Source organism: Adiantum capillus-veneris, chromosome 20 (genome assembly GCF_014529385.1).
Source record: "Adiantum capillus-veneris isolate H3 chromosome 20, ASM1452938v2, whole genome shotgun sequence".
NCBI classification, from domain to species: domain Eukaryota; kingdom Viridiplantae; phylum Streptophyta; class Polypodiopsida; order Polypodiales; family Pteridaceae; genus Adiantum; species Adiantum capillus-veneris.
In genome coordinates this window covers 135,292,562-135,364,650 of record NC_140950.1, presented here as the reverse complement: position 1 = coordinate 135,364,650, position 72,089 = coordinate 135,292,562, and the positions used below count along the sequence as shown (strand labels likewise).

Sequence of the window (72,089 nt, the reverse complement as noted above, 5' to 3'; positions counted from 1 at the left end):
TACTGCAACATGAAATTGCTATCTTGGTTGCCCATGTTTTCCACTCTAGTACCAATTGTGAAAGGTGCTCCCAACTCCCAAAAATGGTGCTCAATTTCCACCTCTAACTGAGGTAGCAAGGTCGATAGTATGCTCTAAGATGTTCTTGAAGCATAGCTACTTGCTTCAATTTTTATCACACACTCATATCATAAGTTTAATTCTCCACCCAAGCCTCTATTCCCCTAGAGAAATTTATAGCTTCGTTCAAACCTAGATAGTTCTCTCTTGGGGAACAACCCCTGACACGAGGTCCTAGATTGTTGGAAATAGGGTTGCAAGGAAACACACACAGCTTGGAGAAGACAAATAAGCTCAAGGCATGCAATAGAGAGTATGTATTACTTAGTGCACAATGAAAGATAAGATAGTCCTAGAGTGATGGGCGTATATACGATGCATGGGGGGAAAAACCTCCTAGTGAGGGAAAAAATACCACGATGGTTCTAAGTGTGTTCACACACATCACTACCACATATGTATGGTAAGAAATCGTATACGTATATACGATGCATGGGGGGAAAAACCTCCTAGTGAGGGAAAAAATACCACAATGGTTCTAAGTGTGTTCACACACATCACTACCACATATGTATGGTAAGAAATCGCCCCTGGGGACTGATGCGGTGAACAAGAGCTAGCACATAGAGTATAAGGAAGTGCCATGCCTTGAGGATATGATCAGTCCACAAAGGGGAGTAAGCCCAAAGCTTTGTGGAAAGTTTCAAACTTCTCACAAGACAATGCATTTGTGAATAGATATGCAAGGTTGTCCTATGTTGGCACATAATCCCAGATGATCTCTTCTGATGAGAGTCTCTCCATGACATAGTGATAATTACCTCAGTGTGCTTTGTGCGAGCAATGAAAAACTAGGTTCCTCGCAACTGCCAATGCGCTATGATTGTCAGTCTAGATGATGTTGGCACTATCCTGTCCAACACCCAAATTGGACATAAGGCATCTGAGCCATACACACTCAACTGGAGTTATGAAAACTACCATGTACTCAGCCTCACAATTGGAAATGGCCACAGTAGGTTGCTTCTTGCTTAACCATGATATGCATGAGCTACGAAGCATGAAACAAACACCACTCGTGGACACTAACGTGTCATAACAATAGCCGAATCTGAGTCCAAAAAAGCATGTGAATTTGGCAGCAATGATCCTCTTTGGGATAAAACAACCCAAGATGTAAAGTGCCACCCGAGTAGCAAAAGATCCGCTTAAGAGCTTGCCAATGCTTAGACCATAGCTTATGCATAAATCTGTTGATAAGTAAGACTGCAAACTGAATATCCAGCCTCATATTACATACATAAATAAAATAAGGCATCAATCAACAATTTGGTAAAGAAAGACATCGGAAGGATCACCAACACCTTTGCAGTCCTCAAGTCCAAACTTACATAGCAATGTCTCTATGTAACATGTTTAGGCAATACCACCATCACACTACTTAAATTGTATGCCCAAGTAATTTCATCTTGAAAGTAGCATTCAATCAGCCTTAAATTCAGCAATATGTGTCTCATTTGGACCAGTGATCAAAATCATCCACATATAGAACAACAATGAGAAGTACATGACCCTCACGCTTTACATACAAAGTGCTTTTTGTTTGATTGTTACAAAAGTCTCGTTTGACCAATTGAATATCAGCTTTCTCATACCAAGCATGAGGAGACTGCTTCACCCCATACTTTCTTACATTTGCGCACTTTATCCTCTTGTCCTTTCTTAACAAAACTGCAAGGCTGCGTTACATAAACTTCCTTAAATATGTCACCATTCAAAAAAGTAATAACAATGTCTGATTGATGTACATCCCATCCAAAATGAGCTGCCAATGCGCATAGAAAACTCACAATAGTCATAAAACAAGTGGGAGCAAAAGTCTTTTCATCATCTATGCCTTTTTGTTGTGCATAACCTTTCGTGACAAGTCCATCCTTATAGTGATCAATCTCACCATCCATCTTACGTTTCAACTTGTAAACCCACTTTGTACCAATGGTCTTTTTGCCAGGAGGAAAATCACATATAGTCCATGTGTCATTTTCTGTATGTGCATCGTATTCAGATTGCATGGCAACCATCACCATTCAAGACAGTAGTAACATGTCTGATTGATGTGAATACCATCCAAAATGAGCTACCAAAGCATATAGAAAAGTCCATGTGTCATTTTCTATAAGTGCATCATATTTTGATTGCATGGCATCCATCCAATTTTTTGAATTCTGTGCTTCATCAAAAGCAGAGGTTCCTCTATATTACATAAGCTAGAAATAGCCAAAGTATAACAATTTGATACATAAGATGCAATATGCATGGCGAGAACCTGAACGAGTATGATTAGTGTTATCACACAAAAGTATGCCCTTCTCATTTTAGCATACCTCTAGCCTACTCATTCTCAGCCCTTTCCACATTAAGTGCATCATGTACATCTACATGAGAAAGTGGCTACAATAGGTTTCTTCATGCTCAACCATGATATGCATGAACTGCCAAGCGTTAAATAAAAACCACTCATGGACACTTGCGTGTCATAACAACCAGCCCAATCTGAGTCCGCAATCTGAGTCCAAAACAGCATGTAATGTTATGGATAAGGATATGTGCATTTATTTCTCAAGTGCTCATTACGAGCTCTAGCCATTTATGCCCAGCTGACCAATGTGTATTCATTTTTTAGCATTGAAGAATCTATAAATAAATACATGCAAGAGGAAAATGCTCACTCTTGTACAGCGGGCAATTGCACCCAATGCCTGTGTCTCTCTTCTCTCCTCTCCTTTCTTCTCTCTCGTCGTGCCGGTGTAGCACTCCGTTCTAGGAGGTGCACCCATACGTGCTCTCTCTCGCTCTCTGTCTCCCTCAGTTCGTGTTTAGCTCAATTATGGATTTGTGCAATTCGTCAGGTATGCAAATTCATTTGTTTATGGCTTGTAGTGTGCTATTTTGGGTATTTTGCAGGGCCTTCTGCACCTCTATTTTTTGTAGCAGTGGTATCAGAGCATGGGCTATGCTCCTGGTTAAAACAAGCTATTCTCGTCATGCATTAGGAACAGATTTGTGCAATTGTATATTAGAGATAAGTGCACTAATTGAATTCTTTTCTATTTTGTTTAATTTTTTTGTCTTACTCGTCCTTGATACAATTAGTTGTTCCCTTCAAATTTTAGAGTATTTGTAGTCCTAGCCTTTCAGTAATTTGTAATCCCTGCAAGAGATCTGACTAGCCGGATACGAGAAGTGCCAATATAAATTATACATAAAATAGTTTATGAATAATATATATAAATTAATGTAGTAGAAGCGAAACCATATCACCAAACCATTGCCGACATTACATGGCGAGTGAAGCGTAGAGGAGCTGGGCACGGCATATGTGGGGATGCACGAGAGAAAGAGCACACAAACGGTCATCTGTTGATTGTGTCACGACACAGCAACACATGCAGGTGAACGGTCGACAACAGTGACACACAATAGCAATGGTAGATCCAGTGGCCAACTGATAACGCTATCTCTCTGGAAGTTTGGCAGCTCAAACGCTGCAACATTTTACTTTCTTTCGGCTCCAACTGGTGTGAGCCTCCAAACGGTTCACCCAACACCCGCACATGCATCACTTCTCTATATCTCTATCTCTCTCTCTCTCTCTCTACAAGGACTATCCAATAACTCCTTCTCTCTCTTTCTCAACCGATGATGCAGTTGTGTGTCATCCCTACTAGTGTTTCTAATACCCTTTTTAGATGGTTAATGTTAACTTATTATGCATGGATTTTCTTTTAAATTTATTACGAAACTTGCATAAATTAAAGCACCATCATTAATTTTTTTCCATTCAGAGCTACTATTTGACCTTCGTATTGTTATCATCCAACACTAATCTCTACTAACTCACCTCTACATTGTAAACAACCCTCATTACAAATTTTTAAAATGTTAATGCATTTAGTGTGTGCTTCCATTAGTTTTACAATTGATAAGAAGTCATGTTTACTGCTTTGTCTTTGAGAATTACTATTGTAAATAAAGCTACGTGCAATGGTTTCACATCAAAGAACCTCTAGGTATGCAATTTTTTTTATAAATGCATTCTGATAATACCCCTCTAGCAAAATCATTTGCCGTCAAACATATTTTTGTGGAAGACAAAGCTTCTTTTCCTTGTTTACATTCTATTATAAGCTGCAAGATCAATTATTTTAATCATGCCTTGTACTTACATTGTTAAAAAAGAAACACACATATTTTGAGATGATTTGTCACGAAACCCTGCTATCACCTCAACCCGATTCATTTAAAATGATCATAAACATTCAATACATGCCTTAGCATTCCAACCGCCTCCAATTTCGTACCACACAAATAATAAACGATTTGTAATATTTACGCCTTCTCTAGTCCATTGGTGACATGCACACAAATTTGAACATCCTCATAATTTTTTACACAAACCCTTGGTCACATTACCCAGCACACTGGTTGAGATACATTGTACATTGTTATGGCAAGGATCTTATGGGTTGAACTGAATTGGAATCTCAAAATTTTTACAAATGTTAGAGCTCCTACGCCTGAAGAGGGCAAGACACTCTTATTATGGAAACTTATAGTTATTGACATGTGTATTAGAGTGCCTATGCCTCATGAGGCAGGACTCTCCACTTTGCAATATTGTTATGGAAATTTATGGATGTCGATACATGTGAACTAGAGTGCCTATGTCTGGTAAGACACGACTCTCCGTGGTTACATTATATGTGAGACTGGCCTACCACATTTGGTATAGATTGATATGATGAATTGATATGGCAAGGTGGAAGGGTGACAGATGATGGTTTATTTGGAACAAAAATTCTGACCAAGGTTGCACTCCACACTTATGCACATTTACTTCATTTTATGCACTCCCATCACACCATACAAATGTTACACACATTTGCACTTTTAAATTGCTTCCTACTACTCATTGTTACTCTTTTGGTTTTTAGTTACTCATTGTGCTATGCACACATGTACCCAGCGTCTTGTACCTCGCACTAGATCACACAACTTATGTACCTCGCCAACAACTGAGGACAGTGGCTTTTCCAACCCCAGAGTATGTTATGGATAAGGGATATATATATTTATTACTCAAGTGCTCATTATGAGCTATGTCCATTTATGCGCGACCGGCCAAGGTGTATTCATTTTTTAGCATTGCAAAATCTATAAACAAATATGTGCAAGAGGAAAATGCTCACTCTTGCACGGGGGAGATTGCACCCAATGCATGTGTCTCTCTTCTCTCCTCTCCTTTTTTCTCTCTCGCCATGCCAGTGTAGCACTTAGTTCTAAGAGGTGCACCCACATGTGCTCTCTCCCGCTCTGTCTCCCTTAGTTCGTGTTTAGCTCAATTATAAATTTGTGTGATTCATCAATTATGCAGATTCGTTTGTTTATGGCTTGCAGTGTGCTATTTTGGGTATTTTGACGGGCCTTCTGTACCTCCGTTTGTAGCACGTAAATCTGGCAGCAATGGTCTCCCCTTGGGAGAAAAACCCGAGATACAAAGTGCCACTCAAGTAACAAAAGATCCGCTTAGAGCCTACCAATGCTTAGACCCTGACCTATGCATAAATATGCTGACTTGTGAGACTACAAACTAAATATCTAGCCTCTATTGCATACATAAATAAGGCATCCAACAACATTTTGGTAAAGAGTAACATGAAAAGGATCACCAACATCATGAAGACTCACCTTCAAACCTGTTTCCATGGGAGTGGCAATATGCTTGTAGTCCTCAAGTCCAAACTTATATAGCAATGTCTCTATGTAACGTGTTTGACACAAGGCAATACTGTTACGAGACTGGGCACCCTCCTGTTGTAGTGGTTAACTGCAATTGGGATAGCTGGGCGTAATGGTTAATTATGTGCTGTCTATTTATTTTACTAATTGAGTTGATGATGATTTTGTAGAGTGGAATGCGGGGAGTTGATGAAGAGGCGACGGCAATTATTCTTGGCCATTTTATAGTTGCACAGTATCTTAGAATCTCATTTCAATAAGCCACTATGGCTCTGTAAATATTTGTAGTGGGAACTCCCCTTATGGGTCATGCAAGAACTAATGAGCTTCACTCATTTACAGAAGTGAAGTGGTTGTAAAAGAGGGGCCTCAATTTTTGGCACCTCAAACTCAAAAATAATATATTAAATACCAACTCCACAAGAGAGGTGCCGTGGAGTTTGGGGCGAGATTTAGGCCTTTCTCTTGCAGATTCTCTTCTCTACTCTCTGAAGCTATGGTTAATTTGCTGTGTACTCTCTAAATCTAGTCTACATCTCTTACACATCTCTTACATCCCCTTACAAGCTTGTCTATATCAATTCTCTGTTTACTGTGTGTGTGTGTGTGTGTGTCATAGTCGAGGTGAGTGTGTGTGCTTGGAAATTGGAAGAAGAGGTGGACAGTTTGATGGTGATGGCTTGAAAGCTTATGTTGAGTACTTTAAGCGGTCGATCTCCCCCCACTTAAATTGGAAGAAGAGGTGGACAGTTTTAAGTGGGGGGAGATCGACCGCTTAAAGTACTCAACATAAGCTTTCAAGCCATCACCATCAAACTGTCCACCTCTTCTTCCAATTTCCAAGCACACACACTCACCTCGACTATGACACACACACACACACACACAGTAAACAGAGAATTGATATAGACAAGCTTGTAAGGGGATGTAAGAGATGTGTAAGAGATGTAGACTAGATTTAGAGAGTACACAGCAAATTAACCATAGCTTCAGAGAGTAGAGAAGAGAATCTGCAAGAGAAAGGCCTAAATCTCGCCCCAAACTCCACGGCACCTCTCTTGTGGAGTTGGTATTTAATATATTATTTTTGAGTTTGAGGTGCCAAAAATTGAGGCCCCTCTTTTACAACCACTTCACTTCTGTAAATGAGTGAAGCTCATTAGTTCTTGCATGACCCATAAGGGGAGTTCCCACTACAAATATTTACAGAGCCATAGTGGCTTATTGAAATGAGATTCTAAGATACTGTGCAACTATAAAATGGCCAAGAATAATTGCCGTCGCCTCTTCATCAACTCCCCGCATTCCACTCTACAAAATCATCATCAACTCAATTAGTAAAATAAATAGACAGCACATAATTAACCATTACGCCCAGCTATCCCAATTGCAGTTAACCACTACAACAGGAGGGTGCCCAATCTCGTAACAAATACCCACCATCACACTACATTAATTGTATGCCCAAGTAACGACTCAACAGGCCCAAATCTTTCATCTTGAAAGTAGCATTCAAATCAGCCTTAAATTCATCAATATGTGTCTCATTCGGACCAGTGATCAACAAATCATCCATATATAGAATAACGATGAGAAGTACATCACCCTCATGCTTTAGATACAAAGTGCTTTCTGTTGGACTGTTACAAAAGCCTCGTTTGACCAAATGAGTGTCAGCTTTCTCATACCAAGCATGAGGAGACTGCTTCAACCCATACAAAGATTTTGTACATTTGCACTCTTTATCCTCTTGTCCTTTCTTGAAAAAACCACGAGGGTGAATTACATAAACTTCCTCAAATAATTCACCATTCAAGAAAGCAGTAACAATGTTTGATTAATGTGCATCCCATCCAAAATGAGGTGCCAATGCACATAGAAAAGTCCATGTGTCATTTTCTATAAGTGCATCATCTTTTGATTGCATGGCATCTATCTAATTTTCTTGATTTTGTGCTTCATCAAAAGACAGAGGTTCCTCTATATCACATAAGATAGAAACAACCAAAGCATAACTATCCAATACATAAGATACAATGCATTACAAGAACCTGAACGAGTATGACTAGACAAAGATGCATCCAATTTATTGTCACGCAAAATATGCACTAGCCATTTTGGCATACCTCTAGCCTGCTTATTCTCAACCCTTTCCACATCAAATGCATCATGTACATCTACATCAAAAATTGGCCACAGTAGGTTGCTTCTTGCTCAACCATGATATGCCTGAACTACCAAGCATGAAACAAAAACCACTCGTAGACACTCGCATGTCATAAAAACCAGTCCAATCTGAGCCCGAAAAAGCATGTAAATATGGTAGCAATGATCCCCCCTTGGAGTAAAACAACCCAAGATATAGAGTGGCACTCAAGTAGCAAAAGATTTGATTAAGATCCTGCCAATTCTTTGACCCTAGCATATGCATAAATCTGTCGATATGTGAGACTGCAAATTGAATATCCGACCTCGTATTGCATACAGAAATAAGGCATCCATTGGTAAAGAGTGATATCGGAAGGATCACCAACATCATGAAGACACAACTTAGAACCTGTTTCCATGGGAGTTGCAATAGGCTTGTAGTCCTCAAGTCCAAACTTACATAGCAATGTCTCTATGTAACAAGTTTGACACAAGGAAATACCACCATCACATTGCTTAAACTGTATGCCCAAGTAATGATGCAACAACCCCAAATCTTTCATCTTGAAAGTAGCATTCAAATCAGCCTTAAATTCAGCAATATGTGTCTCATTCAGACCAGTGATCAGAAAATCATCCACATATAGAACAAAACTGAGAAGTACATGACCCTCAGGCTTTACATACAAAGTACTTTCTCTTGAACTATTGCAAGAGCCTCGTTTGACCAAATGAGTGTCAGCTTTCTCATACCAAGCATGAGGAGAGTGCTTCAACCCATACAAAACTTTCTTACATTTGCATGCTTTATCATGTTGTCCTTTCTTGACAAAACTGTGAGGCTGCATTACATAAACTTCCCCAAATATGTCACCATTCAAGAAAGCAATAACAATGTCTGATTGATGTACATCCCATCCAACATGAGCTATCAATGTGCATAGAAAACTTACAGTAGTCATACGACAAGTGGGAGAAAAAGCCTCTTCATAATCTATGCCTTTTTGTTGTGCATAACCTTTTGCAACAACTCGAGCCTTATAGCAATCAATCTCACCATCCGACTTATGTTTCAACTTGTAAACCTACTTTGTACCAATGGCCTTTTTGCCAGGAGGCAAATCACATAAAGTACATGTGTCATTTTCTATTAGTGCATCATATTCTGATTGCATGGAATCCATCCCCAATTTTTCTGAAGCTTCATCAAAAGATAGAGGTTCCTCTATATCACATAAGCTAGAAGTAGCCAAAGCATAACATCTGATGCATAAGATGCAGTGTGCATGACGAGAACCTGAACGAGTGCGACTAGACAAAGGTGTACCCAATTCACTGTCACACAACGTATGCACTAGCCATTTTGGCATACCTCTAGCCTGCTCATTCTCATCCCTTTCCACATCAAGTGCATCATGTACATCTACATCAGAAATTGGCCACAATAGGGTTCTTCTTGCTCAACGGTGATATGCATGCCAAGCATGAAACAAAAACCACACGTGGACACTCACGTGCCATAACAACCAGCCCAATTTGACTCCGAAAAAGCATGTACATCTAGCAGCAATTATCCCCCCTTGCGCTAAAACAACCCAAGATGTGGCAATAGGCTTGTAGTCCTCAAGTCCAATCTTACATACCAATGTCTCTATGTAACATGTTTGACACAAGGCAATACCACCATCATAATGCTTAAATTGTATGCCCAAGTAATGATGCATTAGTCCAAAATCACATAAGCTAGAAACAACCAAAGCATAATAATTTGATGCATAAGATGCACGTGCATGATGGCAAGAACCTGAATGAGTACAACTAGACAAAGGTGCATCCAATTTACTATCATGCAAAGTATGCATGACAGTAAATTGGACCAGTCATTTTGGCATACCTTTAGCCTTGTTATTCTCAGCCCTTTCCACATCAAGTGCATCATGTACATCTGCATCAGAAATCGGCCTTAGTAGGTTGCTTCTTGCTCAACCATGATATGCATGAACTGCCAAGTCTAAAAAAAAAACCACTCGTGGACACTCACCTATCATAACAACTAGCCCAATCTAAGTCCAAAAAAGCATGTATATATGGCAGCAATGATCCCCCCTTGGGATAAAACAACCTAAGATGTAAAGTGACACTCAAGTAGCAAAAGGTTCGCTTAAGAGCCTGCCAATGTTTGGACCCTGGCCTATGCATAAATTTGTTGACCTATGAGACTCAAAAAAATCATGAAGACTCAACTTCAAACCTATTTCCATGGGAGTGGCAATAGGCTTGCAATCCTCAAGTCCAAACTTACATAACAATGTCTCTATGTAACGTGTTTGACACAAGGAAATACCACCATCACACTGCTTAAACTATATGCCCAAGTAATGATGCAAAAACCGCAAATCTTTCATCTTGAAAGTAGCATTCAAATCAGCCTTCAATTCAGCAATATGTGTCTCATTCAGACCAATGATCAGAAAATCATCCACATATAGAACAACAATGAGAAGTACATGACCCTCACGCCATAGATACAAAGTGCTTTCTGTTGGACTGTTACAAAAGCCTCGTTTGACAAATGAGTGTCAGCTTTCTCATACCAAGCATGAGAAGACTGCTTCAAGCCATACAAAGATTTCTTACATTTGCACACTTTATCCTCTCGTCCTTTCTTGACAAAACCGCGAGGCTGTGCTACATAAACTTCCTCAAATATGTCACCATTCAAGAAAGTAGTAACAATGACCGATTGATGTACATCCCATCCAAATGAGCTGCCAATGCGCATAGAAAACCCACAGTAGTCATACAACAAGTGGGAGCAAAACTCTCTTCATAATCTATGCCTTTTTGTTGTGCATAACCTTTTGCAACAAGTCGAGCTTTAAAACAATCAATCTCACCATCCGGCTTACATTTCAACTTGTAAACATACTTTGTACCAATGGCCTTTTTACAAGGATGCAAATCACATAAAGTCCATGTGTCATTTTCTGTAAGTGCATCATATTTTGATGGCACCCATCCAATTTTCTTAATTCTATGCTTCATAAAAGACAAAGGTTCCCCTGTATCATATAAGCTAGAAACAACCAAAGCTTAACAATCCGATGCATAAGATGTAATGTGCATGGAGAGAACTTGAATGAGTACGACTAGACAAAGGTGCATCCAATTTACTGTCACGCAAAGTATGCACCAACCATTTTGGCATACCTCTAGCGCGCTCATTCTCAGTCCCTTCCACATCAAGTGTATCATATACATCAGCATTAGAAATTGGGTGATCTGTAACATTTTCAAAAATCCCATATGTTGTATATTTGCCTCACTGGAATTTACAATCAAGTTTCCACCACTAAAAAGAGGCAACAAACTGCCATAAATGTCTTGTGAGCTTTGCTTTCAGTACTATAACTAACAAAAATGCATTTGATTGCCTTATCATCCAATTTTCTGCGCTGCGTTTGTGGCACCAAAGCATAAGCCAAACAACCAAAAACGTGCATGTGATCAATAGATGGCTTCCTATCATGCCATGCTTCATAAGGAGTCATAGACTGCAAAGATTTTGTAGGACACCTGTTGAATACATAAGTAGCACACATGATGACTTCAAGCCAAAATGAATGTGGTAAAGCTTGACTCTTGACCATACATCGTGCCATCTCTATAAGGGACTTGTTTTTTCTTTCAACAACACCATTTTACTGAGGTGTGTATGGCACTGTACATTGGTGTTTTATCCCACGACTAGCTAGAAATGCATTAAACTCATGAGACATATATTTTCCCCTCGATCTGAATGGAGGGTGCCCATAGTACATTTAGAGTCATTTTTAGTCATAGCCAGAAATTTCTTAAAGCACATAAACACTTCAAACTTATTTTTAAGTGGATACACCCATGCATGCTTGGAGCAATCATCAATGAAAGTCATGAAGTGAAGGTAATTGCCCAAGGATGGAGTTTGAATAGGCCCACAAACATCACTATGCACAAGCTGCAACATGCATATAGCTCTAACTGAACCATCCTTTGGAAACTGTGAACGCTGTATTTTTCCCAAAATACAGCCTCCACAAACATGCTTCACATGTGCTTCAAGAGACGGCAAAGAAGCAACCATATCAGATTTCTGCCCAAAACGTGCATGCCAAAGTTTAGCATCTCAAACAACCTTTGAATCCACAACTGCAATTGCAAAATTCTGCCCACACTTGTCATAGAAAGTGAGCTTATACAACCCACAACACAAAATACCAGATGCAACAATTTTATCACCAAAGTTGAGATCATGAATTATACATCTGTCATCCACAAATTTGACTGCAAGACCAAGTCTAGCAAGTGCAGAAACAGACAAAAGGTTCTTCTTGATCCCAGGTACATTAAGTGCATCAACAAGTGTGAAAGAACTGCCATACGCAAGCAGTCGGCACAATCTTTCCAACTCCCTTGATTGGATAAGGGGCATTTTTGGCACAAGTAACTGAATTCCATGAGGGACATCCTTGAGAGAGATAAACAAGTCACAATGAGAGGTAATGTGCTTTGTAGCACCACTGTCAAAGTACCACACATGAGCATCTACAGCAATTGACATACATGCATCATGGACAAAAGGATCATACGTACACTCTGCACTAAATGCCTATTTTGCATCTACATGAGCATCACAATCTCCTTTTGCAGAAGACTCTACAATAGCTACACTTGTAGTGGAACGAGCCTCTTTCTCCTTTCACAGAAGACTCTACAATAGTTGCACTTGTAGTGGAACGAGACTCTTTCTTCTTAGCCTGTTTTGCCTTCAACGTAGGACACTGCTTGATCAAGTAATCATTAGCTTTACAATAATGGCAACACATCTTCTTTTTTCCCTTTTCACCAGAATTCCCAGGCGAAGTGCTGCCAGCAAAAGAATTAGGAACATGTGATTTACCACTTGTAGAAGAACCATGAGAAGTGGCTACGTTACTATTACCACTTTTCTTGTGGGCATCAATAAAGGCCTATTCAACTGTACGCTATTTAGCCCTGCTTTTTCTTGAAAGTGAATCTTGCAATAGCAATGTGCATACTGCATCAAACTTGACAACTTATGGATTTCCTTGGGTCATAAGTCTCCAAGTACTAGCAAAAGTCGGGTAAGAATTTGGCAAAGCATCAAGAACAGTCTGCACAAGGGAATTGTCAGAAATGACTTCGCCTGCAAAACTAAGTTTCTCATTACTATTCTTGATACCAGCCGAGGAAATTGTCCATTTCATCTTCCTCATGCATAATCTTCGGCTCCAGCTCTTTACATAGCAATGCAATTTTAGCCTCATTGCGACTTACATAAAGACCAATCAAAATATCCCAAGCCTGTTTTGAAGATTTAGCTGAACGAATGTGAGGAGTAATTAGTGCGCTTCACAGAAAATGCAATCAATGCATGAGCCTGCACATCTCTAACAACACAGTGAGCCTGCTCAGTCGCGTAGGCAAAAGAGCTCTGACATTAGAAACCTTGCCACCAAAACCTGCAACATCCTCAACATCGTGCTGTATCCTTAGAACCAGGGCATACATCAATGCCCTGCACAACATTCCAAACGCCCTTTGAACAAGCACATGTTGCATCATGTAAGCCCACATTGGGTAATTGTCCCCATCCAATTTATCCTCAATAACAAATATCTTGAACACATCTGTGTTGTTGTCAGCCATGGCGAATGCCTGTAACTGATGTGAAACCTGCCCGAAAAAAGGAGAAATGAACCAGACTAACGCGTGCTATATAGCACAACCTGAAGAAGACTGTAAGGGACCTGTTATGCACAAAATGGCACTGACAAAATTTTGCACAAATGACAAAATTGTTTGCATAGTACTGCCTATAGTGGAAATGAAGGTCGAAATGAGCCCGAACGGAAAAACTGAGCTGATGATGCTCACCAAAGCAAGAAAGTGAACAGGAATGTGCTTGCGACTAAGTCCACAAGGATGCAACCTGCTTTGATACCAATCGTTGGAAATAGGATTGCAGGGAAACACACACAGCTTGGAGAAGACAAAGAAGCTCAGGACACGCAATAGAGAGTATGCATTTCTTAGTGCACAGTGAAAGATAAGATAGCCCTAGTGTGATGGACAATGCATGGGGGAAAAAACCTCCTAGTGAGGGAAAAAATGCCCCGGTGGTCCTAAGTGTGTTCACACATCACTACCACATATGTATGGTAACATAGATTAAAAATCCATGCCTCAACTCAACAACCTTGGTTCGAACCTTCAATACATAACTTTCTTTGCTTTCTTACAAAGCCATTTATGTCCCTTGAGATGCTTGTGTTGAGTTCCTCAACGTAGATCCCACCGCACTTGGTGTTAAAGACCCCATGGGATTTAGTGTTCCCCCCCTTAGCACTACGTACCATGGGGACTTGAATGAACCCTAAGCAGTGGGATTGACGACGAATGATCCATTCAATGGAGTCGAGATAGGGCACTAGGTTGCCAACTGGGAGGTTGGGGTATCAAAAATTGGGACGTGAGGGTGTAGGTTAATGTTGATGCCCCACAATTAACCCCCCCCCCCCCCCTCCAAAATCAGCGTGCACCATGCGATGTTGGCTGACTTTACTTCATTGACGAGTTTACTCTTCCTCATTTTTGTTCACTATTTAATGATACGTTTTGTCTTGGATGCCTCGATTCACTCGCGGCTTTTTTGTCGTTCGTCCTCCCGCCTCGAGATTACCGAGCTCGGCCCACGAATGTCTATCCCACCGCTATGGCATCATTAAGACCCGTGCAATTTAGCGCCAGCGCCAACCCCCCCCCCCCCCCCCCCCCCCGGCCCCCAAGAACCTAACATCGATGCTTCAGTTTGCATCCCTGGGCTCCGCATTTTGAGAGTTTGGAGAGAGAGAGAGAGAAAGAGAAAGAGAAAGAGAGAGTGCCAGCATTGAGGAAGGATCGAGAGCATGTTGCGAAGGCAGGTAATAGCAAGGGCCAGGGCAGCCTGTCGGGCGCCTGCTGCTGCTCGCTCATTCTCCGACAAGCCCCTGGATGTGCCTCCCCCTGTCTCCGATGCCTTCAAGGACAAATTCAAGCAGGTCGCTCCAAACCTGCAGTTCCCTAAGTTCCCTTCCCAGTTCATGAAGCCTCGCCCTGCCGTCCCTGGAACCCTACCCACCAAGCTCACCGTCAATTTCGTCCTTCCTTACAAAACTGAGTTGGATGCTAAGGAGGTATGAGAGAGAGAGAGAGAGAGAGAGAGAGAGAGAGAGAGAGCGCAAACTAGGTCATCTGAAGGTTTGCATACAGATCTATGCAGAACAAAACAAGTGTGATCGCCATTACTTCTTAGAGAAAGGGAAGGCTTGAATCGCTTTCTCTTTGAAATTTTTGGCAATGAGTCCTAATCTTGGAAGGGAAGCAGTAGGATTTGCTAAGGGAGAGGAGGAACTTGGAAGGGGAGGAGGCATTGATTTGTTCGCTTTTATTCTTATAGTCCTTGACTTCCAACTACTAAGCCTACGACGCTATTTGGTGGAAGGACCCATGAATTGGGCCACCTTTTTGGATAGCGATTTTCATTGTGCTAGCTGTGCAACTATGATGTTGAATGGTGAAACATTTTTTCCTATAGGCTAAAGCTTTACTCCAAAATAACTTCTATGATTGGTAACCCTTCGTTTCCACAAGAGGAAAGTACTCAGTACTAAGGAAACAAAGGAAACGAAAGAGGAGCACAAAAGAATGAGACAGGAGAGTGATATATCTTTAGAGTAGGAAAATTAAGAGAGTCAAAACTTGAGTTCTGAAATACAATCAGCCAAGGAGTCACTTGCATACGCAAAACTTAGTGCTATGCCTAATCAGTTAGCATAGTTAGCCATTGAATGTTTGGGTTGTCTTGAGGTTGTGCAATAGATGAATTAGTGGACCTTAAAGTTGAAGAAATGCTAAGGGATAACACAATAGAGTATAGTGCGGTGTCAACAACCAAACCAAAGGGATAAGAAAAATCTCTTAAACCCCACCCAATTGTGAGGTGCTTTGCCGTGCAGTAGAAGCATTGAGCACCACGTGTATGCGTCGCCCTTTATGTAAGGATTCTAGGTACTAATCTTTTATTAAGCACTTAAACTTATGATTAAGACTTAAGAAACTTCAACAGAACTCAGAAACAAGACTTAAAAGACTCTGTGTTGATTGATTGATGATTGCTTGTTGAAAACTAAGTACAATAGGCTCCTTATATAGGAGACGAAGAGACACAAATAAAAAGACATGTCTCATGGTGAAGAAACGCGACTTTAGACGTAAAGACACATTCTTTCAGCAAAGAGCTGCAACCATTGGGCGAAGAGTCGCACCCGTAGAGCGAAGGGGTGTGATTAGTCGTTGAAGGAGTGTGGCTTTTGGCGAAGAGGCACGTCTCTTGGGCGAAGAGTTGTGACCATCCAAGCGCAGGGGTCCTCCTTGGCATGGCACTTCCCGTAGCTGCAACTAGGAGTAGATGTATTGCTGTTAACATAGTCACAATCGTGACATTCCCTTCCTCTTTAAATAAAACCCAAGATAGTTGTAGAAAGTCCGGGAAGAAGGAAATTGTTACGTGACACATCCAACCCTATGTGTCCGTGGACAAGCTACAACATGATTAGGGTTCAGTCAGTCCAGTCAGTCTAGATTAGAAGTGATCTGGCACTTTTGTGAGTCTATTCGTAGACTGTGCATGCCCAATCACTTAGTGTAGATGCATATCCTCTGGTTGCACACAGCATGATCATAAGCATTCTCATCAGAATCCTTCAAGGAAATTTTCCAATGCATTTAGCCTATTTTACCACTTATTATTTTTAAGTGACTTTTGTTGGAAAGTAGGTAGGGCAAATTGAGTAAGTTTGTATATAAGCAAACCTAGACTAGCACTAAATGGTAGAAGAAGCAACAGGAGCCAAGCTCAGCAGACAACTTCTCAAGCAAGACCTTGGTGGATTTTTCTCCAAGCAAAGATTATCTCTCTCCCTAGCGTTTCCTCCATCAAGCATCATCGCCCTAGCCCTGCATCAGCCTGGCGTTTTCCATCAGGAGATCATTGCCACACATACCCCAGCAGCTAGCGTTTTTGAAGAGCTACACCCCTAGCGTTTTTTGAGATCCTAGTGTTTGCAGATTTGCAGCCTTGAACCTTCATAGCTTTCAGCCTTGGCGATTTTCAGCAAAGAAAGACCTGCATATTCAGCCCTAAGGAGTAGCAGATTCAGCCCGGAAAGACCAGCAGTTTCAGCCCTCGAGAACCTCAGTTTTCAGCCCTAAAACCTGCAGATTTTCAGCGACAAAGATCATCAGAAATTAGCCCCAAATCAGCGTTTTCATTAGCATTTTCGGCAACAGCCCATAGCGTTTTTGGATAGCAAATAAAAGATTGTAGATTTCAACCCTAGTGTCGGTCTCGTCGTCCCCGTTGTCATCGTCGATATAGCCTAGACTTGCATCAGTCCCATGCATTTAGTTTGTAGCAATTTGTGCAATCATAAGTAGACCACTCTCGTCGACGAGAGTGGGGCCTTCGGAGGAGGGTTTTACGTCGTCTCTGGTGTCGTATCTCTCTTCTCTCTGTATCTCTCAGTCTCCACGCACAGTGTCCATTCACTTTGTTTGTGATCATAGCATTCTTTCATTAAGAACGGAAGTCTCTCCCTTCCGTAAGAACAAAAGGAACCTTGAGCATAGTTCGGAGCACTCATCTTGAGCAAAGCGCAAACAGTCATTCCGTTGCACCTTACATTGGTATCAGAGCTTTGGCAGTTTTCTGTATCACTCAAGGAGAGAACCACAAGAATCACAAGATTTTTTTTTGCTTGTTGCGGTCGCACGAACCCAAGTTCGCTTGGGCGTGTCGATTCCTAATCGTGTTTATAAAGAGTGACAGGAATCCCACGAAAGAAGGGCTTGTCCAGCCTCCCCTTGTGCCTCTTTTCACTCATTGAGAGCGGACCGTGCACTTAGTGGCCGGCCACTCGACGTGAGGTGGGAAAAAGCAACCTTGGTGTGAGCGCAAGGCCGCCAAGGGGTGCGCCCGCGGAAAGGAGTAGAACTCGGGTGAAGAGAAGATCCTTCTCAAACACAGATTGCAAGTGAAAGAAAACCTCAAGAACCTGAAGACCCTCAAAAACCCAAGAACCCAAGAACCCAAGACCCTCAAGAACCCAAGTTCCTCGTGAACTTAAGAACCAAAGATCATAGTGTATGGTCATCACCCAGAGCGGAATGGATACTTCGCATACAGGTGGTGAGCATGAGAGAGGCGACCAAGAGTTCTCCCCACCAAGAGATTTTTTTGACCCTCCCCCTTCGCCATCTACGCCACAAAGTGTATCAAGTCCTATGGAGGCAATGGTCAAGTCGATGATGGACATGATGGCCAAACAAGAAGAGACTCGCATGAACATGATGGCCAAACAAGAAGAGACTCGCATTGCCTTGGAACGCGAACCCGAGGAACGAAAAGAAAGAAAAGAATAAAGAAAGGAGGAAGCGGCAGCTGTCACAAGGCGGGCACCACGTGCCAATAGAAAAGAACAGACTGAAACAGACTTTTAGCACTTCAATAACAACTGAACTGAGAGAGAGAGAGAGAGAGAGAGAGAGAGAGAGAGAGAGAGAGAGAGAGAGAGAGGACATGCGGCACGGGGTGGCGGAATTCCACCCCAGAGAGTATTGGCCCCAAACCTTGGCGTCCCTTTCGGTATTTCTTTATATTGCATCAACACAGTACAAGCCGGTACCTGAGACTCTGCACCTTCTCTAGGAAGCATGCCAGACAATGAAGGCCCTTGGCTTGAAAAGCAGTTATAGTAAAAAGCCTTTAAAACTCAAAAGCTTCTGGTTCAAAAACAAAGCCAAAAAGCTGCCAGCGCAATTTACGAAAATTCGCACAGCCCGCCACGTCATCAACCAACGCAAAACACGGAAATCCGTACAGTCTGCCACGTCATCATGTCAGCTCAATTTTCGGAAATTTGTCTGCTGTCCTTAAGGTTAGGGTTAGGGTTTCTGTAGTTTTAGGGTTAGGATTTTCAAAATTAGGGTTTGCAAGTTTTAGGGTTAGGGTTTCCAAAATTAGGGTTTGCAGGTTTTAGGGTTAGGGTTTTCAGAATTAGGGTTTCAGTAGTTAGGGTTTCTGACAGAAATTAGGGTTTAGGCCCCTCGGCCACAGTTGTAAGTTGACTCCATTCTTTAGGCTTTGACACGTCAGCAGTTTGTTACAGCAGCACGACGCGTGGCCTTGGAGGTCGAGCGTAAAGCTCAAAGAGTGGCCTTGGAGGTCGAGCGTGAAGCTCAAAGAGTGGCTTTGGAGGTTGAGCGTGAGGCTCAAAGAGAACTACGCACTCAAGAATTGGTTCGATAAGTACTTGCCTCGAAGTCCGAACCAGCCAAAGATCGTGGGAGTTCCCCAAGTGGTGCAAACCACGATGCGGATTCCAACAACCCAGTCATAGAGAAGTTGACTTTCAGTAAGTATGATGGTAAGATGGATGCTACGGTTATTCATTCTTGGTTGCATCAATTTAATGCTTATTTTGCGACAACTAAGAAGACAGGAAATAGCAAAGTTTTGACGGCAGCCATGTACCTTGCCGGTGATGCCATCAATTGGTACCACGCATGGCAAGAGGCACAGTTAGCCGCGCACCTAGAGGAAGCCGACGAATTCACGCCCCTTTTCTTCAATTGGGCTGATTTCCAAGACAAGCTCAAGGCACGGTTTATGCCACCTCAGTACCTTGCACGATTGAAGGACGATTGGCGCGCTCTCAAGCAAAATGGTATGCCGGTTATGTCTTTTTCTAATTGTGTTTTGTAGCTAGGTACCCAATTACGCAAGTCGGATGATGAACGCAAAGAGGCATTCCTTTTTGGATTAGACGACTATATCAAGTTTGATGTAGAAGTCTTCGACCCAATCGACCTCAACAAGGCGGTAGCGATTGCTCTTGCACAAGAGATGAAGCACAACAAGAGAAAGCCTAAGGAGAACAAGACTTCCACAAGTACGTCGCAGACTTCTCAGAACCCTCAGAACGGTAAGAATGGTAACTTTTCTAACCAATCTTCCAATAGTCTCTCAGAAAAGAATTCTTCCAATGAACCTAAGGGTAAGGCTAACACAATTGCTAAACCTAAGCTTATTCCAGATGAAAAAGTAGCACAAGGAATTGTAGGAGGATACATCACGTCGGAAGAGCAAAGCACTTATTCTAAGGAAGGTCGTTGTTATCATTGTCACATTAAGGGTCACATAAAAAGAACATGTCCTAAGCTTGAATCGAATGAATCTAAAGAATCCACAGAACTCACTTCCTCTGTCAATGCAATTACTGATAACATGAGTGTGCCCCAAGTTTCTCTCGACCCTCTTATTGATGATTCTCTCATTAAATGTTATGGTCAGGTGTCAGGGCAGCGTTTTGTCATATTGTTTGACCCAAGTAGTATGCATGATGTGATCAGTCCCTCTCTTGTTGAGAGAGCCCGCCTAGAAGTTAGTCAGAAATCTTCTCTCGAGGTCTCTGGCTTTGTTCCTGGTATGGACTCTCTCATCACGCAAGAGTGTCTTGGTGTGTTGTTTACAATTCAACAAGGTGTCTTCAGTAGAAGAATTTTTGTCTCTCCTATCTCAGGATGTGATGATTTTGGGCATTCGATGGTTTCGTGATCTTAACCCTCTCATTGATTGGAAGATTAACACTTTCACTCTCTTTGCCAAAAGTGACTCTCCCATTGCTATTCGTGGAGAGAACATTGTTCATTCTGCCTCTCTCATTGCTAATATGCAGGACAAGATTGAAAGGATCCATGAGAAGGAGACTCTCTCAGTCTCTTCTTCTCCAAAGCATGACACACAGGATTTGCATGATTATGAGAAGCATGATGATGATTTGATTGACAATAATGAGCATGATGATTTGGATGACGATGACAAGCATGATGATTTGCATGATCAAAATGTGATTTCTCACAAGCATGATGATTCGCATGATCAAGATGTGATTTCTCACAAGCATGATGAGTTGCATGAAGAAGATGTGATTGTTCACAAGAAAGATGATGTGTTAGTGGATACTTTTTCTAGCGAAGCTAACCTCGTTGCAGATTCGATCAATCATGAAGGATTGATCTTGGCTCTCGAGCCTAGGTCCAAAGAACCCCTTCAGGAAGAACCGATCTTGGCTCTCGAGCCTAGGTCCAAAGAACCCTCACAGGAAGTATTATGTGTTCTCATGATTGATACGCACGCATTGTTCGAGTGTTTCATTCGTGATCGTTGCCTGTATTTTAGTCAGCGTCTTTATGTGATCCCTTTTCCTAGGCATGACATATTGCGCGTTGAGCACGTTTCACTCACGAATGAGCACGAATGTATGCGGATTTTTCATGAAAAGTTGAAAAGTATGTATGTAAGGAAGTCACATTCCATGTCTCTTCCTTGGCACGACACAGTTGTAGAAAGAGCACATGAAAGTATGAGCACCAAGCATGGGCATTTCCGTTGTGAATTGCCACAATTGATTGATTTAGATCAGAAACCCAAGATTCGCTCTCATTGTTTGCGTGTGTGGTGAACGGTTAAGCACTCCGTCTCTTTGTTCATCTACATTACATGCACAGTCTTTGAGAAAGACAAGATTTTTTCCACTCACTTTACATGGAATGGGTATGTTCATAGTTTTGGTTGGAAATGGTTTCAGGAATTTTCAGCCATGGAGATTCTTGAAGAAGACAGAAGCATGACTCTAGACGAAGTTGAAGCATCGAAGGAGCCACAGAAGACTTTGTGTCGCTTTCGACGCGGCCCAAAGAAGCAAGCGTTGTAGACCTTTATGAAGTTCAAGTACCGCACGACCCACACGTGGGCTTGCGAAGAGTCCCTTCCAGGATTCCGAATGCTATTGGCGATCTCCCTCGACGCCATATAGTTCGGTACCAGTACCTCACTTTGAAAAGGAGGGGATGTCACGTGACACATCCAACCCTATGTGTCCGTGGACAAGCTACAACATGATCAAGGTTCAGTCAGTTCAGTAGAAGTGATCTGGCACTTTTGTGAGCCTATTCGTAGACCGTGCATGTCCAAGTCACTTAGTGTAGATGCATATCCTCTGGTTGCACACAGCATGATCATAAGCATTCCCATCAGAATCCCATCAGAATGCTTCAGGGGAATTTTCCAGTGCATTTAGCCTATTTTACCTATTTTTGACATTTTTCACTTATTATTTTTAAGTGACTTTTGTTGGAAAGTAGGTAGAGTAAATTGAGTAAGTTTGTATATAAGCAAACCTAGACTAGCACTAAATGGCAGAAGAGGCAATAGGAGCCAAGCTCAGTGGGCAACTTCTCAAGCAAGACCTTGGTGGATTTTCCTCCAAGCAAAGATTCTCTCTCTCCCTAGCGTTTCCTCCATCAAGCATCATCGCCCTAGCCCTGCATCAGCCTGGCGTTTTCCATCAGGAGATCATCGCCACACGTATCCCAGCAGCTAGCGTTTTTGAAGAGCTACACCCCTAGCGTTTTTGGAGATCCCAGCGCTTGCAGATTTGTAGCCTTCACAGCTTTTAGCCTTGGCGATTTTCAGCAAAGAAAGAGCTGTAGATTCAGCCCTAAGTGTGAAGAACACGCTTATTATGTGTGTTTATTCATACTGAAACTTAAAAGAAACTGAAACTCTGAACAGAACAAGAGACTCAGAAACTGAATGTTTGATTGATTGAAATGTGTTACAATGGCGTTCTTATATAGAATCTGAAGAGACACAATGAAGAGACGTAACCCTTGGTCAAAAAACATGACCCTAGGCAAATAGTCGTCTCTCTCTGCTGTAGAGTCGTGACCATTCGGCGTAGAGGTGCAGCCATTCGCCGAAGAGGCATGGCTATTCGCTGAATAGATGCGACTCTTGGATGAAGAGGTACATCCTTTTGAGAACAGGTATAACCGGCCTGTACAACGTAGAGGGCGGTACTATTTCAATTACCTGTTAACTTTACATAGAGCACTAAGAAGGGAAGAGAACACAGTTGCGTCCAGTGACTAGAATGTCAGTGCGCACATGAGACCGACACCCTATAGGCCCCAACGACTGGCGCCCCTTTCGGTATTTCTTTATTCAAATTAAGGTAGACGATCCGACCACTTCGTACAAGCTTTCACAAAGCTGTCCAAACCTGGCGAGGGCTGAAAACACAGGTTTTCGACCTGATTTTGGCAGCATAACGGCGCAAAAACCCCTGTAGGTCAAAAACACCTGTCTAGGACGGATTCCCTCGCTATCTGGAAGCTTTTTGTTGAGCTGTCACAGAATTTCAGCTGGTTGTAATTCCCTGTTTTTCACTGCCGGGTGCCCAAAAGCCTGTACACGCATCCCAAGGCTCTCACGAGGCTCCCCCGGTGTTCCCTTGCAGTTTAGGTGCGAAACCCTAAACCTGCAGAAAAACACAGCAGGCTGTAATTCGCTGTTTCGGATCGTTTTTAGCGGAGCGAACATGCCTACGCGTGCCCCAAGGGCTCCCGCACGCAATGGGACAGTTCCCATGTGAATTGGACGAGTTTTCACGCGAGAAAACTCTCCAAACTCGTAATCTTTCGCGATGGAACTGTGCGTACCTGTGGGGGATTAGCAATTAGCTAATCCGGTTCCTATTCAGAAGGCTCTTGCCTTGGCAAACGCGCATAAACCCTCAGAACTGTACATGTTCAACTGAGTAGCCCAACTAGTGGGGCATTACCATATGTGCCAAAGGGGGGAGAGAGATGCACGAGAGCAAATCATCGCGCTACATGAGATAGAGGAGAAGGCAAGCTTTCCATTAAAGCTGTAGACCTGCACCCACTACTCACACACACACTGTAGGTCACTTATGATAAAAAATCAGCCACCTCTCTCAAATTGGGCGTCCCCTCTTCATGCTGGAAGTGGCAAAACTGCCTGGAGCCGCCATGTGTCCAGTTTGACCCTTTTGAGTTAATTCTCTAGTTCCCACTGACTTATAAAGTTATAAGTGACTTTTCGAGTGGCCCAGACTTCATTTGGCGCACACAGGCTTCCATACTCATCAGAATTCAGTGCTAACTGGCCCGACCAGTCCCAGACTGACCGACCCAGACTCTCGTTGTGAGAAACCTATTCGGCCGCAGCTGTTTCACACTGGCCATGCAATGTCCACTTGCACCTTTTCAAGGGTTCTGGGGAAAACAAGTAAAAATAAAATAAATAAAAATATCTAGTACTTATTTACGAAAGGCAACAGGAAAAATACACCTTGTGGTGACACACCCCACCCTTGAAATACTGCAAGCGACCTGGCTTGCATGCCAATAATACATGCAGTATCTCCTCATATCACATATATTCTATGATGCGAATTCAAGATATACATGCTTCCGGAAATGTAGCGTTGGACGATTAAACAATCCCACCAACCTGGCTACGACACATATATCAAGCATAGAAGTCTTCTAGTGTACTCTCAAGCACAAACTTCTCTAGCTAAATTCTGTATGGAAAGAGTAGATACAATTGCTTAACTACTCTCTTGAGCATCATGAACCATGCTCTTGCCTTGCTCCAAAAAGTCTACATCAAGTCACTGTGGGTTCCATCTGAAAGGCTTCAAGATACAATTGCAATAGCTGAGGTGAATCAACCAATTCAGACTCTTCCATCCATTTGGCATCCAACGATGGATAGTTCTTGAACTTCACCAAATAGCGTCTTGCAACCTTTCCTCTAACCTTTCTTTCTTTATGTGCCAATATCTGTTGAGGAACTAGGATTTCATCCAATTCTTCCACTTCGGGTTGTTCCTCATCAAGCATATTCTCTGGCACATCACCAGCAAAGGGTCTTAGAAGGCTGACATGAAAAGCATTATGTATTTTCCAGCCTTCTGGTAGCTTTAATCTGTAAGCTACATCGCTGATCTTTTCTGAAATCTGAAAAGGACCATAATATCGCATACTGAGCTTAGGAAACAAGCGTTCCTTGCCTTTCCTTTTCCTTAACCTGGCCTTTTCAAAGCGCAAAAGCACCCAATCACCAAGTGAAAATACAAGTTCACGACGGTGACGATCAGCAGCTTTCTTTTGTTTAGCTTGAGTCTTCTCAAGAGCAATCTTTATCTTCCTGTATGTTTCATCGATATCTTGCACATACTTGTCTGCCTCAAAAATCTTGTCCTTAGTGTGTAAAATGGGCGGGGCTTTCTTCCCTCCTTCCACTATCTCAAGTGGTGCCTTACCTGTTGACGTATGCACAGTGTTACTGTAAGCATATTCAACCAATGGAAGATGGTGTTCCCAAGTTGCCTTGTGCTCTGACAGATAACATTTGAGCAGGTCCAGAACAATAGAATTTGCCTCTTTTGACTGTCCATCAGTTTGCGGATGAAATGAAGAAGAGAACTTTAGCGTAGTGCCCATGTTCTCAAACAATGCCTTCCAGAAAAGACTCGTCATACGTGGATGCCTATCACTGACAATTGACTGAGGCATCCCGTGATATTTAAAGATATTGCTCATGAATATCTTGATCATGTGTTCTGGCTGTATCTTCTTCCTCACAAGAATGAAATGGGCCTGCTTACTGAACCTACAAATGATAGTCCAAATCCCATCATTGCCTGTTTGCGTCGTTGGAAGATCAAAGATAAAGTCCATTGCTATGCTTTCCCATGGCCTATCTGGGATCGGCAATGGTTGCAGCAATCCCGGTTGCTTTTGTCTGTCAAATTTGACTTTTTGGCATACTAAGCATGATCTTACAAATGTGTCAACATCTTGACGCAAAGCTGGCCAATAGAAGAATGCCTCAACCCCTTTCACTGTCGCATCAATTCCACGATGCCCAGCATAAGGTGGAGCATGACTTTCCATCAAAATCTTTGGCCGTAACTGTTTAGTAACGCATAACTTTCCATGCATCATGAGAAAGTCATTCTTAAGCATATAGTGCTCATGATGTTGCCCATCAACAAGCTGGTCATAGATCCTCGCAAAATCTGAATCTTCAGCATATTGTGTCTTCATTTCATCTAGTTCACAATGGTACGGAATTGACACTGCTGAAATTTGGGGCGTTCGTGACAACGCATCAGCCACCACGTTCTTTTTCCCTTGCACATGCACAATCTGAAAATGGAACATTGACAAGATGTTTGCCCATCGCATGTGCTTCTCAGACAACTTCGTCTGTGTGAGAAAGTATTGCAAGGTTTGATGATCCGCTGAACTTTGTGTTGATGTATGCTCATGTGTGTGTGCGTGTGGTGTGTGTTGTGTTTGGGAGCATATGTTAGTACCTTGTTCTACACCCACTATTGGGCACTGACGACGTTAGTGGGGATGTCGTGGTATTTAGTCAATACTATGCATGATGGAGTTGATGGTTATATTGTCTTGTGGGTGACTACCATGGGTCTATACCTTGCACTTTCCTTTAAGGGTGAATCTGGGCTTATCCTGGATTCATCTAGGTATATAACAAAATCAGCCCCTAGCAGATAGTGTTTCCAACTAGTGAGAGCATGAATTACTGCCAGCAATTCTTTCTCATAGACTTGCAAGTTCCTTTCAGTCTTCAAAAGAATTCTGCTCTCATATGCTACTACTCGGCCATTCTGCATTAGAACTGCACCAAGACTATGGCCACACGCATCACACTGAACCGCAAAAGGTTTCGAAAGATCTGGCAAAATGATTACCGGATCTGAAGTCAGCTTCTCTTTCAAGCGTTTGAACGCTAAAATTTCCTTGGCTGTCCACTTGAAAGTAACTCCTTTTCCTTGTAGTGCATGGAGTGGAGAAGCAATCTCAACAAAATTTCGGATGAACCTCCTGTAGTAGGAACATAACCCTAGAAAGCTTCGAATGTCATGTACGGACTTCAAGTCTGGCCATGACCTAATTGCTTCCAATTTCACGGGATCCATGCGTACCCCATCCTTTGAAACAATGTGCCCAAGGAAGTGAATCTCTTGCAAAAAGAATTCACTCTTCTTCGCATTAATGAGTAGCCTGTTCTTACGTAACTCATTGAAAACTGCAGTCAAGTGATCCCTATGCTCCTCTTCAGACTTCGAATAGACAATCATGTCGTCAAAGAAGGTACCCACGAAGTTTCTATGTGGTCTAAAAATTCTGTCCATCATTCTATTAAACGTGGCAAGAGCATTTGTGAGACCAAATGGCATGACAAGAAACTCATAGAGACCAAATGTTGTCCTGAACGCAATCTTATGGACATCTTCTTGCCTAATGCGTACCTGATGGTAGCCACTCTTTAGGTCTATCCTTGTAAACAATGACGCTCCCTCAAGCCGATCAAGAATGTCATCTATCCTCGGTATGGGGAACCTGTTTTTGACGGTATTCTTATTCAAGGCGCGATAGTCAATGCACATGCGCCATGAACCATCCTTCTTCTGCACTAAGAGTACAGGCGAACAAAAAGGGGATGAACTGGGCTGAATCAGCCCCTTCTCTAAAAGCTCGTTGACCTGACTCATAATCTCTTTCTGTTGGGCTGCACTAACCCTGTATGGTGGTCTATTCGGTGTATGGTGGTCTATTCGGTGGACTAGAACCTGGCACAAGATCTATAGTATGATCCTCAAGTCTCTCAGGAGGTAACTCCCCTGGCAAAGAGTCCGAAAAACAATCACTGAAACCACTCAAAAAAGTTGACCTGTCTTTATCTAAGGTAGACAAATTAGATACCGCTTGAGGTACTTCTTTTGCAAAGATCAAGTACGCAGAAAGATGATTCTTTATTACAGATGAAATAGCAGAAGCAGAAACAACTGGAACAGATTCGCCTTTAAGCTTTACATCAAGGACATGAGTCTTTCCTCTATGTACAAGGGTAATCTTTTTGTTGTAAGTATCCACCATAGCATGCAACCTGTAACACCATGGGATACCCAGTAACACATCACAGCCCTCAATTGGCATAATATGAAATTCTTCCGCATCCACATAGCTCTGAATGTGCAGACGCAGCTTCCCCAAAATGGGAGTAACAGGCTCTGAATGACCTAGGCATGCCAAACCTGCTTCCCCTGTCATACCCATCTCCTCTGCACGAATGCCCAACTTTGATGCCAATTCTGGTGATATGAAATTTGCACGGGCTCCTGGATCAAAGAAAAGCAGCACTGTCTGGTCTCTAACTTTGCCCCAAGCTCTGCACAACTCCGTGGCATCTGTGTTTGGCTGGTCTCCAACCAAATCTGGAACAAGTCCTGCACTTGGCTTTGGCTTCTTCCCTTTATGGTATGAACTTGTCATCCTTATCCTGTGACTTCTTTTGTGGGCATTCATTCGCAAAATGTCCTTCCTGTTCCCAAATGTAGCATTTCTTGGCCTCCCTAAGAGCTTTCCTTTCTTCAAAAGTTTTGCCAGAAAAATGCCTCTTTTGTCCTCGTCCTCGTCCTGAAGAAGACTTAGACTGCTTCTTGGACGTATCACCTTCTTCAGTGGAGGGCTTCTTTGTGGGAGGCTCAGAAGGCTTTGTTGCAACATTGCCCTTGGCTGAAAACTGTTTGCCCTGGGACCCTTTCTTGTGGCTATTAAAGCCATCGGAATCTCCCTTCGACAGATTGCTGGCCACTCTTGCATTCTCTATCAACTGAAACATATTCATGACAGTAGTCTTTGTGCAGTAGTCCCTGATTTTCTTGGGCAATCCGCAACAGTACTTCTCAATCTGTTCTGACAATGGCACAAACATGTAAGAGGTGACTGGCAACAGTGCGGCCCAAAACTTTTTATTGTACTCTTTCAAGTTCGCACACTGTTTAGCATTCAACTCGTGCCATTCTGTCATCACATCCACTTCAAAAGTGTTTGTCAACCATGCAAGCGCAAAAAGCTGTTTGAATTGGACCCACGTTGTTGGGGCTTGACCCTGGTTCAACAATGCGGTCCACCATTGAAGCGCATTCCCTTTCAAGAAAGTGGCAGCCTTGCGTATCTTTGAAGATTCCGTGAAGTTTCCTCCGGCATAAGCTGCATCGAACTGTTGTATGAAGGTCAAAGCCTTCAATTGATCCTCAGTTCCTCTGAAAGTTTCAAACATCACTCCTTGTCCACCTTCCTTGTAATCCTTAACACTAGGTTGGTAATGGGACACTTTTATGTCCTGTGAAGTGACCATTTTCCTTGAATTATATCAAGAGTTTCAAAATGGATTTTGAGGTGCTATCTATCTAGAAAGTTGTCTCATGAGCTGAAAAAAACTCGACATTTTTTTGGAATATCAATTCCATATTTAACCTTGTCCTTGCATAACATTTCACAACCTAAACTGTGTGAAAAAACGGGTCCCGTTTTTGGCTTTTTTCAACTTTTTGCAACTATACCACTCTAGAATTCATGTTTGTGAGGTCTATAATGCTAGAGAACTATCTTTAGTAGCCCTCAACATGTCCTGATGCTTCTAGGGAGAAATAAATGTTACAGTTGTAAGTTATGACCAAATTACAAAAATTGTCAAATCCTGCTTTTTAGCCAATTTTAGCTCTTCTATGATTTTTTTGGTGTCTTTCATGATATCCAAATGCAGTTTTGATTTTCCATGTCGCATATTGTAACATAAAGCTAATATTCCTTGAGTTTTGGGGCACCTAATACCCTATTTTGCATAGTAGACAACGATGGTTGATTTTTTCAATTATAGAAGAAAACGAAACACTCTAGTATATCAAGTATAGCTTTTTCAATATTGTTAGTTTCTTGTGACAACTACATGCATTTTGTAGGTAGTAACCATATCTAGTCATAAGGATCAAATTTGCCTAGATATTGAATAGTTTCTATGGGATTCTACAACTCATAATTTTGAACCCAGTTTTTTCATGTTTGCTGTATTTAGCACTTCATCTTTGTCCCCAAGATTCCCCTTGGTAAGATATGTGTTATTCTTTTGACATGCTCCATAGCTCCTTATGAACCTAAAGGACAATAGGGAACTAAGAAAACATGCATATATTATTTGTATTGAGCGTGGCTATAGAAACTTTGATGATAGGTTTGCAGAATGGTAAACATTCAACTTTTTTGTACCTATTTCTTTTGGCAAAACAAAAAGTAGTGAGTGAGAAGCAATCATATGTTCTGATCACCAACCCATTGAAGTTAACTAGGGAATTTATCTCAAGTCCTACAAAAATCCCTAATCTTATTTTTATGCAACAAAACGTAAGAAATGACTGTTTTGATGAAAATGTACTAGTCCATCAACTTTGGAGGCTTGGTGTGACCAAAAGATAAGAAATTTTACAAGTTTCTTATTTTTTCCATGTGTAGTAGGCCTTGAACTATAACCTCATGAAAGGATTTCACAAAATGCGTGGATCTACTATGGTTTTGGAGGTTTTTTTCAAAACCCTAAAAGGACACTTTTATGTCCTGTTAGGTTACCAACCTAGTGTTAAGTTGACTCAAAGGAGCCACATTATCATAAACAGGTGCTTGTAACAGTGATGCTCCATGATTGTTCATTCCAGCACTCACATCAACTGTTTTACCTGTCATATCTATATTTTGTACGTATGGCTGCGAAAAACCAGCCATACCAAATTGTGTTCCAGGCACTCGAAACTGGCCGTAGGCACCCTGAAAACCTGGTTGGGCACCCATGTTCGCGTACATAGGGTTACCCATGCCTGTTTGCATTGTCCCGAACACATTCCCTGGCATATAACCTGTGGAAGGTCCAGCCATAGCTTGAAACACTGATCCACCTCCAAAATAACCAGGATAAGTCTTAGGTAATGGAAGGGTCTGACGCATAGCGTGTTCATTACTCCCTTGACCATTCACAAACGGTTCCTGTCCAGCTAAAGCAAGTTGCTTTGGATCATTGGACACTGCTAGTTGCTCAACCACATGGGCTTTCCCTTGAGCATCATGAGTCCTCTGCGCATTGGAAATCTCCTTTTCCTGCAACGGCTCAGTCATGCCGTGTGTAGGAGGTTGAAAACTTTGTGTCGGAGCCTGTAAGAACTCCTGCATCCTTGGGTTATTAGCCAACTACTGAAACATGTCCATGCAGCAACGCAATTGAGTTCTAAACAACCTGTCCTCTTCTTGAAGAGTTGAAGGAACTTTCTCCGTGCCATGTGAGGAAGATCCCTCTTCAGGTACTTGGTCTCTCTTCTCTGCCATAACGACAAGCTCTGTGTTGCTTTCACCCACAACAATCCATGTTGCACTTTTTGAAGAAAAAGTGACTATCCCGTCGATGGAACCATATAACCGGCCTGTACAACGTAGAGGGCGGTACTATTTCAATTACGTGTTAACTTTACACAGAGCACTAAGAAGGGAAGAGAACACAGTTGCGTCCAGCGACTAGAATGTCACTGCGCACATGAGACCGACACCCTATAGGCCCCAACGACTGGCGCCCCTTTCGGTATTTCTTTATTCAAATTAAGGTAGACGATCCGACCACTTCGTACAAGCTTTCACAAAGCTGTCCAAACCTGGCGAGGGCTGAAAACGCAGGTTTTCGACCTGATTTTGGTAGCATAACGGCGCAAAAACCCCTGTAGGTCAAAAACACCTGTCTAGGACGGATTCCCTCGCTATCTGGAAGCTTTCTGGTGAGCTGTCACAGAATTTCAGCTGGCTGTAATTTCCTGTTTTTCACTGCTGGGTGCCCAAAAGCTTGTACACGCATCCCAAGGCTCTCACGAGGCTCCCCCGGTGTTCCCTTGCAGTTTAGGTGCGAAACCCTAAACCTGCAGAAAAACACAGCAGGCTGTAATTCGCTGTTTCGGATCGTTTTTAGCGGAGCGAACACGCCTACGCGTGTCCCAAGGGCTCCCGCACGCAATGGGACAGTTCCCCTGTGAATTGGACGAGTTTTCACGCGAGAAAACTCTCCAAACTCGCAATCTTTCGCGATGGAACTGTGCGTACCTGTGGGGGATTAGCAATTAGCTAATCCAGTTCCTGTTTAGAAGGCTCTTGCCTTGGCAAACGCGCATAAAACCCCCAGAACTGTACATGTTTAACTGAGTAGCCCAACTAGTGGGGCATTACCATATGTGCCAAAGGGGAGAGAGAGATGCACGAGAGCAAATCATCGCGCTACATGAGATAGAGGAGAAGGCAAGCTTTCCATTAAAGATGTAGACTTGCACCCACTACTCACACATACACTGTAGGTCACTTATGATAAAAAATCAGCCTCCTCTCTCAAATTGGGCGCCCCCTCTTCATGCTGGAAGTGGCAAAACTGCTTGGAGCGGCCGTGTGTCCAGTTTGCCCCTTTTGAGTTAATTCTCTAGTTCCCACTGACTTATAAAGTTATAAGTGACTTTTCGAGTGGCCCAGACTTCATTTGGCGCACACAGGCTTCCATACTCATCAGAATTCAGTGCTAATTGGTCCGACCAGTCCTAGACCAACCGACCCAGACTCCCGCTGTGAGAAACCTATTCGGCCGCAGCCGTTTCACACTGGCCATGCAATGTCCACTTGCACCTTTTCAAGGGTTCTGGGGAAAACAAGTAAAAATAAAATAAATAAAAATATCTAGTACTTATTTACGAAAGGCAACAGGAAAAATACACCTCCTGGTGACAACAGGGGTCTCTGATCTGGTACGTCTTTGTATCTGCAAGAGAACCAGGGAAGAAAGGTAATACAATCATGAAGAACACGTCACAATCGTGACATTCCCTCTCGTTTAAAATAAGACCCTGTGTATTAAATTATAGACATTCGTTTATCAAAAAACTCTTGTAGAACTTGAGGGTATTGTTGCATCTCTTCATCCATTTGCCATGTAGAATCTGGTTCATCAAGATCCATCCACTTGACTAGAAATTCTGTAGTAATTTTTTCGTCTTGTCTCTTTCTGACGAACATCAAGAATAAGTTCTTGAACTAGAATCAAGTGTTCTTGCTCTATTTCTGGAACATAGGATGAGACATCTGGAATAATTGAATCTCGTGGAATATATTTCTTAAGCCAAGAAATATGAAATGTTGGATAAATATTTCTCCATGCTGGTGGAAGTTCAAGTGTGTAATTGATTGTAGAATACTTCTTCAAAATCTTGAAAGGACCGTAATATTTGGGTCGTAACTTTGGAAAAACAGACTTTATTGTCTTATATCGATGCGAAACAACATATAATAACACCAAGTCTCCTTCCTGAAACTCTGTATGGCGATGATGTTTATTTGCTTGCTTCTGATAAGTCTGTCGAACATGTGCCAGCTTGTCCTTGATTTGAATAAGAATATCTTGCATTTCATTTACCAATTGATGTGCCAAAGCAACCTTATGTTGTATCACAAAATTCGTAGGAATCAACGGAGTATGTCCAAAGGCTGCTTGGAAGGGAGTCATGCCAATTGCTGAATGAAAGGAGTTATTGTAAGCGAACTCCACCAATGACAAATATTCTTCCCAAGAATTCAATCGAGTCTGTATATAATGTCGTAATATTTCTTCCAATATTTGATTTACTCGTTCAGTTTGTCCATCAGTCTGTGAATGATAAGCTGAACTGAATAAAAGATTCGTTTCCATTGATTTGAATAAGGAGGTCCAAAAATGTCCTGTAAACTTTGCATCTCGATCTGAAATGATTGATTTTGGTAATCCATGGATTCGAAATATATGTTGCACGAATAATGAAGCAATATCTGGCGTTGAAGTTGTCATTCTGCAAGGTATGAAGTGTGCCATTTTAGAAAATCGATCCATTATCACCAATAGGTGATTATTTTCTTTGGAAGATTTGGGCAACGTTGTGATGAAGTCCATGCTGATGCTTTCCCAGCGCTCATTTGGAATTTGTAACGGCTGTAACAATCCTTGCGGTAATTGTTGTGACGCCTTCATAGTTTGACAAGAGTGACAACAAATTCTGTCCTCATAATACAACAGATTATCTTGCATTGTATAAGCTGCAACTAGGTTCATTTCTGCCTGTGTAGGAGTGTTTGTTCGAAGCACCCGAAAAATTTCAGCAAAATCTCGATCAATCAAGTATTCATTTTTAAAACAATCAGGAATATCAACTGTAACTGTAGAAATTGCCATATTCGTAGCTTGAGGCATTCGACTAAGTGCATCTGCTACCGAATTCTGAAGCCTTGGTACATATTCAATGACCATGTGAAAATTTGCCAAAAATTCCACCCAACGTCCTTGTCGAGGGTTCATAACTGGTTGTGTAAAAATATACTGCAATGATTGATGATCTGTCTTGACAACAGAGTCAACTCCCATAAGGTAATGTTTCCATGTACTATATGCATGGACAATGGCTATAAACTCTGTCATAGACTGGATAACGGTTTTGTATAGCAGTAAACTTCTTGCTATCAAATGGAATAACCCTATCATTTTGCATTAATGCACCACCAGAAGCACGATCTGAAGCATCTATCATCACAAGAAATGGTTTTGTAGGATCCGCAATGGCCATGACTGGAGTAGTTGTTAAGGCTTGTTTGAGATCATTAGAAGACTTTTCTGCTTTTGAAGACCACGTAAGTTTGTCAAACTTCGGCAACTCTGATAGAGGAGCAGCAATATTTGAAAATCTATAAACCTTGGTATGATAGAAATTTGCCAATCCCAAGAATGAACGAACATAAGATATTGTTGTTGGAAGAGGCCACTCCATAATGACTTTGATTTTCTGAGGGTCAACTGCTATTCCATCAGCTGAGATAACATGACCAAGATGCTCGATCCGATCCTTGAAAAATTCACTTTTTTTCTTGTTGGCATAATACCAAAAACACCAAATGAAGATGCTCTTTGTGTTCTGCAATATCCTTGCTAAAAACCAAGATGTCATCCAAGTAGATGATGAAAAATTTATCCAAATATGGACCAAAAATTTCATTCATTAAGGTCATAAATGATGCAGGAGCATTGGTTAATCCGAAAGGTATTACCAAAAATTCATAATGTCCATATTTTGTTCTGAATCATCACCTGCTTTGATTCTGATTTGATGATAACCAGACTTTAAGTCAATCTTCGAAAATACTTTAGCACCCAAAAGTTGGTCAAACAACTCATCAATCCATGGAAGAAGAAATTTGTTTTTAATTGTTAATTTGTTTAATGCGCGATAGTCAATACACAAGCGCATTGAACCATCTTTTTTTTAACCAACAATACTAAAGCACCAAAAGGACTTTTACTTGGACGAATATGACCTTTATCTAATAATTCTGCTAGTTGTCTCTGAATTTCCTGATATTCAGAATATGAGACTCGATACGGAGCTCGTGTAGGCGGAGCACTGCCAAGAATGAGATCAATCGGATGATCCACTGGTCTACGAGGAGGTAAGGTGCTCTGCAAGTCATCAGGAAAAAGATCCAAGTATGGTTTATAGAATGGTTGCTCAAGGTAAGCTGCTGGCTTTGGTGCTGGTTTGGATTGAACTGTATCAGCTGTGTCATCGTCAATGCTACGTATCATTAACAAAGCTGTAGAATTGTCTGGTTTGTGTACCATTAGTTTCACTTGCAATGCAGAACGATAATCACTGGTTGTACACGAAATAAGCCATTCAAAGTAAGAAGCTGGTCACCCTTGCAAAGAGTTATAGTATGTCCTCGAAAACTGATCAGAGGGTCATATTGGTATAACCAACATTGGCCAAGAATCATAAGTGGATAATGGCATTATTTTGAAAGTGAGACTGTCTTGATAGTCTTGAACGTCAAAGGGCAACTGCTGAACAATTGTGTTGCACGTTAAGAATGACCTATCTGCTAACTCAACATCGTATGGTTGAGTACTCTGGACAATAGGTAATTGTAGTCGATGCACAATGTTGGTGCTCACAAAATTATTGGAACATCCGCTATCAACCAAAATGTTGATTTTTTTGCCATGAATGAAGCCAAGGAGACTTAAGACTTGATTAGACAAGTTGCTCGGTATAGGCATAGTATTCTGGGCATTTTTCACTAAAAATGTAGCGACCTTAGAAACGCGAATTGTGTTAACAACACGTTTGCCTCTGTCTTGCTGTGAAGTAGAATCCGCAGACTGGTCAGTATTAAAAGGTAACATTGTAGGTGTCTCTGCATTAGCGTTTCGTCTCAGGTTAGACGGTTGAGGCCGCTTATCACATTGGAACCGACGATGAGGTCCACCGCAAAGGGTACATAATCCATCTTTGGAGGGTTGTGAACTGGATTGTTGTGGAGGAGCACTAGAAGTTGACGCTTGATTGCCATATGAACGTCTGTCCGGGTAAGAATTTTGTCGAAAGGATTGTCGATCGTGACGACGTTGATTAAAATTAGACCGATCATTTTGAAAATTTGGTCTACTATTTTGCGCTCTCGGACTCCAAACAGTAGATTGGGTCAAGGAACTAGCAGTTGATTGGGACTGTGAAACATTAGAACCATTATGTGATCTGTTGCTTGAATAAGAGACATCACGTTGGTTTCGAAAGGGGGCACGGGATCCGCGACCAAATGGGCGATCACCGGCTCGACCAAGCGAAAAGTGATCTTTGCGAAAGTCACCTAACCGTTCCACATATGAAATGGTGTCCTCAACTGTAGGGGGGTTTGCCTTATGTACATCATCGCGAAGGGTGGGCTCAAGTCCTTCGACGAAAAAATGTAATTTATCGTCGGGAGTAATGGTCATTATCTCCAAGTTCAATCGTTGGAATTGAGATATGTAAGCAGCCACAGAGCCTGTTTGCTTTAAGTGGCGCAACATAGAACGCACATGAAAATCAGCACTTGCTGGCACAAAGGCTTTGCACATTGCGCGCTTGAATTTGGCCCACGTCGGTGTTTATTTTCCTAAGGCAATCCGATTTTGCCACCAAAGAAAGGCAGTGTCTTTCAGGAGGCTAGCAGCCAAAGCTACTTTTTTTTGTTCCGTTATGTCTAGGTTATTAAAATAATTGTCCATCTTGAAAATCCATTGATCAATCACCCGCTTATTGCGTCGACCATCATAAGGTTCAGGGGGTTTGATGTCCACTTTTTTTTAATTATATTCTGTAATTAATCAAAATAAATATTTAAGTTCAGGATTGTTAACCTCATCAGGTGGATCTGGCATGGCTTGATCTTCGCCACGTACGGAAGATGTAGAACTACCGTCCTGCTGAGGTGTCGGCTATGTCAGGGCTTTAACTTCATTTGACAAGGACTGGAGCATAGACTCAAACTGGGCCTGTCGTGAAGCTTGGACCTCAAACTGTTGCTGAATGGCAGCCAAGAGTGCTGCTCCGTCCACCTGTTCCTGCTGTGTCCCTGAATCCGACATGACGAGCTCACAGCTCGTAGCGAGGCGAGGGTAGAAAAGACCAACATGTAGGTAAAGTAGGCGGTGTGTGTAGTGGCTCCGCGAACTCAGCAAATGCTGGGTCGTCCTCCGTAAAATCCTCGATCTCGTCGAGCTCTGGAGTCAGTGGAGTGTAATCTGGCACGACTTCCTCGGCATGGAAAGGAATTAATGTGTGGGAAGTCTGGATCTCGGAGAGGTTATCCACGTAACAAGCCGGAATATGATGTGCGACGAATGGGAAACGAGTCAAAAGGAACTCGTAATGTGGCAACTGTCTGCTTGCACCGAATGGTAATCCGCCACACTGACCACCTTTGGAACCCGAAACGGCGTTGCAAGATGTGCACTAGATACTCTCTTTCGAGAGGGTTCGGAGGTTCGGGAGAGTACATGGGAGACGAAATCCCCTCTGGTACTTCCGGAACAGCTTGCTCTGGAACGAGTGCAGGAATAGGTATAGGCGCAAGGATCTCTGCAATTTCCGGCTTTGGAGAATCGGGAATTAGTATGATGTCAGGTTTCGGCGAATCGGAGATGATTATGATCTCGTGGGGAGGAGGATTTTCGGGAAGAACTTCTTCCGGCACGTTGTCTACGTATGACAGATATGGAATAGGCACATCGTATGCGTCATCGTCCATGAGAAGGTGAAGGCCGGGACGCGTGACGCGCTGTGAGAGGAAGTGTGCACTTGAATGCCAGCGTTAGAGCGTTTCTTTGCAAGGCGAGCTCGTACAGTTTGTTTCGCTGGCTTCATTTGTTTTGAATAAGTTAGCCTTGAGTTATTTGTTTAATGAATACCAAGTCACCCCCTTTTTGGCCGGCCAACCAAGTTTGGGGCAGGCCGATAACTTAAAACACTTTAATGTGTAATAGTTAAGTTTAGCCAGCGTAAGAAACCAGCCAGCGTGCGATTTCAGCCAGGCAAAAAAAAATGAAACGTCAATCGCTGCCAAAGCTGTCGCTTGGTGATGGGCTCTGCTGCGTGGGAAGAGGTGCGGCGAAAAGGCACAACACTACACGTACCGACTGTACATACGAGCCTTCCGGTACACGCCACACATAAATTTTGGGTACACCACACACTCACACACACTAGTGTCTGCCCTCTTTATAGTCCCTTTTTTTTTCTGTTTTTCTCTGAATTAAAGAAGAGTTACCGCATACACGTAGGCAATTGGCCACCATCTTTCCTCTGCTGCCATACAACTCACGAGGTGAGGGTTGCGGGAAGGGTAGGCAACGACAAAGCTAAGTAGACGCTAAGTCCAAAGCCCCAAGAAATTTTTTTGCTCTGATACCACTGTGAAGAACACGCTTATTATGTGTGTTTATTCATACTGAAACTTAAAAGAAACTGAAACTCTGAACAGAACTTGAGAACAAGTGACTCAGAGACTGAATGTTTGATTGATTGAAATGTGTTACAATGGCGTCCTTATATAGAATCTGAAGAGACATAATGAAGAGACGTGACCCTTGGTCAAAAGACATGACCCTAGGCCAATAGTCGTGTCTCTCTGCTGTAGAGTCGTGACCATTCAGCGTAGAGGTGCAGCCATTCGCCGAAGAGGCATGGCTATTCGCCGAATAGATGCGACTCTTGGACGAAGAGATACATCCTTTCGAGAACAGGGGTCTCTGATCTGGTCCGTCTTTGTATCTGCAAGAGAACCAGGCAAGAAAGGTAATACTATCATGAAGAACATGTCACAATCGTGACACTAAGGACTAGCAGATTCAGCCTGGAAAGACCAGCAGTTTCAGCCCTCAAGAACCTCAGTTTTCAGCCCTAAAACCTGCAGATTTTCAGCGACAAAGATCATCAGAAAGCAGCCCCAAATCAGCATTTTCATTAGCGTTTTCGGCAACAGCAGATTTCAGCGCATAAGTTTTTGGACAGCAGATAAAAGATTGCAGATTTCAGCCCTAGTGTCGGTCTCGTGGTCCCCGTCGTCATCGCCGACATAGCCTAGACTTGCATCAGTCCCATGCGTTCAGTTTGTACCAGTTTGTGCAATTATAAGTAGACCACTCTCGCCGACGAGAGTGGGGCCTTCGGAGGAGGGTTTTACAACGTCTTTGGTGTCGTATCCCTCTTCTCTCTCTATCTCTCAGTCTCATACACTTGCACGCACAGTGTCCATTCACTTTGTTTGTGATCATAGCATTCTCTCATTAAGAACGGAAGGCTCTCTCTTCCATAAGAACAAAAGGAACCTTGAGCACAGTTCGGAGCACTCATCTTGAGCAAAGCGCAAACATTCATTCCGCTGCACCTTACTGAAATGTATTGTTGTTGTGCGTCTGCATCCAAAGCTCTTTCTGTTAAGTCCCACGTCATGGCACTGTTATTAACCACGACTATTTTGCCAAACTGAAAACTGATCATATCTGCAACTTGATAAGTGCCTTTGTCAAAGTCTTTCGTAACTTCGACCTTTGTCCAATAAAAGATTGAATCTTTATCTACTTCGAGTGAAATTATTGGTAAACTGACTTGAGTTTTCTTTTGAATAAAGACCACTTGTTGGAAATCTGTAATGTATTCCATTGGTTTCTTTGGAACAGTAAAATCCTCTTGAAGGGATGTCGTAGATTGAGATAGAGTAGTGTTTGGAGGTATATCCATCTGTAAAGGCTTTTCTGTGGAACAAGTTGTGTCCAAAGATTCAATTGTAGCGACTGAAGTCGTGCTACAAGAGTCTGTATCTGCTTTGTCCTTTGCACCTTTGAATGCAAGGACTGCAGTCTTCAAGTTTGAAGAATTATCATTCACCACTGCATTTGGTATCTGTAGAGAGAAAGACTTTATTTTGCAAGGGCGGTGACGAGGCTAGTTTTTCTGCCTGGATCACGGCCAAAGAAGGGGTTATGTGCTTGTCCGTTGTCACATAAGAGCTGGAATCTTCTGAATCTTCAGCTTTCTCAGTGGGTATTAAGGCTTCCAATCGACAAGGGGGAGGTTGAGGAAGTTGTTGCCTCTTAGACCTCTGAAGGATCCTCTTGCACAAGGAAAGGATCAATAAATCTTCGACTTTACCACCCTCAGACAAGAAAGACTTAAATGTAGGGCATGGCTCGCGAGGGGGAACTTGCCTAGTGTCGCAGCATTCATGACCGAGTACTCGACTAGGGTCGGATATTTGTGTCACTAAGTAAGCCCATCTTGATATCGTTGGTGATTCATATTGCTGCTTTTGTTGCTGATGATTCGAATAAGAAGTTGGTTGCTTAGTGCTGTAACATTTTCATGCTGAGACTTTTGCTGCTCGCACGAAGGTACTTTGTGTCTAGTTGTCTCTGAGAAACCATGCTTTGGGTGAGAAAATTTGAGTTCTGAAGGCTTTTGTTTGAGTGGTTCTTCTTGGTCGACCATTGAAGCGTCGGAAGAAGATGTCTGTATTGTCCGAGAAGCTGTTGGGTAACTCCGAGAAGAGGTTTGCGTCTGCATCTGATCCAAGCGAGTATGAATCGATGCGAGGCTTATGGAAAGTGCTGCCATCTGCGCTTTGAGAACTGCTATCGGGTCCTCCGGCATATTATGGTCGTTGCCATCTTGTGATCCGGCCATGTGATTGCTTAGCGGGAGTAATTGAAAGAGTGGCGTGACGATATGTTACATACCCACAATACTCCTGCTAGATGGGGTTGGCCTCTGGAGCGAGTAATGGGCTGTTGCGAAACCGGTTTCTGAAGAGGGCTCTCTGTTGCGGGTGCCAATGCGGGAACAAGTTCGGGTACTTGTTCTGCGAGAGGCTTTGGTTCTAGTTCTGATGCCGGAGAGGCACCTCAAGAACAAAATGCGGATTGGTTTCCGAGAGGACCTCTTCTGAGAGTTCGTCAATGTATGAGATGTACAGAAGAGGTTCGTCGGCCATGGTTGGAAAATGTACCGTGCGTAGGATATGCACACATAAGGCCAGCGCTGAGTGATGGGGTAGTGTCACAAAGTGATGACGTGTCTGCTCGAGAGCATGCGGGAGAACCCTAGCCTTGATTGTTGTTGAAAACCCTAATTCTACAAACCCTAACCCTAAAACTTGCAAACCCTAAAATCTGCTAGAAACCCTAACCCTAACTCTAAAACCTGTCGTAAACCCTAACCCTAACCCTAAAAGCAGCAGATGATTTTCGGATAATACGTTGGCATGCTGACGTGGCGCCGTACGGCAACCCGGATACTGCGCTGATTTTCAGCTTGAGCGACGCAATTTGGCTGCTTTATTTGCTCTACGCAATTGTGTGAGAGAGAGAAAAAGATTTTTGCTTTATTTTTGTGAAGAGCTCAAGAGAGAGCTTGTGAGAGATTCTGCTTTTGGACTGGAAGCTTTTGGGGCTTTGCTTTTGGGCATCTCTTGTAAACTTTAAATTGAGAGCATCTGGACGGACGTAGGGTCTGAGAGTGAATCCCGACCCACTCTCGTACTTTGAATTGATTAATACAAAAAGAAATACCGAAAGGGGCGCTAGTTTTTGGGGCCAATATCTCTAGGCACGGAACTCCGCCGGGCCAGTGCAAATCTATTGTGATTTGTGAATTGTTTGAAGTGGTTATTGGTGCTGTCGCGATTGATTCTTGACTTGGAGTGTCCATGTCTGTTACAGTGGTATCAGAGCACGGCCGATTTCTCTTCTACGGGAAATCCGATCCCCAAATTTTTTCCGCAGCACCTATGGCTTCATGCAAGGATTAGTCGACTCCCTCTGCATCCGGAGATACGGGCAGGGATCACAACTAAGATTCAGACAGAGAGTATGGCCCGCCTCGGCCTACTCAAGCGGAGCAAAGAGAGATGAAGCGTCGTCAATTGATCAGCGATGCAACAAAGATGATGCTCAGTTTTGCGAAGGATCCGAAATTGGCAAAATATATGAGCGAGACTTCTTTTGAGGAAGTGCATGGACAATGGCAGAAAACCACTACAACACCACTGAAACCTGCTCTCAAGAAACCTTCTGATCACAAACAGTATTCAGAGAAGGAATTACAAGAGGTGGTTGATGCACGGATTGCTCAGCTTTTTGACGCGCAAAAGAAAGCCAAAAAGCACGGCAAAAAGCAGAAGAAAAACACTGACTTCCCGGGATATTTGGGTCGTCAGTCGACTTTTGATAAGGCAAAGAAACAGAAGAAGCGTGTTCGATTTGAAGGAGTACCCAGTTCTTCTTCTTCTTCTTCTTCTTCTTCTGACAGTTCTTCTAGTTCTTTTGATTCAAGCGAAGATGACAGAAAAGGTAAAAAGCGAAGAAAGAAACAAAGCTTCGGAAAGGGCAAGAAAAAGGCAAACAAGGCTAAATCTCGCCCAGAGCCTGACAGTTCTACTGAGGACTCGTCTACAGACAACTCTGATTCTATTGATGGAAACTTCTATGCGAACAAGAAGAATTTATACAAAGCCAACCAATATGACTTTCTCGAAGATAAAAGCAAGAAAGTCCGAGAGTTTAAAGGAAGTGGCCACTTGATCAAGTTTGATACTTTTTCAGGATACTCAGATGCTTCGAAGGCTTTGTCTTTTTATACATCAGTTTGACATCGCTTTTGCGGGAGGACGCTATTCAGAGCACTCCAAGATTCGGAGAGCTACCTCTTACCTTGTTAGGTGCATCGGAATGATTGTTTGCGCTTTGCTCAAGATGAGTGCTCCAAACTGTGCTCAAGGTTCCTTTTAGTTCTTATGGAAGGGAGAGCCTTCCGTTCTTAATGGAAAGTGCTATGATCACAAACAAAGTGAATGGACAATGTGCGTGCAAGTGTATGAGACTGAGAGATAGATAGAGAAGAGAGATATGACACCAGAGACGTTGTAAAACCCTCCTCCGAAGGTCCCACTCTCGTCGGCGAGAGTGGTCTACTTATGATTGCACAAAGTGGTACAATGCGGATGCAATGGACTGATGCAACTTGGGACTATGCCGATGACGACAACTTTAGGGCTGAAATCTGTGGTCTTCTAGCTGCTGAAATTCGGAATGTTTCGGTGGCTGAAAATGACTGTTTTGGCTGCGTTTTTATGGGCTGAAATTGGGGGTATTCTGCAACCAACTAGGGCTGAATTGTCTTCTGTCCAAGAAGGCTGAAAACGCTGCTGTTCTGCTGCGGAATGGGGCTGAAAACAAAAAATGCTTATGCTCCTCTAGCGTTAGTAGAAAACGCTGGCTTTGCTGGGTCTGTTGCTGGCGATCATAGTTGAAAACGCCAAGTTGTGAAGGTCTTGTTGGCGAGGATGCAAGCTGAAAACGCCAAGGGTACTGCTGATGATGCGGGGAACTGCTAGGAACAGAAAACGCTAGGGTGCTTGAGGGTGTGGCGAGGATGGGGGAATAAAAAACGCCAAGGGTTCCTGCTCGGGTTCTGTTGAGAAGGTGCCTGTTGAGCATGTGCTCCTGCTGCCTCTTCTGCCAGAAAGTTCTAACTTGGATTTGCTTATATATTAACTTAGCAAAATTGCCCTACCTACTTTTGTTGGAAAGTCACTTAAAAATAATAACTGAAAACTGTCAAAAATAGGGAAAATAGGCTAAATGCACTGGAAAATTCCCCTGACTGAATCTGATGGATTTTGAAGGGAATACTGATGATCATGTTGTGTGCAACCAGAGGTTATGCATCTATGCTAAGTGACTGGGCATGCACGGTCTACGAATAGACTCACAAAAGTACCAGATCACTTCTAATCTAGACTGACTGGACGGACTGAACCCTGATCATGCTGTAGCTTGTCCACGGACACATAGGGTTGGATGTGTCACGTGACATCCCCTCCTTTTCAAAGTGAGGTACTGGTACCAAACTGTATGGCGTCAAGGGAGATCGCCAATACCATCCGGAATCCTGGAAGGGACTCTTCGCCGGCCCACTTTGATGTGTGGGTCGTGCGGTACTTGAAGTTCATAAAGGTCTGCAACGCTTGCTTCTTTGGGCCACGCCGAAAGCGAAACAAAGTCTTCTGAGTCTCTTTCAATGCTTCAACTTCGTCGAATGTCATGCTTCGTTTTTCAAGAATCTCCATGGTTGAAAATTCCTGAAACCATTTCCAACACAAAACCATGAACATACCTATTCCATGTAAAGTGAGTGGAAAAAATCTTGTCTTCTCTAAAGACTGTGTATGCAATGTAGATGGACATAGAGATGGAGTGACAAACCGTTCATCAAACACATGCAAACAATGAGATTGAATCTTTCTCTTTGGATCTAGAGCAATCAACTGTGGCAATTCACAACGGAAATGCGCATGCTGGGTGCTCATACTTTCATGTGCTCTTTCGGGTATTGTGTCATGCCAAGGAAGAGACATGGAATGTGACTTCCTTACACACTTTTCAGCTTTTCATGAAAAATCCGCATACATTCGTGCTTATCCATGAGTGAAACCTGCTCAACATACAATATGTCATGCCTAGGAAAAGGGATCACATAAAGATGCTGACTAAAATACAGGAAACGATCACGAATGAAACACTCGAACAATGCGTGCGTACTAATCATGCGAACACATAATACTTCCTGTGAGGGTTCTTTGGACCTAGGCTCGAGAGCCAAGATCGGTTCTTCCTGAATGTTCGAATCGTTCTGTGGGGGTTCTTTGGACCTCGACTCGAAAGCCAAGATCGGTTCTTCATGATTGATCGAATCTACAACGAGGTTAGCTTCGCTAGAAAAAGCATCAACTAACTCATCATCCTTGGGAACAATCACGTATCTTCATGCAAATCATCATGCTTGTGAGAAATCACATCTTGATGATGCAAATCATCATGCTTGTCTTTATCATCCAAATCATCATGCTCATCTTTGTCATCCAAATCATCATGCTTGTCATTCAAATCATCATGCAAATCATTGTCAATCAAATCATCATCATGCTTCACACAGTCATGCAAATCCTGTGTGTCATGTTTAAGAGAAGAAGAGACTGAGAGAGTCTCCTTTTCCCGAATCTCTTGCATCTGTGCCTGAGCTTGAGAAAAGAGTCACAAGAACTCTTCCCTTCTTGCTTTGATCTCGCGATCAAATTCTGCTTGTCTTGCTTTGTTCTCTGCTTGTCTTTCAGCTTTGTCTTCTGCGTGTCTGAGTTCCATTTCTGCTTTTCTATCTTTGTATTCACGATCCAATTTGGCTTGTCGTTCTTTGGCTTCCAAGCGTGCTTGCTCGTGCTCATGCGCTATGGCTGCCATTCTTGCGGCATTTCTTGCTTTGTGTTGTAAATTCTGTTCCATAAACAACAACTCCAACTCGTCCATTGGAGTTAGTGCAATTGGTGTCGTAGATGGGGAAGGGTCGGAAAAACCTCCTGGTGGGGAAAATTCTTCGCATCTCTCATGCTCATCACCTCCAAGCGAAGTATCCATTCCGCTTCGAGTGATGATCATTCTGCAATCGTGGGTTCTTGTGGGTTCTTAAGTTCACGACGAACTTGGGTTCTTGCGGGTCTTGGGTTCTTAAGTTCACAAGGATCTTGGGTTCTTGGGGGTTTTGGTTCTTGAGGTTTTCTTTCGCTTGCAAATCGCGTTTGAGAAGGATCTTCTCTTCACCCGAGTTCTACTCTTTTCCGCGGGCGCACCCCTTGGCGGCCTTGCGCTCACACCAAGGTTGCTTTTTCTCACCTCAAGTCGATTGGCCAGCCGCTAAGTGCACGGTCCGCTCTCAATGAGTGAAAAGAGACACAAGGGGAGGTTGGACAAGCCCTTCTTTCTTGGGATTCCTGTCACTCTTCAACAAAACACGATTAGGAATCGACACGCTTAAGGGAACTTGGGTTCGTGCGACCACAACAAGCAAAAAAAATTCTTGTGATTCTTGTGGTTCTTTCCTTGAGTGATACAGAACACTGCCAAAGCTCTGATACCAATGTTAGGTGTAGCGGAACGATTGTTTGCGCTTTGCTCAAGATGAGTGCTCCGAACTGTGCTCAAGGTTCCTTTTAGTTCTTATGGAAGGGAGAGCCTTCCGTTCTTAATGGAAAGTGCTATGATCACAAACAAAGTGAATGGACAATGTGCCTGCAAGTGTATGAGATTGAGAGATAGATAGAGAAGAGAGATACGACACCAGAGACGTTGTAAAACCCTCCTTCGAAGGCCCCTCTCTCGTCGGCGAGAGTGGTCTACTTATGATTGCACAAAGTGGTACAATGCGGATGCAATGGACTGATGCAACTTGGGACTATGCCGATGACGACGACGGTGATGACGACGACGACGACGACTTTAGGGCTGAAATCTGTGGTCTTCTATCTGCTGAAATTCGGGACTGTTTCGGTGGCTGAAAATGACTGTTTGGGTTGTGTTTTTATGGGCTGAAATTGGGGGTATCTGCAACCAACTAGGGCTGAATTGTCTGCTGTCCAAGAAGGCTGAAAATGCTGCTGTTCTGCTGCGGAATGGGCTTAAAACCAAAAACACTGATGCTCCTCTAGCGTTAGTAGAAAATGCTGGCTTTGCTGGGTCTGTTGCTGGCGATCATAGTTGAAAACGCCAGGCTGTGAAGGTCTTGTTGGCGAGGATGCAAGCTGAAAACGCCAAGGGAATCAGGTACTGTTGATGATGTGGGGAACTGCTAGGAACAGAAAATGCTAGGGTGCTTGAGGGTGTGGCGAGGATGGGGGAATAAAAAACGCCAAGGGTTCCTGCTCGGGTTCTGTTGAGAAGGTGCCTGTTGAGCATGTGCTCCTGCTGCCTCTTCTGCCAGAAAGTGCTAACTTGGGTTTGCTTATATATTAACTTAGCAAAATTGCCCTACCTACTTTTGTTGGAAAGTCACTTAAAAATAATAAGTGAAAAATGCCAAAAATAGGGAAAATAGGCTAAATGCACTGGAAAATTCCCCTGACTGAATTTGATGTATTCTGAAGGGAATACTGGTGATCATGCTGTGTGCAACTAGAGGATATGCATCTATGCTAAGTGACTTGGCATGCACGGTCTAAGAATAGACTCACAAAAGTGCCAGATCACTGCTAATCTAGACTGATTGGACGGACTGAACCCTGATCATGTTGTAGCTTGTCCACGGACACATAGGGTTGGATGTGTCACGTGACATACCTTAAGGGGAATGCTCGTACTTGGTGGTCCACGCTTCTTTTAAACAAGACTGAGCCAGTTAAATGGCTGAAATTCAAAAAGCTTTTTATTTCTTCTTGGTTGACGCAAGAATATGAACGAGATATACGAGCTGCTTGAAATCATCTTCAGATCACCAAGAAAGATACAATCAATGCTTATTGTGAAAGATTCTGGAGCTCTTTTCTACCCACCTCTTCATTCAAGAAGATCACGTTCAGAGAACAGATTGAGCGGTTCACCTTGGGTCTACCTACAGAGATCCGCTTGGAGCAGAAGTCAGCTTCTATTCAGGAGTTGATGAGTCATGCGAAGCGGGGCTTTGCCATTCACTCTGGCAGTCTGACTTACCCCACAGATGAGAACATGACACAACGAGCCGAACAGACTTCTGAGAATGAAAGTAGAAAGAAAAAGAGCAACCCAGAGAAAAAGGATGCACGACCCAAGCTTACTCCTCAGGAGCAAGCTCGATTCATCAAGGAGGGGAAGTGCTTTGGATGCGGGGAACAGGGACACATCTCCGCGAAGTGCCCTAAAAAGGCACAGAAAGAACAAAATGATAGGGATGATGACAAGTCTGAGAGTTCGAGAGCAGCTGAGGAACGTGGACGAAAAGGCAAGATGAAAACAGGACTGGTTCCAGATTGTGTGGATATCGATCTCGACACCATGGATTAGAGTACAGAACTTTGTCGAGCTTGGGGCAAAGTGAAAGATCAAGAGGCCCTGATTTTCTTTGATGGAGGAGCTAAGGCCAACTTCATTTCACCGGAATTGGCGGCGCGGCTCGAGATTACTCCCGATCAGATGGGACCACTTACAGAGGCAGTTCTAGCGGCACCCAGCAGGGACGTAGCCATTACACCTGTCATTGGCAAACTTCGGTTGCATTGTCAGGGGTATTTGGGGCATGAGGACTTCTTCATAATGGCTTTGGAGGATTATGATGTTCTCTTAGGGATTCCCTGGTACCACAAGAACCACGCCGTGGTCGATTATCGGGCGAGAAAAGCGACTTTGACTTCAGAAAAAGGCAGAACAATTGTACTTGATATAAAACTCAAGGGCGAGTCTGTCCCTATTGTATCGGCTTCGGCCATTTCAAAATTAATGAAATCGAGTCTGTCTGTTTACTCGATCTTTATGAAAGAATTGAGCGATAAGGATATGAAAAATATGTCTAAACTTGATAAAGAATGCCAAGATTTTCTCCACTCTCACGCCGACTGCTTCTCAGAGGGCCTACTAGGAGAGTTACCCCCTGCTCGTCCTGAAGATCATACCATTGATTTGATACCTGGAAGCACACCACCGAACCGGCCACCTTACCGTGTGAGCCGAGCACAGAATGAAGAGATTATGAACCAAGTGAAAGACCTCTTGGAAAAGGGTCTTGTTCAGCCTTGTACTTCACCGTATTGCTCTCCAGTGTTGTTGGTTTTGAAGAAAGATGGATCTTGGAGGATGTGCATCGTTTATAGAGCTCTCAACAAAATCACCATCAAGAACAGATTTCCGATTCCTAGGATCGATGATATACTCGACAGGTTACAGGGATCCTCATGCTTTAGCAAGATTGACTTGAAGAGTGGATATCATCAGATCCGAATCGCACCGGGAGACGTCTACAAGACAGCCTTTCGCACTACTTTTGGGTTATTTGAGTTTTTGGTGATGCCTTTTGACTTGACCAATGCTCCTGCGACATTTAACCGGATGATGGACATGATTTTTCGAGAGTACTGACTATTTGTTGGCACTTTCTTTGACGACATCATTGTTTTCTCCAAGAATAAGGCAGAACACAGAGATCATCTGCTTCAGATCTTTCAGGCATTACGAGATCACAAGTTAGTGATTAATGCAAAGAAAAGTGAATTTTTCCTACCAGAGATGCACTTTTTGGGACACATTGTGTCACCAGTGTGTGACTACTATCTATCCTTTTTGTTGATTTCTTTTTTATTATTTATTTACTTTCACTTTTTGGAAACACCCCTCCGGAAATCTAACTGCCCTGCATTGCATAGGTAGTGTGGAACTGTCCAGAGGGAGTCCAGGCCTGAGGGCAAGAGAGCACTAAGGTTGGACAAAGACTATGGTTAGCCAAAGTGGGGTCATTGACTAGCCAAAGTGGAATCCTTTGCTACAGAGGCTACATTTCAGTTTTGGGTGTGGCTGCAGTGTACAAAGGGGGTCAGATGACCTAGAAAGATACAATGGCAGTATCTCCTAAAATTTAGGGAACTGCTATTCTGGGACCTGAAAATGTGTTTGCGTCTTGCGTCATTACCTCCGGAATGACAAGGGGAACATTTTCATACTCTGCCGTGAAGTCAACTGGGCAACCGGTTGGGAGATTTTTAGGCGACAACCCCGAAACGGGAAAATGCTTGTAAATGTGCCAAGTGGCACCTTCTGGTGCACTTTCCTCATGCAACAAGAAGTGGCGCTGAATTTGAAGCTGGGAGGGGCTTATTTGCAGATTTTTGTCACAGGTTAAGAGCTATGGAGTGCTTGCTTTCTCTCCTATGTACAGTGCGGTGCCAGGAGTGATGCCCTGCACGCTACGCACTGCCCTCTCTCTCCCCTATGGTAGTATGTTATGCCCCTCTAGTGGGCTTTTCAATTGACCAATGTACAGTTGTGTGGGTTCATGCGCGATTGCCGAGGCAAGAGCCTCTTGCACAGGTACTGGATTAGCTAGTGGCTAATCCCCCGCATGTACAGGTGAATTTGGAGAGGTTTCACCCTAGAAATCTTGTCCGATTCAAAGGGCAAGTAGCCCTACAGGTGCGGGAGCTCGAGGACTTGCTACGGATGCGACCGGCACACGAAATGGAGCATGAAACAGTAAATTACAGCCTGCTGTGTATTTTTGCAGGTTTAGGGTTTGGCCCTAAACGGTCCCTAATACCCCCAAGAGGTTCGGGGATGCGAGGGGACCGCTGTACAGGTGATCTGGCGCATTTTCGGGGCTGAAAACAGAGAATTCAGCGTGCTGCTGATTCTTGCCAGGTTTTGCAAAGTGCCCGTATGCGTGGGGAAGGTCATTCAATGCGTGGGAATACTGACTGTGAAGGGTCCTAGTACAGTTATGTTGCCGAAATCGGGCCGGAATAGTTGAAATTCAACCAAGCTTGTGCGGGGTAGCTTGTAGGGAACCACAACGTTTATTCCCTCTTTTAAACAATAAAGAAATACCGAAAGGGGCGCCTAAGTTAGGGGCCAATCTGGTGTCGGTCTACTCATACAGGTGCAATCTAGCAGCATGTATCCCTCTCCCCTTTGTTGTGTCTTGAAAGTACAGGTAGAATAGACGACTAATAATGGGTGAAAGCTAAATCAAGGTTTGAAGTAAAGTCTACTGTCCTTTTTGGAAAGTACAGGTCGGTTTCACATTGTGTCAGCAGCTAGAGTGCAAATGGACCCGGCCAAGATAGAGTGATTGGCCCGATTTGAAGAATGTCCATGAAGTTAGAAGCTTCTTGGGACTGTGTTAGTACTATAGGCGGTTCATACGAAAGTTTGCAGAGGTTGCTTCCCCTTTGCATATCTTGACGCAGAAAGAAGTCCCTTTCTCGTGGGGATCCACAGAGCCTTTCGGACCTTGAAAAAGAAATTGACTATGGGACCAGTTTTGACTTTGCCGGACTTGCAGAAGTCATTTGAAGTATATTGTGATGCTTCTGGTTGTAGTCTAGGTGCGGTCTTGATGCAAGAAGGCCATGTCATTGCTTACGAGAGCCGATTGTTCTCTAGGCCGGAGATGACATCAATGATATATGAGAAAGAGATTTTGGCGGTTATCCATGCTCTTACTCAGTGGCGGCATTACCTACTCAGAGCGGATTTTACTGTCTTTATAGACCATCAGAGTTTGTGCTACTTCTTGTCATAGAAGCAGCTTTCGGAAAAGCAAATGCGGTGGGCGAACATCTTGTCACAGTTTCACTTCCAGATTGTCCATGTTCAGGGACAAAAGAATGTGGTGGCAGATGCTTTGTCTCGGAAGCCGTTAGTTCTGGCTATTTCTGCGATACATCATAGGAGCTTCGAGGATATGGTCGATCAGTATGCCACAGATACAGATTTTGCAGATATTTTCACACGGATACGGGGTGGGGAGACAGTAGCTGGATACTCCCTTCGAGAAGGCTACTTGATGAACAAGACTATGTTGTGCGTTACACAGCCGTTGAGTGAAAAGGTTATGACTGAATGCCATTGTCCACCTTTTACGGGTCACCGCGGCATTGCTACCACCATGAAGGGGGTAGAGAGATACTTCTTTTGGCTGAGACTCAGAAAGGATGTGGAAGAGTTTGTGCGCAGTTGCTTGGTATGCCAGAAGGTCAAGTTTGACAGGCATAAGGCACAGGGATTGTTACAGCCTTTACCCATACCCACCCGCCCCTGGGAAAGTATTGCGATGGATTTCATTTTTGATCTCCCGAGGACATAGAGTGGTCACGATGGTGTCTTGATTGTTATTGACAGATTTAGCAAACAGGCTCATTTCATTTCAATGAAGAGAACAGTCAAGCCGGATCACTTAGCGAGACTGTTTGTGGCCCAGATCTTCAGATTACACGGCATGCCTGAGACGATTGTCTCTGACAAAGACCCCAGATTTACAAGTTTGTTTTGGAAGGCAATTTGGGAGAACATTGGCACGCGGTTGCAGTTCTCGTCATCGTTCCACCCGCAGACTGATGGACAGTCTCAGATTGCAAATTCAGTGGTTCTAGATTTATTGAAGTCTTATATCTCAAATCAGAAGACTCAATGGGAAAGATACTTACCTTTGGTGGAATTTGCCTACAATAACACGATACACTCTTCGACGGGGAAGACGCCATTTGAGATTGTTGAAGGTGCTGCGAAGGTTCCACCCTTCCTGAGCACGAAAGATAAGATCTTTAAAGCGGATGAATATACGCGAGATTTGGATATGGCTTTTGCCAAGGTTCGCGAGACTTTGCAGAAGTCTCAAGAACGAGAGAAAAAGGTAGCGGATCGCCATCGTCGCGACATGAAATTGAAGGAGGATGATTGGGTGCTCTTACGTTTTGAGAAGGCACGCCTATGAAAGAAAAAGGGAAAGGAGAGGCTTTTTCCAAAGCTTAGTATGCGATACTATGGACCTTTCCAGATCAGTGAAAAGATAAATGATGTCTCCTTCCGATTGAAACTGCCAGATATTTGGAGGATTCACAATACATTCCATGTGAGTCTCTTGAAACCTTTTAAAGGTGATGTGCCTGATGATGGGGAGCGTGATGAGCAACCCAAAGTGAAAGAAAACGAGGAGATCCTTGTTCCTGAACAGATTTTGGCACATAAGGATACGAAGAATAAAGGTAAAGTCTGAAGGCGGTTCTTGGTTAAGTTCAAGAACTATCCTAGGAGCATTGGATGCGAAGTGGATGGAGGACGAGGACCTAGCAGATACTCCTCAGATTGTGAAAGTTTACCTCGATGCTTTTGGTTTAGCATAGTCTACTCCAAATGGAACCCAGAATTCAGCTTGGGCGGAGATCTGATGGAGTGGGATGCACAAGAGGGGAGTCGCTCCGCTATTTTGTCAACAGATGCCTTGATTTTGATACTAGAGTCATTGATGTCTCTTTGAGCTTGAGGGATACTGAAAGCTGATAGTATTCTATTGTATGACTTTATGAAATGGAATTCTTGATTATGATAGTGATTTGTTCTTGACTTCTTTTAAGTGCAGGAACTGATAGATGAAATGACTGCAGCATTTTGGTATGATTGATGTCGAATAGACATGGTCGCAATAGGGGTTAGTCAATCGGACATCGATGAGGTTTCGATTGGACCTAGATGTGATTGCTAGCTACATTTCCGATAAATCATGCTCTAAGATCTGAATGAATGTTGAATGTCATGTGATGTCGTGTGATGTGATTGTCGATTTGGTACATGTTCTAGATGTGTGTTCTTAGTACGTAGGTACTAACGGTCAGTGTCTGCTAAGACGGTTTATGGCTTTTGTCCGTTTTGCAGGCGTAATCGCGGTCGAATACAATGCTTTCAAGAGGGGGGTATGTCACAAAGTGATGACGTGGCGATCGGTAGCAAAAACCCTAATTTCTGCCGGAAAACCTTGATTTCCTGCAAACCCTAAAATCTGCTAGAAACCTTAATTTTCAGAAACCTTAATTTTTGGAAACCCTAACTGCTGGTGAAACCTAAAAATCTGGCGCCAGTGCCTCGTGGCAGCAGTGTACGGAACCTCCGAAAATCGCGGCGGATTTTGCGTTGGGAAATTGTAGCTTTTGGCTACGCAATTGAGCTTGAGAGAGAGAGAAAAGCTTTTTTGCTTTATTTATTGTAGCTCCACAGAGCTTGTGAGAAAAAGAACTTTGCTTTTATTTTAGGCTTTTGATTTTGAAAGCTTTTGGGCATCCCTTGTAACTTTAAATAAGTGGTTTGGGCATTCACTTCTGAGAGCATCTGGACGCAGAGTCTGAGAGTGAATCCCGACCCACTCTCTTGTACTTTGAACTGATTAATATAAAAGAAATACCGAAAGGGGCGCGAGTCTTTGGGGCCAATATCTCTAGGCATGGAACTCCACCGGGCCAATGCAAATCTATTGTGATCTGTGAATTGTTTGAAGTGGTTATTTGGTGCTGTCGCGATTGATTCTTGACTTGGAGTGTCCAAGTCTGTTACAGTGTCCAAGTCTGTTACAGTGGTATCAGAGCACGGCCGATTTCTCTTGTCACTTGACACATCCAACTCTATGTGTCCTTGGACAAGCTACAGTATGATCAGGGTTCTGTCAGTCCAGTCAGTCTAGATTAGAAGTGATCTTGCACTTTTTGTGAGTCTATTTGTAGACCGTGCATGCCCAGTCACTTAGTGTAGATGCATATCCTCTGGTCGCACACAGCATGATCATCATTATTCCCATCAGAAGCCATCAGAATCAGTCAAGGGAATTTTCCAGTGATTTAGTCTATTTTCCCAATTTTTGACATTTTTCACTTATTAATTTAAGTGACTTCCCAACAAAAGTAGGTAGGGCAATTTTGCTAAGTTTGTATATAAGCAAACCCAAGTTAGCACTCAATGGCAGAAGAGGCAGCAGGAGCACCTTGCTCAACGGGCAACTTCTCAGCAGAACCCAAGGACTTCTAGCGTCAACAGCTTGGCTAGCGTTTTTGGACAAGACCACCGCAGATCAGCCAACGTTTTGTTCTTGCAAATCCCTGGCGACAAGACCACAGCAGATCAACCTAGCGTTTTTGCATAAGCAGAACCACGGCGACAGAAACACCAATTTCAGCCCTTAGCGTTTTTGGTTGCAGATTAGCCGCGGCTTTTGCACCTTTACCGCGACGGAAAGTCAAGTACCATCAGCGTTTTCAGTTTTCAGCAGCTAGACATCGCAGATAAAGTCCCGAACCTTGCAGATCTCACCTTCCCGCAACAGTTCCTCGCCGCACGGTCAGTTTCCGCAAGGTTTACAGTTTCAGCCCGGATAACTCAGATTTCAGCATCTGCGTTTTCAGAGCGTCGTCGTTGCATCGTCGTCATCGACATAGAGTCAGAATTCAGCCGATAGAAGATTAGCAGATTTCAGCCCATAGCGTTTTTGGACAGCAGTAGAAAGATTGCAGATTTCAGCCCTTAGGTCGACTTCGTCATCACCGTTGTCATCGTCGACATAGCCTAGACTTGCATCAGTCACATGCATCAGCATTGTACCAGATTGTGCAATCAATAGTAGACCATTCTCATCGATGGGGCCTTCGGAGGAGGGTTTTACAACCTCTCTGGTGTCGTATCTCTCTTCTCTCTCTTTCTCTCAGTCTCATACACTTGCACGCACAGTGTCCATTCACTTTGTTTGTGATCATAGCATTCTCTCATTAAGAACGGAAGGCTCTACCTTCCATACGAACAAAAGGAACCTTGAGCACAGTTCCGAGCACTCATCTTGAGCAAAGCGCAAACAATCATTCCGCTGCACCTTACATCTCTTCTACGGGAAATCCGATCCCCAATTTTTTTTTTCCGCGGCACCTATGGCTTCACGCAAGGATCAATCGACTCCCTCTGCATCTGGAGATGCGGGCAGGGATCACAACGAAGATTCCGGCAGAGAGTATGGCCCGCCTCGGCCTACTCAGGCGGAGCGAAGAGAGATGAAGCGTCGTCAATTGATCGGCGATGCAACAAAGATGATGCTCAATTTTTCGAAGGATCTGAAATTGGCAAAATGTGTGAGCGAAACTTCTTTTCAGGAAGTGCATGCACAGTGGTAGAAAACCACTACACCACCCCCGAAACCCGCTCTCAAGAAACCTTCTGATCACAAACAATATTCAGGGAAGGAATTAGAAGAGGTGGTTGATGCACTGATTGCTCAGCTTTTTGACGCGCAGAAGAAAGCTAAAAAGCACGGCAAAAAGCAGAAGAAAGGCACTGACTTCCCAGGTTATTTGGGTCCTCAGTCGACATTTGATAAAGCAAAGAAACAGAAGAAGCGTGTTCACTTTAAAGGAGTACCCAGTTTTTCTTCTTCTTCTTCTTCTGACAGTTCTTCTAGCTCTTCAGATTCGAGCAAAGAAGACAGAAAAGGCAAAAAGCGAAGCAAGAAACAACACTTCGGAAAGGGCAAGAAAAAGGCAAAGAAGTCTAAATCTTGCCCAATGATTGACAGTTCTACAGAGGACTCGTTTACAAACAGTTCAGACTCCAATGACGGAAACTTTTATGCGAACGAAGAATTTTAATAAAGCCAACCAGTATGACTTTCTGGAAGATAAAAGCAAGAAAGTCCCAGAGTTTAAGGAAGGTGGACAGTTGATTAAATTTGACACTTTTTCAGGATACTCAGATGCTTCGAAGGCTTTGTCTTTTATACAGCAGTTTGACATGGCTTTCGTGAGAGGACGCTACGCAGAGCACTCCAAGATTCGGAGAGCTGCCTCTTACTTTAAGGGGAATGCTCGCACTTGATGGTCCACGCTTCTTTTAAACAAGACTGCGCCGGTCAAATGACTGAAATTTAAGAAGCTTTTTATTTCTTCTTGGTTGACGCAAGAGTATGAATGCGATATACGAGCTGCTTGGAACCATCTTCGAATGACCAAGAGAGATACAATAAATGCTTACTGTGAGAGATTCTGGAGCTCTTTTCTACCCGCCTGTTCATTCAAGAAGATCTCGTTCAGAGAACAGATTGAGTCGTTCACCTTGGGTCTACCTACAGGGATCCGAGATCACTGCTTGGAACAGAAGTTAGCTTCTATTCAGGAGTTGATGAGTCATGCGAAGCGGGGCTTTGCCATTCACTTTGACAGTCTGACCTACCCCACCGATGAGGCCATGACAGAACGAGCCGAACAGACTTCTAGGAATGAAAGTAGAAAGAGAAAGAGCAACCCAGAGAAGAAGGATGCATGACCCAAGCTTACTCCTCAAGAGCGAGCTCGCTTCATCAAGGAGGGGAAGTGCTTTGGATGCGGGGAACACAGACTTATCTCCGCGAAGTGCCCTAAAAAGGCACAGAAAGAACAAAATGATAAGGACGACGACAGGCCTGAGAGTTCGAGAGCAGCTGAGGAACGTGGCAGAAAAGGCAAGATGAAAACAAGACTAGTTCCAGATTGTGTGGGTATCGATCCCAACACCATGGACGAGAGTACAGAACTTTGCCGAGCTTGGGGCAAAGTGAAAGATGAAGAGGCCCTGATCTTCTTTGATGGAGGAGCCAAGGCCGACTTCATTTCATCGGAATTGACTGCGCGGCTCGAGATCACTCCCGATCGGATGGGACCACTTGTGGAGGCAGTTCTAGCGGCACCCGACAGGGAGGTAGCCATTACACTTGTCATTGGCAAACTTCGGTTGCTTTGTCAGGGGTATTTGGGGCATGAAGACTTTTTCATAATGCCTTTGGAGGGTTGTGATGTTCTCTTAGAGATTCCTTGGTACCACAAGAACAACGCCGTGGTCGATTATTGGGCGAGGAAAGCGACATTGACTATAGAGAAGGGCAGAACCATTGTACTTGATATTAAACTGAAGGTCGAGTCTGTCCCTATTGTATCGGCTTCGGCCATTTCTAAATTAATGAAATCCAGTCTGTTTGTTTTCTCGATCTTTATGAAAGAATTGAGCGATAAGGATAGGACAAATATGTCTAAACTTGATAAAGAACGCCAAGATTTTCTCCACTCTCACGCCGATTGCTTCTTGGAAGGCCTATCAGGCGAGCTACCACCTGCTCGTCCTGAAGATCATACCATTGATCTGATACCTGGAAGCACACCACCGAATCGGTCACCTTATCGTGTGAGCCGAGCTCAGAATGAAGAGATTATGAACCAAGTGAAAGACCTTTTGGAAAAGGGTCTTGTCTAGCCTAGTACTTCACCGTATTGCTCTCCAGTATTGTTGGTTTTGAAGAAAGACGGATCTTAGAGAATGTGCATCGATTATAGAGCTCTCAACAAAATCACCATCAAGAACAAATTTCCGATTCCTAGGATCGATGATATACTCGACACATTACAGGGATCCTCGTGCTTTAGCAGGATTGATCTAAAGAGTGGATATCATCAGATCAAGATCGCACTCGGAGACGTCTACAAGACAGCTTTTCGGATGACTTTTGGGTTATTTGAGTTTTTAGTGATGCCTTTTGGCTTAACCAATGCTCTTGCGACTTTTAACCGGATGATGGACATGATTTTTCGGCTATTTGTTGGCGCTTTCTTTGACGACATCATTGTTTTCTCCAAGAATGAGGCAGAACACAGAGATCATCTGCTTCAGGTCTTTCAGGCATTACGGGACCACAAGTTAGTGATTAATGCAAAGAAAAGTGAATTTTTCCTTCCAGAGATACACTTTTTGGGACACATTGTCTCAGCAGAGCAGGAGTGCAAATGGAGCCGACCAAGATAGAGACTATACATGATTGGCCCGATTTGAAGAATGTCCATGAAGTTAGAAGCTTCTTGGGACTGTGTTCGTACTACAGGCGGTTCATACGAAAGTTTGCAGAGGTTGCTTCCCCTTTGCATATCTTGACACAGAAAGGAGTACCTTTTTTGTGGGGACCCACAGAGGTGACTGCCTTTCATACATTGAAAGAGAAATTGACTACAGGACCTATTTTGACTTTGCCGGACTTGCAGAAGTCATTTGAAGTATATTGTGATGCTTGTGGTCGTAGTCTGGGTGCGGTCTTGATGCAAGAAGGCCATGTCATAGCTTATGCGAGCCGTTTGTTCTCTAGGCCGGAGATGATAGATTTATGAGAAAGAGCTTTTGGCGGTTATCCATGCTCTTACTCAGTGGCGGCATTACCTACTCGGAGCGGATTTTACTGTCTTTACAGACCATCAGAGTTTGCGCTACTTCTTGTCACAGAAGTAGCTTTCGGAAAAGCAGATGCGGTGGGCAAACATCTTGTCACAGTTCCACTTCCAGATTGTCCATGTGAAGGGACAAAAGAATGTGGTGGCAGATGCTTTGTCTCGGAAACCATTGGTTCTGGCTATTTCCGCGATACATCATAGGAGCTTTGAGGATATGGTCGACCAGTATGCCATAGATACAGATTTTGCAGACGTTTTCACACGGATACGGGATGGGGAGACATTAGTGGGATATTCCATTCGGGATGGCTGCTTGATGAGAAAAACCATGTTGTGCGTTACACGGCCGTTGAGGGAAAATGTTATGACTGAATGCCACTGTCCACCTTTTACGGGTCACCGCGGCATTGCTACCACTGCGGCATTGATACTTCTTTTGGCCGAGACTCAAAAAGGATGTGGAAGAGTTTGTGCGCAGTTGCTTAGTATGCCATAAGGTCAAGTTTGACAGGCATAAGGCACAGGGATTGTTACAGCCTTTACCCATACCCGCCCGCCCTTGGGAAAGTATTGCGATGGATTTCATTTTTGATCTCCCGAGACCACAGAGTGGTCAGTATGGTATCTAAACTGTCATTGACAGATTTAGCAGACAGGCTCATTTCATTCTAGTGAAGAAAACAGTCAAGCCGGATCACTTAGCGACACTGTTTGTGGCCCAGATTTTCAGATTACATGGCATGCCTGAGATGATTGTCTCCGTCAGAGACCCTAGATTTACGAGTTTGTTTTGGAAGGCAATTTGGGAGAACATTGGCACGCGGTTGCAGTTCTCGTCATCGTTCCACTCGCAGATTGATGGGCAATCTGAGATTGCAAATTCAGTGGTTCTAGATTTATTGAAGTCTTATATCTTGGATCAGCAGACTCAATGGAAAAAGTACTTACCTTTGGTGGAATTTGCTATTTTTTGTTCTAATTTTTTCGATTTAATGCTTCTTTTAGTGCTAGGCTTCATTATGGCTGAGTCGGCCCCTGATCTCCGGAGTCATGACAGAAACTTAGTACGCTGAACTTTGTGTTGATGTATGCTTATGTGTGTGTGCGTGTGGTGTGTGTTGTGTTGGGAAGCATATGTTAGTACGTAGTTCTACACCCACTATTGGGAACTGACGACGTTAGTGGGGATGTCGTGGTATTTAGTCAATACTATGCATGATGGAGCTGATGGTTATATTGTCTTGTGGGTGACTACCATGGGTCTATACCTTGCACTTTCCTTCAAGGGTGAATCTGGGCTTATCCTGGATTCATCTAGGTATATTACCTTTGGTGGAATTTGCCTACAATAACACGATACACTCTTCGACGGGGAAGGTGCCAGTTGAGATTGTTGAAGGTGCTGCGAAGGTTCCACCCTTCCTAAGCACAAAAGATAAGATCTTTGAAGCGGATGAATATACGCGAGACTTGGATACTTCTTTTGCCAAGGTTCGCGACACTTTGCAGAAGTGTCAAGAACAAAGGAAAAAGGCAGTGGATCGCCATCGTCGCGACTTGAAATTGAAGGAGGATGATTGGGTGCTCTTACGTTTTGAGAAGACACGCCTAAGAAAGAAAAAGAGAAAGGAGAGGCTTTTTCCAAAGCTTAGTATGCGATACTAGGGACCTTTCCAGATCACTGAAAAGATAAATGATGTCTCCTTCCGATTGAAACTGCCAGATATTTGGAGGATTCACAATGCATTTCATGTGAGTCTCTTGAAACCTTTTAAAGGTGATGTGCCTGATGATAGGGGAGCCTGATGAGCAACCCGAAGTGGAAGAAAACGAGGAGATCCTTGTTCCTGAACAGATTTTGGCACATAAGGATACGAAGAATAAAGGTAAACTCCGAAGGCGGTTCTTGGTTAAGTTCAAGAACTATCCTAGGAGCATTGGATGCGAAGTGGATGGAGGACGAGGACCTAGCAGATACTCCTCAGATTGTGAAAGTTTACCTCGATGCTTTTGGTTTAGCATAGTCTACTCCAAATGGAACCCAGAATTCAGCTTGGCCGGAGATCTGATGCAGTGGGATGCACAAGAGGGGAGTCGCTCCGCTATTTTGTCAACAGATGCCTTGATTTAGATACTAGAGTCATTGATGTCTCTTTGAGCTTGAGGGATACTGAAAGCTGATAGTATTCTATTGTATGACTTTATGAAATGGAATTCCTGATTATGATAGTGATTTGTTCTTGACTTCTTTTAAGTGCAAGAACTGATAGATGAAATGACTGCAGCATTTTGGTGTGATTGATCTCGAATAGACATGGTTGCAATAGGGATTAGTCAATCGGACATCGATGAGGTCCCGATTGGACCTAGATGTGATTGCTAGCTTCATTGCCGATAAATCATGGTCTAAGATCCGAATGAATGTTGATTGTTATGTGATGTCCTTTGATGTCGTGTGATGTGACTGTCGATTGGTACATGTGCTAGATGTGTATTCCTAGTACGTAGGTACTAACAGTCAGTGTCTGCTAAGACGGTTTATGGCCTCTGTTTGTTTTGCAGGCGTAATCGAGGGCGATTACAATGCTTTCAAGAGGGGGGTATGTCACAAAGTGATGACGTGTCTGCTCGAGAGCATGCAAGAAAACCCTAGCCTTGACTGCTGCTGAAAACCGTAATTCTGCAAACCCTAACCCTAAAACTTGCAAACCCTAAAATTTGCCAAAAACCCTAACCCTAAAACCTGTCCTTAACCCTAATCCTAACCCTAAAAGCAGCGGGTGATTTCTGGATAATGCGTTGGCATGTGACATGGCACCGTACGGAAAAAGCAACCCGGATATTGCGCTGATTCTCAGCTTGAGCGACGCAATTTGGTTGCTTTATTTGCTCTACGCAATTGTGTGTGAGAGAGAGAAAAAAAGATTTTTGCGTAAAGAGCTCAAGAGAGCTTATGAGAGAGATTTTGCTTTTGGACTCGAAGCTTTTGGGGCTCTGCTTTTGCAGTTCTTCTAGCTCTTCAGATTTGAGCAAAGAAGACAGAAAAGGTAAAAAAAAAGTGAAGCAAGAAGCAACGCTTCGGAAAGGGCAAGAGAAGGGCAAAGAAGGCTAAATCTTGCCCAGAGATTGATAGTTCTACTGAGGACTCGTCTACAGACAACTCAGATTCCGATGACGGAAACTTTTATGCGAACAAGAAGAATTTTTACAAAGCTACCCAGTGCGACTTTCTCGAAGATAAAAGCAAGAAAGTCCGAGAGTTTAAGGAAGGTGGCCACTCGATCAAGTTTGATACTTTTTCAAGATACTCAGATACTTCGAAGGCTTTGTCTTTTATACAGCAGTTTGACATTGCTTTTGCGGGAGGACGCATTCAGAGCACTCCAAGATTCGGAGAGCTGCCTCTTACTTTAAGGGGAATGCTCGTACTTGGTGGTCCACGCTTCTTTTAAACAAGACTGCGCCAGTTAAATGGCTGAAATTTAAGAAGCTTTTTATTTCTTCTTGGTTGATGCAAGAATATGAACGAGATATACGAGCTGCTTGGAACCATCTTCGGATGACCAAGAAAGATACAATCAATGCTTACTGTGAAAGATTCTGGAGCTCTTTTCTACCCGCCTCTTCATTCAAGAAGATCTCGTTCAGACAACAGATTGAGCGGTTTACCTTGGGTCTACCTACAGAGATCCGAGATCACTGCTTGGAACAGAAGTCAGCTTCTATTCAAGAGTTGATGAGTCATGCGAAGCGGGGATTTGCCATTCACTCTGGCAGTCTGACCTACCTCTTAGATGAGGCAATGACACAACGAGTCGAACATACTTGTGGGAATGAAAGTAGAAAGAACAAAGAGCAACCCAGAGAAAAAGGATGCACGACCCAAGCTTACTCCTGAGGAGAGAGCTCGCTTCATCAGAGAGAGGAAGTGCTTTGGATGCGGGGAACAGGGACATCTCTCCGCGAAGTGCCCTAAAAAGACACAGAAAGAACAGGATGATAAAGACGACGACAGGCCTGAGAGTTCGAGAGCAGCTGAGGAACGTGGCAGAAAAGGCAGATAGAAAAGCAGAACTGGGACCACATGGCGTGGGACTTGCACCGAATCAAATGAATGAAAGTACAAACATTGCCGCTTTTTGGGGCAAAGTGAAGGATCAGGAAGCTCTTTTGAAGGAGCCAAGGCCAACTTCTTTTCACTTGGAATTGGCGGCTCGATTTGGAATTACGCCCCACAGGCGGAGGTAGTTTGACTGGCACCCGGATAGGATGTTTCCATTACACCGAGCATTGGCAAACTTCGTTTGCAATGACAGGGGTGTTCAGGGCACGCGAGTGACGTTCTACTCGGAATCCCTTGGTACCACCAGAACTACGCCGTGGTTGACTACCGGGCCGAGAAAGCGACTTTGACAAATGAAGGGCTCAAAGATTGTACTTGATGAACTTCAGTTTCTTTACTCATTCTTTTGGGAGAGAACAGAACGATGGATAAAGGTTGAATATGTTTTGACCTGAACAAAAGAACGCCAAGATTTTTCTCCACACTCATGCTGATTGCATTTTAGAGGGCCTAAAGATCAGACCATTGACCTGATACCTGGAAGCACGTCACCGAACTGGCTCTTGAAAGCATTGTAACATAACCCCCCTCTTGAAAGCATTGTAATCCACGGCGATTACGCCTGCAAAACCGACAAAATCCATAAACCATCTTAGCAGACATTGACTGTTATACCTACGTACTAGGAACACACATCTAGCACATGTACAAAATCGACATCTCTCTCTCACATCACACGACATCACTAGACATCACAGGACATCACATGACATTCAACATTCATTCGGATCTTAGAGCATGATTTATCGGCAATGTAGCTAGCAATCACATCTAGGTCCAATCGAGACCTCATCGATGTCCGATTGACTAACCCCTATTGCAACCATGTCTATTCGAGATCAAGTAGACCAGAATGCTGCAGTCATTTCGTCTATCAGTTCCTGCACTCAAAAGAAGTGAAGAAACAAATCAGTATCATTATCAGGAATTCCATTTCATAAAGTCATCCAGCAGAATATTGTCAGCTATCAGTATCCCTGAAGCTCAAAGAGACATCAGTGACTTTAGTATCAAAATCGAGGCATCTGTTGACAAGGGAGCGGAGCGACTCCCCTCTTGTGCATTCCACTGCACCAGATCTCCGGCCAAGCTGAATTCTGGGTTCCATTTGGAGTAGACTATGCTAAACCAAAAGCATCGAGGTAAAGTTTCACAATCTGAGGAGTATCTGCTAGGTCCTCCTCCTCCATCCACTTCGCATCCAATGCAGGATAGTTCTTGAACTTAACCAAGAACCGCCTTCGGACTTTAGCTTTAGTCTTCGTATCCTTATGTGCCAAAATCTGTTTAGGAACAAGGATCTCCTCGTTTTCTTCCACTTCGGGTTGCTCATCAAGCTCCCCATCATTAGGCACATCACCTTTAAAAGGTTTCAAGAGACTCACATGGAATGCATTGTGAATCCTCCAAGTATTTGGCAGTTTCAATCGGAAGGAGACATCATTTATCTTTTCAGTGATTTGGAAAGGTCCGTAGTATCGCATACTAAGCTTTGGAAAAAGCCTCTCCTTTCCCTTTTTCTTTCATAGGCGTGCCTTCTCAAAACGTAAGAGCACCCAATCATCCTCCTTCAGTTTCAAGTTGCGACGATGGCGATCCGCTGCCTTTTTCTGTCGTTCTTGAGACTCCTACAAAGTCTCGCGAACCTTGGCAAAAGCCGTATCCAAATCTCCCGAATATTCATTCACTTCAAATATCTAATCTTTCGTGCTCAGGAAGGATGGAACCTTAGCAGCACTTTCAACAATCTCACATGGCGTCTTCCCCGTCGAAGAGTGTATCGTGTTATTGTAGGCAAATTCCACCAAAGGTAAGTTCTTTTTCCATAGAGTCTTCTGATCCGAGATACAAGACTTCAATAAATCTAAAATCACTGAATTGGCAATCTGTGATTGCCCGTCAGTCTGCAAGTGGAACAATGATGAGAACGGCAACTGTGTGCCAATGTTCTCCCAAAACAAGCTCATAAATCTGGGGTCTCTGTCGGAGACAATCGTCTCAGATGTGCCATGTAATCGGAAAATCATCGTGATCTTTCTGTGTTCTCGAGAGATAAAAAATGAAATCCATTTCAATAGTTTTCCAGGGGCGGGTGGGTATGGGTAAAGGCTTTAACAATCCCTGTGCCTTATGCTTGTCAAAATTGACCTTCTGGCATACTAAGCAACTGCGCACAAACTCTTCCACATCCTTTTTGAGTCTCGGCCCAAAGAAGTATCTCTCTACCCCCTGCATGGTGGTAGCAATGCCGCGGTGACTCGTAAAAGGTGGACAGTGGCATTCAGTCATAACCTTTTCCCTCAACGGTTGTGTAACGCAGAACATAGTCTTTTCATCAAGTAGCCTTCCCGAAGGGAGTATCCGGCTACTGTCTCCCCATCCCGTATCCGTGTGAAAATATCTGCCAAATTTGTATTTGTGGCATACTGATCGACCATATCCTCGAAGCTCCTATGATGTATCGCGGAAATAGCCAGAACCAATGGTTTCCGAGACAAAGCATCTGCCACCACATTCTTTTGTCCCTTCACATGGACAATCTGGAAGTGGAACTATGACAAGATGTTTGCCCACCGCATGTGCTTTTCTGAAAGCTGCTTCTGTGACAAGAAGTAGCGCAAACTCTGATGGTCTGTAAAGATAGTAAAATCCGCTCCGAGTAGGTAATGGCGCCACTGAGTAAGAGCATGAATAACCGCCAAATGCTCTTTCTCATAAATTTGTCATCTCCGGCCTAGAGAACAAACGGCTCTCATAAGCTATGACATGGCCTTCTTGCATCAAGACCGCACCCAGACTACGACCACAAGCATCACAATATACTTCAAATGACTTCTGCAAGTCCGACAAAGTCAAAATAGGTCCTGTAGTCAATTTCTCTTTCAATGTCTGAAAGGCAGTCACCTCTGTGGGTCTCCACGAAAAAGGTACTCCTTTCTCTGTCAAGATATGCAAAGGGGAAGCAACCTCTGCAAACTTCCGTATGAACCGCCTGTAGTACGAACAGAGTCCCAAGAAGCATCTAACTTCATGGACATTCCTCAAGTCGGGCCAATCACGGATAGTCTCTATCTTGGTCAGATCCATTTGCACTCCTGCTGCTGACACAATGTGTCCCAAAAAGTGTATGTCTGGTAGCAAAATTCACTTTTCTTTGCATTAATCACTAACTTGTGATCTCGTAATGCCTGAAAGACTTGAAGCAGATGATCTCTGTGTTCTGCCTCATTCTTGGAGAAAACAATGATGTCATCAAAGAAAGTGTGAACAAATAGCCTGTACTCTCGAAAAATCCTGTCCATCATCTGGTTAAATGTCGCAGGAGCATTGGTTACGCCAAAAGGCATCACCAAAAACTCAAATAACGCAAAAGTCGTCCGAAAGACTGTCTTGTAGACGTCTCCCGGTGCGATTCGGATATGATGATATCCACTCTTCAAGTCAATCCTGCTAAAGCACGAGGATCCCTGTAACCTGTCGAGTATGTCATCGATCCTAGGAAACGGAATTTTGTTCTTGATGGTGATTTCGTTGAGAGCGCTATAATCGATACACACTCTCCAAAATCTGTCTTTCTTCAAATCCAACAACAGTGGAGAGCAATACGGTGAAGTACTATGCTGGACAAGACCCTTTTCCAAGAGGTCTTTCACTGGGTTCATAATCTTTCATTCTGTACTCGGCTTAGACGGTAAGGTGGCCGGTTCGGTGGCGTGCTTCGAGGTATCAGATCAATGGTTTGATCTTCAGGCCCTATGAAAAGCAATCGGCATGAGTGTGGAGAAAAATCTTGGCGTTCTTTTGATCAGGTCAAAACATATTCAACCTTTATCCATCGTTCAGTTCTCTCCCAAAAGAATGAGTAAGAAACTGAAGTTCATCAAGTACAATCTCTAAGCCCTTCATTTATCGAAGTCGCTTTCTCGGCTCGGTAGTCAACCACGACGTAGTTCTTGTGGTACCAAGGGATCCTGAGTAGAACGTCACTCGTGTGCCCTGAACACCCTTGTCATTGCAAACGAAGTTTGCCAATGCTCGGTGTAATGGCAACATCCCATCCGGGTGCCAGTCGAACTACCTCCGCCTGTGGCGTCAGTCTGTTGGGCGTAATTTCAAATCAAGCCGCCAATTCCAAGTGAAAAGAAGTTGGCCTTGGCTCCTTCAAAAGAGCTTCTTGATCCTTCACTTTGCCCCAAAAGCGGCAAAGTTTGTACTTTCATTCATTAGATTCGGTGCAGGTCCCACGCCATGTGGTACCAATTTTGCTTTTCTATTTGCCTTTTCTGCCACGTTCCTCAGCTGCTCTCGAACTCTCAGGCTTGTCGTCGTCTTTATCACTCTGTTCTTTCTGTGCCTTTTTAGGGCACTTTGCGGAGATATGTCCTTGTTCCCCGCATCCGAAGCACTTCCCCTCTTTGATGAAGCGAGCTCTCTCCTCAGGAGTAAGCTTGGGTCGTGCATCCGTTTTCTCTGGGTTGCTCTTTTTCTTTCTACTTTCATTTCCAGAAGTCTGTTCGGCTCGTTGTGTCATGGCCTCATTTGTGGGGTAGGTTAGACTGCCAGAGTGAATGGCAAAGCCCCGCTTTGCATGACTCATCAACTCCCGTGAAAGCGATGTCAAACTGCTGTAGAAAAGACAAAGCCTTCGAAGCATCTGAGTATCTTGAAAAAGTATCAAACTTGATCGAGTGCCCACCTTCCTTAAACTCTCGAACTTTCTTGCTTTTATCTTCGAGCTTTGTGAAAATTCTTCTTGTTTGCATAAAAGTTTCCATCATCAAAATCTGAGCTGTCTGTAGACGAGTCCTCAGTAGAACTGTCAGTCTCTGGGCGAGATTTAGCCTTCTTTGCCTTTTTCTTGCCCTGTCCGAAGCTTTGTTTCTTGCTTCGCTTTTTACCTTTTCTGTCTTCTTCGCTCGAATCTGAGGAGCTAGAAGAACTGTCAGAAGAAGAAGAAGAAGGTGAGCAGTGCATCAACCACCTCTTGTAATTCCTTCTCTGTATACTGTTTGTGATTAGAAGGTTTCTTGAGAGCGGGTTTCAGTGGTGGTGTAGCGGTTTTTGGACACTGTGCATGCACTTCCGGGAAAGAAGTCTCGCTCATATATTTTGCCAATTTCATATCTTCGCAAATCTGAGCATCATCTTTGTTGCATCGCCGATCAATTGACGACGCTTCATCTCTCTTTGCTCCGCCTATGTAGGCCGAGGCGGGCCATACTCTGTCTGAATCTTCGTTGTGATCCCAGCCCGCATCTCCAAATGCAGAGGGAGTCGACTGATCCTTGCGTGAAGCCATAGGTGCCGCGGAAAAAAAAATTTGGGATCGGATTTCCCGTAGAAGAGAAATCGGCCGTGCTTTGATACCACTGTAACAGACTTGGACACTCCAAGTCAAGAATCAATCACGACAGCACCAAATAACCACTTCAAACAATTCACAGATCACAATAGATTTGCACTGGCCCGGCGGAGTTCCGTGCCTTTTAGGGATATTGGCCCCAAAGACTGGCGCCCCTTTCCGTATTTCTTTTTGTATTAATCAATCATCAAAGTACAAGAGAGCGGTTAGGGTTTCACTCTCAGACTCTTCGTCCAGATGCTCTGAGAAGTGAGGCCCTCACCACTAATTTAAAGATTACAAGGGATGCCCAAAAGCAGAGCCCGAAAAGCTTGAAAGCAAAAGCAGATTCTCTCTCTCTCTCTCTCTCTCTCTCTCTCTCTCTCTCTCTCTCTCTCTCTCTCTCTCTCTAAATGAGAGTCAGTAAAAAGCAAGTTCTCTTTTTATCTCTCTCTTTCTCCCAAATCATAGCAAAAAGCTGAGATTTGCGTCGCTCAAAATTTCCAAAAAAAAATAAATAAAATTTACCTCCGCGATTTCCGGAAATTAGGGTTTTTGGCAGAAATTAGGGTTTGCAGGAATTTTAGGGTTTCTGGCAGAAATTAGGGTTTCTGGTGTCCGTAGCCACGTCATCACTTTGTGACAACAACCGTGCATCTACACTAAGTGTCCGGGCATGCACGGTCTGCGAACAGACTCACAAAAATGCCAGATCACTTCTAAATCTAGACTGACTGAACCCTTGTTATGAAGTAGCTTGTCCACGGACACACAGGGTTGGATGTGTCACGTGGCATCTTGCAGCCAAGCCGGCTCTGATATCATGAAACGAGCACTCGGAGAGGATCTTCTGGCTACACGGACCGCCTATAGACACGCATCGGACAAACCACCCGACCATAGCCACCATCCGGCAGCACTCTCGTGCTGGGGCCAGTGTCCAAGGACGTAGGCGTGCACTTGTCAGGCCGAGCGTCCCATACCACCCAGCCTCACCTCCTTGAGGTGACCTGACGTACTCCTAGCCTCAAGGGCTAAACATTGGCACTCTGCTAGTGGGGGTCGATAACTACAAATGAGACCTTGGCCTCCCTTTTAGAAAAGTGGCCGGCCACATTGGTTGGGTTCACACTACGCCCGCACGGACACCGTACGACATCCCGACGGTGTCTTAGACTAGATGGCCTCTCTTGTGAGCGGGACATAACAGTGAGATAGCCAGCAATCAAGGCAAGTAGGTAGGATTGATGGATAAGGTAGTTGAGTGAGTAGGCTCTAAATCAGCCCTGCAAATTGTTAATATAAATGTAGATAGGTTAATCTCTCCCAAGAGGTGGTCACAAATTCAACAATGGGGAAACCATATTATGCTCACACCACTGAACCCTCTCTTAACTATTTCAAGAGATAGGGTAGGCATCAGTGAATAGAGCCATCGTGCCGAATCCCGATGAGAAACAAGCCCCGCTAGACTCTTGAATTAAGGCGCTCTGCGGTGCATTCTGTAGTAGCTACTCTGCCACAGTTATACTGCCTATGGAGATGTCATACTTCCACAAATCAGCTGTGTTGAAAAATCCTCACCTCATACTTCCACAAATCAGCTGTGTTGGAAAAATCCTCACCAAGGTCTACATATATAATATGGTCCATGGACCCTTGGAGGTTTTCACCTTATATTCTCCTCTTGGTGAAGTCCTCGTAATATAGGATCTTTTTACTGCTTGGTTGACTCTTTTGTTTCCTGATGGGGGGGGGGGGGTTTCATCTATACTGCTTCACATTAGGTAGCAGTGAAGTTGGAGTATGGCACATTAAGTCTCTCTTTAAGCTGTGCTCAATGCTCATTATGTGCATTTGGCCCAGACAAGGATAGTACTTTCTTGAGCTACTTTATTAATGTGTGCACTTCAGCGCTTGGGCCTTGAGTGTTAACAGGAAATAAATACATATTGCCACACTGTTTTGTCCCGGCAACTGTTTTGGCCTTGAGTGATAACTGTGCAACACCGTAAGAAAGCACTTGGAGCAGATACAGACAGAATTCTCCCACTAATCGCTACTTATCATCTCTTCGACCAACTAGCGGCACATATTGAGTTTGTTCACTTAAAACTTCCATTTCTAGAGTGGAGGCCTCGTCTGCTCAGGGTAATATGCAGCTATGCTATTAGGGCACCACACATTATTTTAGGGATATTATTTTCGCAAAAGAAATCCTGCAATGAGTAATCAAAGAACAGTGAAAGGATGTGTTGGTTTGTTCTTCTCCTTAACTTGTGCCTGGAACATCTGCAGGTTGACATGATAATTGTGCCGGCAACCACTGGACAGATGGGTATTCTTCCTGGGCATGTACCCACCATTGCAGAGTTGAAGCCTGGCATCATGTCTGTTCATGAAGGCTCTGAAGTGACTCAATACTTCGTGAGTGGGGGCTTTGCTTTTGTACATCCAAACTCTGTTGCAGATGTTACTGTTGTAGATGCATATCCTCTTGATGTTTTTGATCCGGAGGAAGTAAGAAAAGGGCTGGCGGAGTTCAATGCGAAGTCTTCTACAGCAAGCACGGATGCTGAAAAAGCTGAAGCCCAGATTGGCATTCAAGTGCATAGTGCACTCTTGTCATCCTTGGGCCTTTCATAGATAGCTGTTGTTCTTAGCCCGTCGTCGTGTTGACATTTTCTGGAATCTGGCTCCGTTCATTGCCAATAAAATATTGTGAACATCACAAGGGAAAAGGTAGCACGTTTGAAATAGCCAATTCCCTGGATTTCAATGTTTTTTTCCAAGAAAGTGAATGCTGAAATGACAAGCTTCAATTTGTACAAGCGTTTGTTTCGAAGCAGTGGTCGTACATGTCGGTGATCGCCTGAGTAGGCCCTTCCTCTCTCAACCTGGAATGCTTTTTTTAGTGCTTGGTATGACCTTGTAATGCTTCTGATTCATTGCTGTTTTCTGCTATTAACCTCAAGTATGATTTTGCCCCGAGGCCAGGTTTCCTCCTCAAGTGGACGTATCTTGGCTTTTTGTGATGATAAGCAGCTATGCTAATTTGCTTCCCCTCACAAAATGATGATGTCTGATTTTTGCTTTCACTAAGTTCACAATCGAGTGTGCGATGTAGGAAACATTTATTTTCATGGGTGGAGGGTGTGCATTTTCTTTCAAGATTATGAATGTGCTCCTCTTGATTTTGTTTGGTTCTCTTTTAAAGCAGTAGTGGCCTTGCATGAGGTTAAGGATTGGACGTATGTGTGTGTGGTGCACGTGCAAGGACGTGCTTCTGTGTGCGATACTTGGGTTCAGGTGTTGGTATTGGGATGGGTCATGACTGCATGAGAAAGGACTAGTCATTGGTTGTTAAGAGGCATTCGAGTCGAGAGTGTATCATGTATACTCCTTGCAACATTGGCATATAAATGTGGACTCTCCCTCTTCAGGTATCATAAGATAGGAAGGAGGGCTTTGGACTCCTGTACTCGTTTGCATAGTGGTTCTTGAAGTTATTATGTGTTGGGTGTGTAGGTGCAAGGGAAGCGTTCTCTCTTGATGCCATCACTTGTGCCATGTCAAATTTTTTCGGGTCATAACTTCTAAGGGCTGTGTTCTTCGCCTATAAGCTATGTTGTATCTTCGTTATTTTTTTCGCTCTTACTGCAGTGCTTCCCCAACCATCACTAGGGTGACTTAAATATTCCTTTGCTTGTCTTTGAAATGTGTGATAGTGATTGTATGGCTTTCCTAAACATTTGTGAGAAATTGTGGGTATTGGGTATAAAGGCGAAGTGCCCAGTTGAACATGGCTGC

The 72,089-nt window shown here is 43.5% G+C and overlaps 1 protein-coding gene across 1 annotated transcript; it reads left to right on the top strand.

The window, feature by feature from the left end:
• Positions 1-14,893: 14,893 nt before the first annotated feature.
• Positions 14,894-71,110, top strand: LOC147433288 (ATPase, F1 complex, delta/epsilon subunit). The gene is made up of 2 exons (XM_086492899.1): positions 14,894-15,242; positions 70,578-71,110. The coding sequence occupies exons 1-2, from the start codon at positions 14,976-14,978 to the stop codon at positions 70,923-70,925; spliced, it is 615 nt and encodes a 204-aa protein (XP_086349025.1). The 5' UTR covers positions 14,894-14,975; the 3' UTR covers positions 70,926-71,110.
• Positions 71,111-72,089: the final 979 nt, after the last annotated feature.

Coding starts and splice junctions, on each gene's coding strand:
- LOC147433288 (XM_086492899.1), top strand. CDS start 14,976: ATGTTGCGAAGGCAGGTAATAGCAAGGGCCAGGGCAGCCTGTCGGGCG. Junction 15,243..70,577: donor CTGAGTTGGATGCTAAGGAG/GTATGAGAGAGA, acceptor GAACATCTGCAG/GTTGACATGATAATTGTGCC.